Below are 54,152 nucleotides of genomic sequence, written 5' to 3' on the forward strand. Positions count from 1 at the left end.
GGTAGGAGTGGAGCTTCAGGAGTCTCTCTTTCTTCCATGCCAGAATGTTGACTTGTCTTGTGCTGTGAATTCATGAGTGCAAGAGACATCACGTCCAGCAGACAGCATTTGGGATTACCAAGTCTTGCAAAGATGTATCTGCTTGTGCAATAATGGCATGATGGTTATGGGTACAACCAAATACTTTCTGATTGGATTTAAGGTTCACACTACAAGAAGGAACCCATATTTGGTACTGTAAGCAAAGACAAAAACTCTGTAACTAGGGAAGTCATAGACCTAGTGGGAAATTTGTTGCTTTGTTAGAAGGCTGTGATGTGCCTGTCAGATTGCCTTCCATGCATTTGTTTATGACCATTGATTGCTGCTGCTGTTTGCCTTGGTCAGAGAAGCTACATCTTGAAGTAGATATGGTTACGGCAGAGACCCATAACCAGTCAAAGTTCTGAGACTAAGTGACTATTACAATGGAATAACAACCCAATGCTCCTCACTAAATGGCAAAAAATACAACTAATCACCACTCCTCCCCCGCCAAAAAGGCTCAAGGAATATTGAGGCAGAGGGAACTAAAAGAATGCAAAGCCAGAGGAAGAGGTGGAATGTTGTGGAACTCTCTTCTCAGCCCGACATAAACATTGCCACCTTGAAACCAGAACGATTGTAATTATCCTCATGAGATAGTCTATATTGCTATTCCCTCGTGGAGGTGGTGGGGCTCACAAGGCGGAGCTGAGGTGCATGAAGCATCTCTTCTCTCAGAGGAAAGCTCTTTGACTAGAGGAGGAGGAGAAGGAGGAGGGAGAGGTGGTGGTGGAGGTGTGTTAGTGGTGGTGGTATAGCTGTCCACAAGTTGTTTCATTCACGCTCCGCAAATAACCTCAATTAAATAGACTGTTTCACCCAGCTGTACTTGGGTGAGATTCTTTGGTCTGTCATTGGTGACGTAGCTGGGGCAAAGAGACATTTATTCACATTATCCTAGGAAATGTCACACAACAGAGATAGTTTCTGAATAGTAAAAACCTTACCAGATAGGTTAGGTGTGGTGTTGAATGTCTGTCTGTCATTCCAGATACTCAGGAAGCTGAAACAGAGGACTTCCAGATCTTAGAAGTTAGCTAGCTTATGTAACATAGCAAGACCCCCATTTCAAACAAACATATATATAAGAGAAAAAGAGCACCTAGCATGGGCAGCTTTTCCTTTTTTCCTTCCTTCCTTCCTTCCTTCCTTCCTTCCTTCCTTCCTTCCTTCCTTCCTTCCTTCTCCCTCCCTCCTTCCTTTCCCTCTTCCTCTTCTTCTTCTTCTTCTTCTTCTTCTTCTTCTTCTTCTTCTTCTTCTTCTTCTTCTTCTTCTTCTTCTTCTTCTTCTTCTTCTTCGAGACAGGATTTCTCCGTGTAGCTTTGGAGCCTTTCCTGGAACTAGCTCTGTAGCTCAGGCTGACTTCAAACTCACAGGGATCCATCTGCCTCTGCCTCCTGAGTGCTGGGATTAAAGGTGTGTGCCACCACTGCCAGTTTTTTTTTTTTTTTTTTCTTATAAAGGAGTCATAATGTAATCAACATTTACAGCACACAATAACTCACAAAGGATCTTTTACTGTAAAGTAGGCATTCCAAGGTCTGTGAGCGATAATGATGTACATTAAAGAGGAGAAAACATCCCCTGGAGGTCTGTGGCTTTCCCACATTGTCCTGGCACTGAGGACAGCTTTCTGCCCACAAAGCCACATTCTTCTTTCCATACTACTTTCCGCCAACTGGTGCATGTTCTCCAAGACACACCTGGAAGTGTCTTCTTTCCTGATTGCTCTGTCTTCTATCTGGGGGTTACCGTACCTGTGCACTGTGAGTGAACTATTAGCTGTTGGCCTCAGAGAAAGATCATCCACATGATGCTAATCAATACTGTGTAATGAATTGAATATATGAGCAATTTTCTCTCAATTCTCTCTCTGTAGGTGCCCTTCCTTGCAGTCTACGGCCTCGTAGTTGTCAACACTCTTGTCAATCTTTCTGACCTTTTCTCCACAGTCCTCACACCGTTGGTTGGCCGAGGACATGCTGATCCTATTTTCAGTGCCTGCCAGAGAAGGTTGCCATAGCACACTGGAATGGCTTTCTGGACAGCCCCACCGTCTACTGGATCCAGGAGAGGTGTTGAAAGGCTATGACAAATGACCAACCTGGCGGACTGTACAAGCAGAGCCTAGCTTATCTGAGAGGGACTTCCCACCCTCCCATGCTCTTAAAATGACATTTGCTGTTGTGCAGACTCACTTGGGTGGGTGGGGGTGAGAGATCTTTACCTCAGATTTATTGGCAGTTACCACCACCGTGCCAAAGAAAGACTCTAAAAGGGATCCAAGGAATTAACCAAATATCTTCCTTGTGAGGCACCATGGTACAGAAGCTTGGAGAACCTGACTGTCGAGTGCTCTTGGGCGCTCTGTCTCAGTCCAGCTTAAATAAAAGGAACTATTACTATTAGAAACAAGATGTAGACCTGTCACTATGTAGAGCAGGCTGACTTTAAGCTTATGGTGATCCTCCTGCCTCCACCTCCCAGGTATAATCATTGATCTTATTAAGGATGTGGGTTTTTTTTGTTGTTGTTGTTGTTGTTTTTGTCTGCCTATTCTTTCAGAGCCTCCATGCTGGCATCCTCCTGACCCTGGACCTGACAGTTCTTGGTTGCAGGACAATTCCCACTAGAGTCCCACTGATCAGAATCCCAGGCTTCTTTGGTCACTACAAGCCACAGAAATGTCTCACAACTAGTGAGCAAATCATTTGCTTCAGTCTGGTTGGCACAATGTAGGTCCCCAGGCTATCACTCCTGGGCCTGTATTGAGTATAATTTGGTCTGCTGCGTTGTGAAGAGGGTGCTGATCGGTTCAGACCTGCCCTGACCAAAATGGAGCTACTAGCTCTGTGTGTCGGTTGAGCACTTGAACGGCGGCGACTGGTCTGAATCATTTGCTTTGCAAAAATGCAGTACTAAATCTCAGAAATGTAACTCTCTGTGTGTTTTGGTTTTGGTGGTATTGGGGACTAAGCATACTAAACAAGTGCTCTAGTACTCTACCACTGAGATGCAGCCTCAGAATCTTTAGCAACCTCAGCATCCTTAGCAGCATCCTCAGCATCCCCAGCAGTGGCCCCATCAGTGGTCTTTCCCTCCTCCTCATTATTGTCATTGCTATTTTACTTTTCGTTTTGAAACAGGGTTGTCTGACTGGGCTTGCATGCCTCCTAACCCTGAAAGACCATGGACTTGTGATTTCCCCTGCTTGAAGAAAATCCTTTCCAGGTGCAAGGAGTAAAAGCCTGTATCACCATGTCTTTTAAAAATGACTTTTATGTTGACAAAATGTTGAATAATTAAGTTGCTGTTCCTTTACGTGTGTATGTGGGTTTTGTTGTTGTTTGTTTTTTGAGACAGGATTTCATGTAGTCTACACTGGCCCAAACTTGATTTGTGTCTGGGAATGAACTTAAACTGCTGATCTTCCTGCCTCTACCACTTAAATGCTGAGGTTACTATATTATGCTTTAAATTTGTTTTGTTTGGCTTTGTTTTTCGAGACAAGGTTTCTCTGTATAGCCCTGGCTGTCCTGGAACTCACTTTGTAGACCAGGCTAGTCTTAAACTCACAGAGATCTGCCTCCCTCTATCTTGGAGTGCTGGAATTAAGGGGGTGTGACACCACCCGAGAAGCTTTTCTTTGTTTGGTTTTTTGAGACAGGGTTTCTCTGTAGCTTTGGAGCCTGTCCTGGACTAGCTCTGTAGACCAGGCTGGCCTCAAACTCACAGAGATCTACCTGCCTCTGCCTCCCGAGTGCTGGGATTAAAGGTGTACGCCACCACCGCTCGGCTGTTTTTTTTTTTTTTTTTTTTTTTTAAATAGCATTTGTTTAATTTTATTTACATATGTATATCTGTGTTTGTAAATGTGCACCCTTGTCACACACACACACACACACACACACACACCCCTACAACTAAATAAGGGAAAATTTGTTTTACCTGTTTGGTTTTACTTTCCTGCTATGCTTATTGAAAAACTTAGTCAGACGGTGATGTGTGACTGCTTTCTGTTTCTTTTTGAGAACTCTGGCTCAGATAAAACAGCCTCTATTTCCAGAACTTGAGAGACACAGACTCCTGAACCAAATCATGGGTTATTATTATCATTAGAAAAAGAAATACGTTTTCGGCTTTAAAAATAATCAAGCCAGAGCCGGGCAGTGGTGGCGCACGCCTTTAATCCCAGCACTCGGGAGGCAGAGCCAGGCGGATCTCTGTGAGTTCGAGGCCAGCCTGGACTACCAAGTGAGTTCCAGGAGAGGCGCAAAGCTACACAGAGAAACCCTGTCTCGAAAAACCAAAAAAAAAAAAAAAAAAAAAATCAAGCCAGGCTTAGTGGTATATGTCTTTAATTCCAGCACTTGGGAGGAAGAGGCAGGCAGATCTTTGTGAGTCTGAGACTGGCCTGGTCTTCATAGATAGTTCCAGGACAGCCAAGGCTACATAAAGATACCCAGTTTCAAAAAAAAAAAAAGATAAAAGAAAATTGATGCATCATACTTATTAATAGCTACTTATCAGAGACAATGAGTGGGGGGTAAACTGTGTGGGGCTATGCATGTGTGCGCATTTACGTGGAGACGGCTGTGCTAAGTGCTGGGTGTGAAAGCAATCACCGACTGGGTGGAAGAGATAAAGCTTGCAGCCTGCCAGGGGTGCAGATAAAGGCTGCAGGATTGCAGATGCCGAGGAGATTCTGCCTCCCGAGGAACGAAAGGCCGGTGTGAGCTGAGCCTTGATGATGACAGATGAGGTTTCCACAAAAGAAGTTGGGCAAGCCGGTCATGGTGGTATCACCTGGCATCCCGGACACTTGGAAGGTGGAGGCCGGGGGACCAATTCAAGGTCATCGTCAGCTATATAGCAGGTTTGAATGTAGTGGCCTGGGCTACATAAGAGCATATTTTTTTTTAAAAAAAAAAAACAAAGCTAGCTGGGTGTAGTGGTGCACGCCTTTAATCCCAGCACTCGGGAGGCAGAGCCAGGCAGATCTGTGAGTTTGAGGCCAGCCTGGGCTACAGAGTGAGTTCTAGGACATCCAGGGCTACAAAGTAAGACCCTATCTCTGGGGGAAAAATTAATAATAAATGAAAAAAGGGATGGCTCAGGAGAATTCTAGTCAATAGAAACTGAAGGGTTTTTTTTTGTTTTGTTTTGTTTTGTCTTTTTGTTTGTTTGTTTTTTCAAGACAGGGCTTCTCTGTATAGCTTTGGAGCCTGTCCTGAAACTCACTCTGTAGACCAGGCTGGCCTTGAACTCACAGAGATCTGCCTGCCTCTGCCTCCCAAGTGCTGGAATTAAAGGCATGCGCCACCAATGCCCAGTGTTTTTTTTTTTCTTTGTCTATAAATAAATAAATACCTTATTTTTGTTTTGTTTTTAGATAGGCCCTATTGGAGCACAGACTGGCCTCAAGCTAGTTTCTAGCTGAAGCTGTCCTCAAATCCCTGGTCCTCTTCTCCCTCCCTGGTGGAATTGCAGGAGCATGCAGCCCCACTCAGTTTAAACTGAGTTTTAGGTGAGCGGAGGCTGCAGGAGAGAATGAAGCTATTGTTCCTCTAGTCTCTTTGTTGCCCTGTCTGGGCACCGGAAAAAGTCACCCAACCCTAGCTAACGTTCTTACGGCAGTGAGGTGAGCCCTAGTGGCAGTCCTATTCTGGTATGGCTCTTGGGAACATTTATTAGAGTCATGAGCTACAGTAAACACCTTTTAGTACCTAAGCTAAGGATCCTAATCGAGGGAGTTCAAACTTCCTTAGGGAGCATTCAGAGGTTGGGCCAGCACAGTGTAATTTTTGGTAGTACACTGGCTTCTTCTAGTCCCACCTGTGATGTCTGTACAGTTTAAAGTTTCCGTGCGTGAAACGAGAATAATGACAATAATACCTGCTTCATGGAGTTCTTATGAAGATTTAATGAGTTATGTATGTAAAATTCTTAAACACATCCTATCTGGACAGAGTGTGTGCTCTAAAGCATGTGTTGAGATGTTGGGCATGATGGTATACACCTTCCACCTTCCACAATCCCAGCACTCAGGAGGCAGAGGCAGGCTGATTTCTGTAAGTTCGAGCTTAGCCTGCCGACATAGTGAGTTTCAGGTCAGCCAGGGCTACATGGTGAGACCTTGCCTCAAAAAAAAAAAAAAAAAAAAAAAAAAAAATTGGGGCTGGAGAGATGGTTCAGGGGTTAAGAGCACTGACTGCTCTTCTAGAGGTCCTGAGTTCAATTCCCAACACCCACATGGTGGCTCACAACCATCTGTAATGAGATCTGTTGCCTTCTTCTGGCCTGCAGTCATACATGCAGACAGAATACTGTATACATAATAAATAAATAAATCTTAAAAAAATTGTTTTTGAAAAAAAAAAATGACCTGTTATTGTTAACCATACACATCGAGGCAGCTAGGAATTTACATGAAAACATATCTACCTTTCCCAAACACCATATGAATTAATAACCATGTGTATAAAGACAATTACATTGTCAGGCATGGTGACACAGATTTGTACTTGAGAGAAGGAGGCAGAAAAATTACAAATTCTAGGCCTAAAGAAAGACAGGGTGCCGGGTGGTAGTGGTGGCACAGGACTTTGATCCTAGCACTAACAGGGCAGAGGCAGGCTGATCTTTGGAGTTCAAGGCCAGCCTGCTTGGACTACAGAGTGAGTTCCATGACAGCTACACAGAGAAAACCTGTCCCCAAACAACAATTAAAAAAAAAAGAACCCAGGACCACCAGCCCAGGAGTGTCCCCACCCACAAGAGAATCTCTTGCATAGATCACTAGTTAAGAAAATGCCCTGCAGGCTTCCTCCCTACAACTGGATCTTCAGGAGGCATTTTCTCAGTTGAAGTTCCCTCTTCTCAGATGACTATAGCTTGTGTGGACATAAAACTAGCCAACACAAGCCTGTATCAAGGAAATAAGGTAAAGAGTGGTAGAGCAGAAAACCCGATGCTCTTCTCATTCAAACCACCACACACATAAAATAAATAAAAAATAAAATAAAATAAAATCTGGGTTTAGTTGTTAAACATGTCATCTCTAGAAAAAGGGGAAAGGTGATGAACTTGATGTATACCAGGGTATTGGAAATTGATGGTGTGCTGTGGGTTTAAGTATCTGTAGGGACCAGAACACATGAGCAACTTTTTTCCCCTGCAATATCACATTTTATTTATTTTTAATTTTATTTAATTAACATTTTTTTCATTTATTTTACATAATGACTACAGTTTCCCCTCCTTCCTCTCCTCCTACGTCATCATCGTGGTATCCTGTCCCCCCCAACCCCTCCAAACAACTTTTTATTTAGAAGGCATCCGAAGCTTGCTTGGGTGCTTGGCAATGAGCTGTTGTGGACAGGGACCCAGGTGGCCATGACTCTAGGAGAAGGGGGCACCGGCCATCAAGAGTTTGCCTGAAGCCAGGCAGTGCGCTTTTCAGCCAGCCTGGTCTACAGAGCAAGATCCAGGACAGGCAGCTACAGGAAAACCTGTGCAGGCAGTGTGGCTTAAATCCCAGCACTCAGAGTCAGGGGGATATCTGTGAGTTCGAGGCCAGCCTGGTCTACAAAGTGAGTTCCAGGAAAGCTACACAGAGAAACTCTGTCTTGAAAAACCAATAAAATAAGATAAAATAAATAAATTAAATTAATTAAAAGAACCTTTTTTCTGTAGCAGACTATGTGTTTTCAGTGACCTGGGACGCCTGGGCTCAAATTACCTGGGATCCAAGCAGTGCTGGGAAGAGAACAGGAACCCCTTGGATGTCAGTGGGACTTGTTGAGAAATTCAGAGTCAGCTTGTCCCAGCCCGGGCCTCTTTCCATGCTACACACTGGCAGACGCCCTGCCACTCGAAAAGCTGGCATCCAACGCATGCTACAGGCATTTCCACCTGCTCTTTAAATACATTTTTTTTTTGAGACAGGGTTTCAATATACAGCCAGGCTGGCCCAGGACTATGTAGTCCAAACTGACCTTGACCTGGCCAGCCTCCCTTCTCTGCCTTCTCACAGGTGCTAGGATTACAGGAATGCTCTCCCAAGCTTGGCCTCTATTGACTTTCTCAATGTTGGCCGCGGCTTCCCTATTCCTTGAGAGTTCTGCAGGAGAAATCCCAAAGACAACCAATTCTGTATTAAACAACTGTCGGTCTTTTTTTTTTTTTTTTTTTTAGGAACCTCCTTCTAACTTCAGGACCTCAGCCAACTGCTTTCCGAGGTCCCTGTTCCTGGCAGAGAGACAAAGTGTGTACTGAGATCCATGCTGGCCTTCAGCTATAGCGAGGAGTTCACGCCTGGAATGGGGTCAAAGGTTTCAGAGATGCGGTTCTTGATTTGTTCCATTTTGAGACAGAAGTCTCTCCCTTTTGTAGTCTAGGTTAGCCACACACTTGCAGTCTTCCTAATTCACCCTTGGTATTCACGTGCTGGTATTACAGGCATATGCTACCATACCAGGCTCTTAGCCTGAGCCCTACAGTTTGGTTGGTCTCAAATTCACTGTGTAGGTGAGGGTGACTTTGAAGGCCTGGCCCTTTAGTGCTGGGATTAAAGGCAATATTGTTTTCAGACATGGACTAGGTGGGCCCTGGCTGGAATTTGCTACGTAGACCAGTCTGGCCGGGAATTCAGAGATCCTCCTCCCCCTGCCTTGCTAATGCTGGGATTAAAGACGTAGGTCACCACACCTAGCCAGAATTGCTGTTCAGAGCTAATCTTGCCTTTTAGAATGAAATGGAAAAGCAAGGATCAAGAAAGTCGCTTTTGCCCTGTGCCGCTGCTGCCCCCAGCGGCCGGAGGCGGGAGCGCGGGCAGGTGGCTCCCGGACTCCCGGGCCGCAGTGACTTTCCACTAAGCTGCGCCGCTGAGCCCTTTTAAATGCCTTTCTTTGCACGTGGTTACTTGTGAGTCATCTCCTTTCCCTAGACAAAGAAATCTAGGCTTTGCTAATCCGGTTTCCGGAGTCCGCTAAAGCGTGAGTCAAACTCGTGCTTCCCGAGAGCTGTAACCGTTTGCTCCTCTCCCAGGGGAAGCGCCCACTGCCCGGGTGCAAATCTGCGTTTCTATGGAGTCCGGGACCAAAGGACCCACGCGGTGAGTGAGGAGGCAGTGAAACCCCAGCTGAAGAAGAGAGGAGCTTGTGTGCGCTTTAAAAATCCGTTCTTTAAAAAACAAAAAAACAAAAAAACAACCCACAACATTCCTTCTTTGGGCAGGCGAGATGGCTCCTGGCTCCACGGGTAAAGGCGCCTGCGTAAATCCTGACACCTGATATCAGCCCCCTGAGAGGGCGGGAACCGATTTCAACAAGTTGTCCTCTCACCTTCACCCGGGTTTAAAATAAATAAGTAAATAACTAAATAGTGTTGTTAGCAGGGCAGGGTGGAGCATGCTTGTAGTCCCAGCACTTGTGAGATGGACCCAGAAGGATCAGGAGTTCAAGGCCAGCCATGATTACAGAGTCAGCTGAGTTTTAGGCCATTACATGAGACTCTGCCTCAAAACAGAAAAACGTGGATATTTTAAAAAAACATAAATAAATAAATGAATGAATAAATGAATAAATAAATAAATAAATAATAAATAGGGCATTATACGGGGGTAAGGAAGTGGAGGAAGAGGCAGAACAGAGGGACATCTTCCAGGGAAAGTAAATGTGGGCCATTTGGCAAGCCCCCGTGGCTGCTGTGAATATCAACAAGAGCCACTTTGTCCCCACAGTGCCACTTTACAGCCCAGCCAAGCGGGTGTGGGCACTCAAAGCCCAGTGCCAGAGAGACCTGCTGTGGCTTTCTCAGTCTTCAGGCAGTTCTGGGTTGACCCTGAGGTTTTTTGTTGTTGTTGTTGTTTTTCATTTTTTCCTGATTTAAAAAAAAAAATTCTTAAACATTTTAACTAAATATAGTATCCAGGCCTGGTGGCACACGCCTGTAGTCCCAGCATTTGTGAAGTAGAAGCAGGAAGGTCAGGGACTGAAGGCCAGCCTTAGAGGTATGAGACCCTGTCTCAACAAGATGAAATAAAAATACCACAGAGGAAAAAACCCAATCCTTCCTTCACCGTTCATGAATGATGTTAACATTTTGCTCTGTGTTCATAGTTGTTAGTTTTTCCCCCCAGTAAATCTGTTTTATTAAAGCAAAAAATAGAATCACCATAATCAAGAAAAACAAACAAACAAACAAACAAAACACATGGGAATACAGAATGTCTGCTCATGAGGGCAGATTAAAAAAAAAAACAACTTCTAAATTGCATTGTGTGTGTGTGCACGCATGCGTGCATGCTGAAGCACATACCAGGTGAAGTGTTGAGGTCAGAGAACAGCTTATGAGGATCACTTCTCTCGTGGAGCCTGGGATGGGACTCAGGTGGCCAGGCATTACAGCAAGTATCTTTACCCATGGAATCACCTCCCAGCTCCTCACACAAGCATTATTAACAACTGCCTCAAACTAGAAAAACCTAAGTATGCCCATCAAGGGATAAGTGTATAAACAAAAATGGTATGACAGAAGGGGACAGGCTGTGACATTAAGATCCTGTGAGAAAAATGTCAGCCACAATGGCTCTTCTCCTAAAGGATCCCATTGCACCAGCTGTCTGTCCACCAGCTGTCTGTCCACCATAGCAAATCTGCAGACATGGAGGACAAGTGGTTGGAGGCGCTGGGGGGAGGGAAGCCAGTGCCTGCTGGGGGAGGCATGGGGGAGGTAAGGCTTCTGCCTGCCGCACTGAGATGTGCTGGAATTAGAAACCTGATAGCTGTGCAACCTGGGACCCTAATAAAAGCCACTGAAGTCTGCACTGTGTGTGGGGCTGAGCTTGGACCAGAGCCTTTCACATACTAGACAAACATTCCACCCTCAGCTACACCCCCAATTTTATTTTATTTAAAAGATTTATTTATTATATATACAGTGTTCTGTCTGTATGAGTACCTGCAGGCCAGAAGAGGGCACCGAATCTCATTACAGATAGTTGTGAGCCACCATGTGGGTGCTGGGAATTGAACTCTGGAAGAGCAGCCAGTGCTCTTAACCTCTGAGCCATCTCTCCAGTCTCACTTAAGATGTTTTTTAAACTGTATTTATTTTGGTACTAGGGATCAAACCCTTGAGTATGTTAGATCAAATCCCTGAGTATGGGAAACCAGTAACAGGAGGATTGCTGTAAGTTCAAGGCCATCCTGGTCTATATAGCAATTTTCAGGCCAACCACAGCTATCTAGGGAGACATAATCATAAATAAATATAATAAATTAAAAAAAAGTGTTGCTGGATGTAGTGGCTTATGCTGATAACCCACAGAACTATGAGGCAGAAGGTAAGGCTATGAGTCAATGGAAGTGTGAGTCTAGTCAGGGCTATCAAGTGCTAGGCCAGCTTAGGCTTCTTAATGACACCCTGTCTCAATTTCCTCCCCACCCCACCCCTAGACAGGGTTTCTCTGTGTAGCCCTGGCTGTCCTGGAACTCACTCTGTATACCAGGCTGGCCTCAAATTCAGAGATCCACCTGCCTCTGCCTCCCGAGTGCTGGGATTAAATGTGTGTGCCACCACCACCCAGCTAAAGGTTTTTTGAAAGGGATATTGTATTATGAAACTTTTTACTCAATATTTTTGAGGTCTCTGCATGTTCTTAAATTACATTATTTCTCAGTAAACAAGACATTCAACTTAATATTACCATGAGGGCTGTGGGCTGCCTTTATCTCTGTCACAATAAGCATGAACCTAAGCAAGAATCACGCAGGACACATAGTCTGGTTTGGGGTACAGAGACAAGTTCCTATTTAATTGAAATACAAGCCACATTATAATGCTAGTACCTGGGAGACAGAGGAAGGAGAGTTAAAATTCAAGTTAAGATTCACTAACAGGGCTGGAGAGATGGCTTAGAGGTTAAGACCACTGGCTGCTTTTCCTGGGGTCCTGAGTTCAATTTTCAGCAACCACATGATTATTCACAACCATCTGTAATGAGATCTGCTGCCCTCTTCTGGCCTGCAGGCATACATGCAGACAGAACACTGTATAATAAATAAATAAATCTTAAAAAAAAAAAAAAAAAAAAAAAAGAGAGAGAGAGAGAGAGATTCACTTACATAGTGAGTTCCAGGGCAGCCTGAGGTACATGAGACCCTGTTACCAAACCAACCCATACCAAAAATAAACAAACCTTAGCCCAAACCTAGGAGATTTGCCAATCTCTATCTATCTTCCCCTTTCCCCTTGTGAACGGGCATGGTCATCTCTTTCCTCTGCTCCTCCATTTTCTCTTTTCTGACAGTTGGTGTTTCTGAGACTGGGTCTCAGGTATCCCAGGCTCGCCCGGGACCCGCTGTGGAGCCAGAATGACTCCACACTTTCGGTTCTCTTGTCTCGCTTCTCCATTGTTAGGACTGTGCGTGACGCCGCCACCCACAGCTTTACTTTTATTTCTTTTTCTTGTCGAGCTCCAAAAACTCTTAAATGTTTTAGATATTGACCTCCCCTACTGATAAGAAGTTGCAAGCTCTCGACTAGTCTGTTATCCATTAACTCCGTGGTCTCTTTGGACGAAGGGATCTCTCCTCTTTGGCTTTCCCTTACCTCCCCGGCCCTTGTGATCAGTGTTGAAAGAAGTCAGGTGTGACCCACGGAGTGCGGAAAACAGGCGGCGGGGATTACAGGCTATGAAGCACCCTGAAAGGTAACAGTGGAAAGCGGTCCAAGGACCACTGCGGAGTCAACATTGGAATGCCATGTAAGGCGTCAGTGGCCTGAGAGACCAGTACGCTTTGGGTAGCTTTCATCAAATTCTCGAGAACAGCCGGCTTTCCTAAGGAATAGTTCCCTAAAGGACCCCCGGCCCACCTCCCCCGACCCCCCATACAGTGGCCTTGAACTCACCAAGTAGCTGAGAATGTTTTGGAACTCCTGACTCTGCCTGTGGGTGACAGACAGACATGCGCCACCACTCCCCGCTCTCCTGGATTGACTCTTAGGGAACTAAGAGGTACTGGTGTGTCTTTGCTCTTTCCCACTGAGCCTCTGGCTAGACAGTCACATGATGAGCTTTTGGGAAGTTTAGAATGTCATCATGTCTCCTTCACAGTTGCCACACAAAAGTTTTTTTTTTTTTTTTAAGCATTAAAAAGACCTGACTATGCTGTTTAGATTGCTAACGATCTCAACGAAACTAAAGTTCGTATTTCAGATTGCCGAGTGAAATTATAAAATGCTTTCGATTAGGAATGTTTGCAGCGAACTAAGGGCAAACGACCAATACGCATGCGTGATCCTGACAGGCGCCCACACTTGAGAATGCTAGGATGTTTTAGTTGTTCGGCCTAAAAATGCAACCCTGTGTTTGTATGTGGGTATTGATTAGCGTCTCCCCCTTTCTCTAGGGCCCAGAGGGTAGTCTCTCGGCCCTGGGCCGGCTGGATGTTTGGCTGATGGAGTCAGTTGCACAATCACGGCTTCTGCTGCCCGTGCCTCGGTGGAACTCGTTTCCTCCTCAGCCTCTAGATAAACTCAGAACAGACACCTGGAAAATCACCAGTGTTCTTCCTCAAAGCCGGAAAATTGCAGCCTTTCACATCTTTTCATCGTGCTCTCTGTTGACGAGAATCTGGAAATATCTCGTGTGTTTTCCTTTAGAGGAAAACATTAGAGCCGGCAGTACAGCCTGTGACCACTCTGAGACGCCAAGGCATCTGTAAGAGTTTAATTCTTTAGCGGAAGTGACGCATTCCACGAGGCTGTGACGTTTCTGCTGAGAGGATGCAGGCGCTGCCCAGTGCTCTTCCTGCACTGAGATGTATTCAACTTTATTTTCTGAAACAGGGTCTCATGTAGCCCAGGCTGGCCTTGAACTGGATGTGTAGCCAAGGATGATCTTGGAGTGGTTATCTTGCCTTCACCTCCCAACTGCCGGATTACAGGTATAGGCCACTATCCGTTCTCACACCTGGCTCAGACTTAAATTTGAAGTGCGTTTTTTTTTCTCTTCCAGGGAAGTTGTATTTCTAATGGTGGGATGTGGCTGTAAGACAAGTCAGGGAATCTGCTTTGCAACAGGTGCTAAATTCAATAGCCGACCAGAGTCTGGAGAAAGATGTAAGGGCTAAAACTGACTGCACACCTCGGTGTCTAAATTTCTTTCATGAGCCTGGTTTCTGAGGTCAGCTGGCAATTCATCTCCATCAGAGAGCCCAGACCATCCAATCCTCAGCGTTCTGTCGCTGTTTATTTTTTCTTCAGGCCTTTCCCCGGAGCAATTTATACATAAGCATATACTTTTTGGTTTTTCGAGACAGGGTTTCTCTGTGAAACAGCCCTGGCTGTCCTGGAACTCACTCTGTAGACCAGCCTGACCTCGAACTTAGAGATCCACCTGCCTCTGCCTCTCCAGTGCTAGGATTAAAGGTGTGGACCACCAAGCATGGCTGCTGGCAGGTTCTTAAGAAAGAAGATTGTACTTTTCAGAACTAGGACCAGCAGAAGGATGGAAATAGAGATTTTTTTTTTTCTTTTTTCAGTTTTCTGGATGAACCTTGGTTCTCACACATATTCAGCAAGTGCCCTATGTGCTACATCTCCAGTGAGAGGAGTGATTTCTGATGCTGCCTCACTTCCCATTTTACAGCTGAAGGATGGCTTCAGGAGGATGCAGAAAAGATGTAAAACAGCCACCGTGGACAGAACAGTCAGATGCAAAAGTTAACGCAGAGGGAGCTGGAGAGATGGCTCAGACTTAAGAGCACTGGCTGCTCTAGCAGAGGAACTGGGTTGAATTTCCAGCACCCATATGGCAGCTCACACCCACCTATAACTCCATTCTAGGGCAGCCAAGTACGAAAACGGTGCCCAGACGAAACACCCATGCCATACACGTAAGATAAAATAAATTAAAAACACAAAAAGTTAATGCAAAAGGATTTATTTTGATGATTTATAAAAGAAATGTCACATGGCAACTTAACCTATATTTACAAATTTAAAAATAAATTTATATAAATGTATTTACACCGTGTTCTATTAACCAAGTTCATTAAAATGTTACAGATAAGCGCTGAACGGATACAACAGTAGGTAAGGCAGGCTTTCAATCCTTAGGTGCTCTTACAGTATGCCCAACAACCAGCAGACACTGGTCAGGAGAAGCTGCCAGAAGCTGGCTTCAGGAAGCATGGCAAAGGGGATTCACCAGCTTCGGGTGCCCTGTAGCTCTGCTTTGCTATTGGATGGAACAGAGTCCTAGGTACGTGCTCTACCACTGAGCCAAACCCTGGCCCTGAAAGTCACTTTAAAGTGTAACCAGAAGCATAAATCAAGACAGACTGAAGAAAAAAATGTAAAGCATTTAAAAAAAATTCTAATGTAGCTAGAAAAACTAAATGTAAACATTTATGCTCTGATTCGTGTGCAAGTCGTTTTGATCAAGGATGATGTTATCTGCGACTGGCTGGGCATCCCACTTTGCTTTGTAAGTCACCTGCCGGTAATCAGGCCTGGGTGCTGGCAAGGGCAGGCTGGCAGTGTCAGGACAGTAGCTGTGGGTCCGACTGCTGGGGTCCACTTGGGGCTTTATCTACACGTTAACAGCCACGGGGAAAGAGTGTCGGCCAAACACTTGGCATTGACCCGGCACTTGGAAGCCGCCTCTGATAACTGCTGGGCATCTCAGCCCCGAAGCCAGGGAGGGAATGCTTGGCAGCTGCCTGGGCATGGATCCCTGGGTCCAGCTGCCAGGCCAAGGCTTACAGTGGCTGGTGACTTTATGGAGATGTTAACGAGATCTACGTGTTAGGGAGAGTTGGCAACCATTTTTTATGAGGGCAGTAGACAAAAACAGGCATCCAACAAGATCTGAGATGATTATCTAATTTAACTAAACAAGTGTACTAGTGAGGGAGGGTCCATTTCAGCTTCATTTCTTAAGCCAGTGTTTCTCAACCTTCCTAACGCTGTGACCCTTTAATACAGCTCCTCATGTTGTGGGACCCCCAACCATAAAATTGATATTTTGCTACTTCATAACTATAATTTTGCTACTGTTATGAGGCATAATGTAAATGTTTGTGTTTCCTGATGGCCTTAGGTGACTCCTGTGAAAGGGTCATTTGACTCCTAAAGGGGTCATGAGCCACAAGTTGGGAACCACTGTCTTTTGTTGTTGTTGTTGCCCTGGCTGTCCTGGATCTCACTCTGTAGACCAGGCTGGCCTTGAACTCAGAGATCTGCCTACCTGGGATTAAAGGCGTGCGCCACCACTGACCAGCCGAGAAACACTGTCTTAAATCCTCCCTTATATCATGCTGCCTAACTTGCAGCTGGGTATGTGAACCCCAATATAAGGTCTGGCAGATACATTATTAATAATTAAAAACAGCTCATTTTAAATAATCTCGCAACTAGTAACATTTCATGATCACCTTAAAAATGTAATACAAGTACTATTTTTCTCTCATAGAATGCTTACATGTTAAAATACCAAAGGCACTTTCAGTTTACATGATAAATAAAAGTACATTAGTTATTATTCGTTGTCCTCTTCAGTTTCTGTGTCCGTGGTGGTCACTGAGAGCCCAATTCTGCACCTCCCCTTTGGCAAAAAGTATGAAGAAAATGGCACCAAACACGTTAATAGCAGCAGCGATACAGAACACAGTCTGCCATTCTCTAATAGTGTTCTGGACAAGAAAGGAAAACACAATGGAAGAATTTGTATTAGAAAAAAAAAAAGATGATATTGCAAGGCTGTGAGAACAGAAATGTCATTCATAAAAGTCTGTACTTGGAACAAACCAAATACTCAGCAGCAGCAACAAGAGCAGGATGGTGGAGCTGCCCCCCCCCCACCCCAAGACAGGGTTTCTCTGTGTAGCTTTGCGCCTTTCCTGGATCTCGCTCTGTAGTCCAGGCTGGCCTCAAACTCACAGAGATCCGCCTGCCTCTGCCTCCCGAGTGCTGGGATTAAAGGCGTGCGCCACCACCGCCCGGCTGAGCATTTCTTTAGTACAGGATCAAATGACTGAGGATGAACCAGTTGTACCAATATAGACAGACATAAGCAAAATGACAGACGGACACAGCGCAGACTGACAACTGTTTTTCTTTCTTTCTTTTCTTTTTTTTTTTTTTTTGTGTGACTGTTTCTATAAAAAGCTCAGACAAGGCTAATGGCTGTTGCTCTGGGTGGTGAGGAAGGGGTACTAGCTTGCTGAGGGGCAGCGTTCTGCTCTGTGGGTAACAGCTGCCTGGATATATCGCTGTGTCACTATGTCTTCAGCTGCATCATTAGGATTTGTGGATCTGTAACTTGTCTTTACAGAACTAAGTTCTCTCCTGTCTCTTTTCTCTCCTTCCTTTCTTCCTCTCTCCTTTCTCTGAGACAGCTTTCGTTATGTAACCCTGGTTACGGCTGGTCTCAAACTAGTGGCAATCCTCCTGCCCTTGCACCCTGAGTGCTGGTTACAGACAGGCGAAACTGTGTCTGGCTTATCCATTTACTTACTTGCTTTTGGGATGATCATATGCGGCCTAGGCTGGCCCTGATCTTGCTATGGAGCTCAATTCCTTCCTAGCAGCATTGTTTCCTTAGCCAGCCTGACCCATACACTGGGTTCCAGGCTAACGACCTTCACTTAATTCTGTTTATTCTGCCTAACCCTCAAAGAGTGCTCTATGGAAACAGTATACTTTTTTCTTTTATTGCGCTGGAATTATGGGTATACTCCCTTATGCCCAGTTTTATGTTGGCGATGAAACCCAGGGCTTCATGTATTCCAGGAAAGCATTCTACTAACCGAGGCACATCTCCATCCTGCAAACAGTATGCTTTCCTATCTACTAATGAAGGGAGCAGGCAAAAGCACCTTGGCCTAAATACAGCCATTTTTGACTTCAGACTCCATTTTACCTGCAGGGTGAAACAAAGTTCAAGTTCCCAAGCCTTAGGGGAGCTGGGAACCTTCCAATAGCTGATCAACCTCCTCCTTAGACAATAGAAACAGTCTGCTATGCCCCTTAGTTCTCTAAGACATTATGGCTGTTCCTAACAACAGAAACAACAAATGGATCTGATTGGTGGGACTAAAAGGCTCACATTTCTGTCAGTTGACAGTGATGGACCACACAAGGAAAGTCCCTAATCTTTGACTCCTGATTGGTGAAAATTGTAACTGTCACATAGCAACAAATGCTTGTGGTTTTTGTGCTTATAAACCCTGCTTATGTCCCTGCTGGGGGCTGTCAGGAGAAATAAGGCTCCCGAGTCCTTGTCCTGCAGCCCTGATTGATCAGTGACCCGCTTATGTGGTGGTTTATTAAAGTCTTTGGAACCCGTAAGTCTCTCTCCTTCCTCGTGGTGCACAGGGACAGGGTGGAACACTAAGGTATGTGGCTTTAGTCACTGACCCGTATCCCTACCCAGTAAAGTAGAAACTTTCAACAAACTTTATTTTATATTGTATTTTTGTCACAAAGAATTTCATCAAAGGTCGGAGAGTTGGCTCAGTGGTTGAGAACACTTGCTGTTCTTGTAGGGAACCTGAGTTTGGTTTCCAGCACCCACATAATGGCTAACAACCACACTCACATGATGCCTAATGATCTCCTGTAACTACAGGGCCATAGAATCCGATGCCCTCCCTCTTCTGGCATCCTTGGGCACTGCATGGATATGGTACATAGCCATAACGTTCAGGCAAATCACCCATATATATATTTTAAAAAATTTCATAAGGAATAAACACTCAGAATTTTATCATTACAATACACCAAATTTGACAGAGATGTGAAAACTCCCAAATCTTTTTAGTTTAAAGTAAAATTTCTACTTACATCAGGGGTCAGGCTTTTGGCAATGATGGGCCCAATCATTCCTGGGATAGTGGCAAATGTGTTTGTGATGCCCAGGAGGATACCAGCATACCTGGGGAGAGAGTTTCACAGAGGCTTGGGTTATAGGTCGGCTCCTTTCAGACAGCTCCTCCATTCTGTCTTCATGAAACGACTCACTGAACCAGGATTTTATATTTAACAAAAGCCTTGCATGTAGTTACGTTAAGGTCCAGAGGATATCTATGCTCGAGCAAGAAAATCAGAGACAGGTGGGTCAGTTCAGCTTAGAGCAGATAGGTCAGTAGCAGGGCCTTTATGAGACTGCCTATACTGAGTTAGCAATAAAAATAAATGACCACAAGGGCCATAAAACACCACAGAGAGCTGGGCGGTGGTGGCTCACACCTTTAATCCCAGCACTTGGGAGGCAGAGGCAGGCGGATCTCTGTGAGTTCCAGGCCAGCCTGGTCCACAGAGTGAGTTCTAGGACAGCCAGGGCTACACAGAGAAACCCCATCTCAAAAATCAAATCAAAGCAAAAAAAATAAAACAAAACAAAGAGTTTAAGGCAAGCCTTGGCTACATACCAAGTTTGAGGTTAGCCTGTTTTAAAACAAAGAGCTGGTCAGTGGTGGCTCATGCTTTTAATGCCAGCACTTGGGAGGCAGAGGCAGGTGGATCTCTGTGAGTTTGAGGCCAGCCTGATCGAGATCCAGGACAGGATCCAAATCTACACAGAGAAACCCTGTCTCAAAAGACCACCCTCCCCCCCAAAAAAACCCCCAAAAAAACAAAGAAAGAAATTATAGGTTGGGCTGTAGCTCAGTAGTAGAGCCCTTGTCCAGTAAGCTGTGGTTCTGGATTCCAATCTCTAGCAGCTAGAAGTAGCTATTTCCTGGTTATGAAGGTGAATTATTATTTTTTTAATTTACATATTTTTATTTTGTGTGTGTGTTTGCTTGTGTGTGTGTGTGTGTGTGTGTGTGTGTGTGTGTGTGCCACAGTATGCTAAAAGGGGTCAGAGGCCAACTTTTGGGACATGGCTCTCTCTTTCCACCATGCGTATTTCAGGGACCAATTTCAGGTCACCACACTTCATGACAAGCTTATTGACACACAGAACTATTTCACCAGCTCCCTGAACTAAAAAAATTTGAAAATTATATAGACAAGAAAAAAATTAAGGAAGTGAAAGTCTTTAATTCTTCCATATAGAAATAATCACTTAATTAGCACCCTGGTAAATATCCTCATTACTGTTTGCGTATGCTTATATTTCCAAGTATGTAATTAGACATGAGATCATATTAAACATATAATTTCACAATTCACTTGTTTCACTAATTTGCTGACACTTAAATCTTCACACGCGTCCTAATAGACAAGTTAGGTCTACCCTGTGCATGTGACAAAGATTTTCAAAATCTTCAAAAAAGTTTGGGAAAGCATTCTCAAACAAGCGATTTAAGGGTAAATCTTAGCAAATCAGATATTCTTATCAATGTTTAGATTAAAATCTTCAAAGAATTTCTGTCTGAACTGGCGAGACAGCACACGCCTTTAATCCCAGCACTTGGGAGGCAGAGGCAGGAGGATCTCTGTGAATTCCAGGCGAGCCTGGTCTACAGAGTGAGTTCCAGGACAGCTCAGATTCCCATCTCAAAACAAAACAAAACCCCCCAAACTCAATCCCGTCCTGTTGTTCAATATGCCATATTTAAGAAGCACACCGACTAAACAAGGCTGCCATGGCCAAGGCCTTCACGGATTTCCATCCTATGAAAAACAAAGATTTATCATCTGTAGAGGCCTACTGTAAGTCAGCAGGAACATGAAGACGCCTGTTAACTCCACCATTCAGAGTATGTGTGGCCCTGGGCCAGCCAACAACAAACTATTTCTCTATTATCTTCAGGTTCTCACGTAGAGGTGTATTCTCTTTACTCTATCAGATTTACTAAGGGAAAAAAGTCCCTTTTAAGGGGCTGGGGATACAGCTCAGTTGGTAGCGAGCTTAGCTAGCACGTAGGAAGCACTGGGTTGGATCCCTAGCACCTCATAAACCTGAGTTTGGGCTAAGGAGACCAACCACCACCACGACCACCATGACCAAGACCACCATCACCACATAGTACACACATGAAAAAAGTATATAACCCATCAATATATAGCTTGTGACATTTTCCCAAAGTGAAACCATGCGTCTCGTACTTCGAGAAACAGACTACTGCTATAAGCATTTTTACTATTACTATTTTGAGCAGAGCAAATGTCATTTATTATTATTATTTAGAAATCTTTATCATTGTTATTTATCTGTATGTACTGACATGAGTGTATGTGTTCCACATGTGTACAGGTGCCTGAAGTGGGACAGAATGTTTTGGCTCTACTAGAACTGGTCATAGCTGGTGGTAAGACTCCTGACGTGGGTGATGAGAACTGGATCTAGGTCTAACGGAAGAGCAGTTAAGTGCCCTTAGCCATGGAGACAGCTCTTCAGCCCCAAATGTAGACTTATGAAAAAGTGATGAAGGCTTCTGGATGGGAGGGGTCCCAAGGATACCTTGTCATTAAACTCTTTTTGAAAAGTTTTATGTTTATATGTATGAGTGTTTTGCCTGCAGGTATATGTATACCACATGTCCTCAGAGGTCAGAAGGGGGAGTCAGATTCCCCTGGAACTGTAGTTATGGATGGTGCTGGGACTGAACTCAGGTCCTTTGCAAGAACACGTATTCTTAACCATTTGAACCATCTCTTTAGCCCTCTTATTATTAAATTTTGAGGCAGATCAGGCTGGCCTAGAATCTCTGTTTCTCCTACCTCCTGAGTGGTGGGATTCCAGGTGTATACTACCATACACACTCATAAAGAGTTGTTTACCGCAGAGTGGTGGTGGTGGTGGTGGTGGTGGTGGTGGTGGTGGTGGTGCACGCCTTTAATCCCAGCACTCGGGAGGCAGAGCCAGGCGGATCTGTGAGTTCCAGGACAGCCTGGTCTACAGAGCGAGATCCAGAACAGGCTCCAAAGCTAGAGAAACCCTGTCTCAAAAAACCAACCCCCCAAAAAAGAGTTGTTTACCAAGAACAGGTTGTAATACAGATTTAAGCTCCAAACTTTTTGAGACAGGATTTCTTTTTTTTCGTTGTTGTTGTTGTTTTGTTTTTCGAGACAGGGTTTCTCTGTGTAGCTTTGCACCTTTCCTGGAACTCACTTTGGAGATCAGGCTGGCCTCGAACTCACAAAGATCTGCCTGCCTCTGCCTACAAGTGCTGGGATTAAAGGCCTGGGCTACCACTGCCCAGCTGCTTTCTCATTTTAAGTGGAATGGCTCCTAAAAAAAATAGAAAGAAAGAAAACAAAGCAATAATAATTATGCTGTGCCTAATTCAGCTATCTACAAACATCCGTATTTTATGCTTTAAGCCCATACACAAACCATATAATAATTAAGCCAAGATCTTTTTGGCTCATTCTCCGCAGGGAGCACATCCTAAATTAACCAAGCTTGGCAGGACCTCTCCCCGCCCACCCCCTCTTTAAACCATTAGCGCCTTGGCAGGAGGAGGAGCCAGCTGCGATGTTGTCAGGCCTTTTCACTGACAGATCCTAAGTACGGAGGAGGAATGCCGCCAGGCAGTACTAAATGTCAGCACCAAGAAGCCCATTCGGCTATTTATATTATCCTTGGCCAGGAAGTGTCACACAAGACTGATGGGGAAACACGCTGACAGATCCAGTCAGTATTCTCTGGTACTGAAATTTGAGATGCCTGTTGACATAGCAACTGACAATCTATCCAGGTTCCGGGCAACAAAACTAACCACAGACAAATCATGGTTTCACCCATAGCACAATCCCAGCAGGCAGGATGCTGAGGGAAGGGATCGATACAAGTTTGAGGCTGGCCTGTTTCAAACTGAAACAAACAAACAAACAAAATCTTGGAAAATACCATGAGTACACTCCATGTTAATAGGAATATTGACTATCTGCTGGGAGACCTATGAGGAAGGGTTTATAAGTACTTCACACATCGTTATCTAATAGTAAGATTAGCTCTGTGAAGGCTCAGGAGAGATGGCTCACTGGTGAAGAGCATTCGCTATGGTGAAGTTGAGAATTTGAATCCCGGCCCCCAGGAGATAAGACAAGCAGGGCATCCCTGAGAATGCCTATAACTCCAGCTTCAGAGCAAGTGCAGAAGCCAAGATCGCTGGGACTTGCTGGCCTAGCCAAGATATGAGCTCGAGGCTCAGAAGGCCGGGGAAGAGGGTCCCAGCTGGTCTCTCTTCTGGCTTCTGGATGCACACAGGCTCATCTAGGAGCTGCGGCTCTGCTGCAGGGATTCTGTGTGTCCTTACCACCTTTATCTGAGAGGAGTGCCAAAGAACTCGAGACCATTTTCTTCTTCCTTCCCTCACGGACAAGGGGTAGAGTATGTGCAAAGCCCTAGGTTCGATGCTGTGTGTGTGTGTGTGTGTGTGTGTGTGTGTGTGTGTGTGTGTGTAATATTTCCCTGGCTTGCTTCTGTGAGCTTATTAACATACTTGGGTTAGGTTTCTTTTATCTTAAGAACAAATCCCAATTTTTTTCTTTATCAATATATCCCAGAACTAGATGGAAATAAAGTTGAATTGTTTAAGCCTCTTTTGTTGTGATGGACCAAGACACACCAATTTCTTTCTTTCGCCTCTTCTGTAGCTCCTCTGTCTCTGCTGTGGTGCTGGGAACCCTGGGACTCATTCTTAGTGAGGGAAGTGTTCTACCACGGGGCTACATCCGGTTTAGAAAGAGCATAGATATACTCTTTCTTTTCTTTTCTTTCTTTTTTTTTTCTTTTTGCTTTTTGAGACAGGGTCTCTCTGTGTAGCCCTGGCTATCCCGAGCTCTGTAGACCAGGCTGGCCTGGAACTTAGAGATCTGCTTGCCTCTGCCTCCCTGGATTAAAGGCCTGTGCCACCAAGCCTGGCTGATATTTGTTTCTTTTGCTTGGCTAACCTCTTTGCGCTGGTTCTTCAGGCTTCAGTGTTATTTAAAGGCCAGCCATACTTTTTTGCTTTTATGAAACAGGACCTCACCACGTAGGCCATGCTGACTTCAACCTGCCGTCAGTCTTTTGAATGCTAGGATTATGGACATGCTCCTCTAATCACTGGAACAAAAAAGGTTGCTTTATTCGTGTGGCTCTTCCTGCCTCCCACCATTGATCAGGTTGTGTCTGTTAGAGCTTGCACAAATAGATACCTAGCATTCGTTGAAAAAATAAATTACACTATACTCCACCTACTTAAGTTTAATTGGTTCATTCCTAACTTTGACCGATCTGGTAAGCAGGCACTGAATTTTTTCTTAGTGTCGGTACTAAAGTTGGGGTACTAAATGGGAGTACACAAACTCCACAACCGTTTGCTGAGGGGGTACGAGGACAGAGCTGGGCCAGAGCCTCCGACTCCAGCGTGCAAGGGGCTCACCCAAGGATCTCAAAGTGTGCATCCTTGTTAGTAGGTCTGTGGTGGAGCTCAGGGGTCTACATCCCCATCAGCTCTCAGCTGATGCCCCTGGTCTGTAGAGCATATTGACAGGATTACTAAAAATCCAACTTGTAACTAACTATGTGCACCTGTAAGTTACATAATCGGAAACATGCTTCAATTGCAGTGTTTTCCAGATTCCTTTTTCTTAGCGTAAGGAACAGCATTAATCACTGTTTTTCCTGTCTTTATTGTTTGTAGTGCTGGAGGCTGGACCCAGGCTTTACACATACTAAGTAAGTTCTCTACCACTGAGCCATGGGCCTGGACCCTCAATTTTAAAATTATTCTCTATCTTCTTGAGTCTGCTTTGGGTAATGGGGCTTGGTTCCTACTTTAAATGCTGAAGGTTCCTCAGCCTTGAAATGGGTCAACACCACCCACCTATCTCATTAGACGGCTTTCAGGATAAACAGGAGAATGTTTTGTACAAGTTGTCAAGCACTAGACAACTGTGTTTACACACAGGGAGTGCAATAATTGACAGCTGGAAAAATCAACAGCTCTCTACGCTTTGCCAAGTAGTTATTGTTATTTGAGACAGGGTCTCATATGGCCTAGGCTATCCTTGAACTAACTAGGTATGTAGCCAGGGATGCCCTAGTCACTATGAAGTTCTTTGTTAATAAAATGGACATCTCTCTGTCCCCTTCCCAAAGGGACAGCTTCTAGTGCCTTGGCTCTTCCAACTTGAAGTGTTCTTTATTTTTACAGTTATCTTTCAAATTGTCACTAAATTCAACTAAGTTTCCTTGCAATTAGTTGTTTTGTTTGTTTGTTTGTTTTTTCAAGACTGGGCTTCTCTGTGTAACAGCTTTGGCTGTCCTGGAACTCACTTTGCAGACCAGGCTGGTCTGGCCTTGAACTCACAGAGATCCACCTGCTTCATCCTTCTTAGTGCTGGGATTAAAGGTATGCATCACCAACACCGGCCTGCAATTAGTTTTTTGTTTCTGTTTTTGTTTTTCAAGACAGGGCTTCTCTGTGTAGCTTTGTGCCTTTCCTGGAACTCACTCTGTAGCCCAGGCTGGCCTTGAACTCACCGAGATCCGCCTGCCTCTGTCTCCCTAGTGCTAGGATTAAAGGTGTTCACCACTACCGTCTGGCTGCAATTAGTATTCTTTCTTTCAGTATTAAACTCCTTTATTTTATATCTCACCAATATGTACTTTTTTTTTTTTTTTTTTTTTTTTTTTTTTTTTTTTTTTTTTTGGTTTTTCGAGACAGGGTTTCTCTGTGTAGCTTTGCGCCTTTCCTGGAGCTCACTTGGTAGCCCAGGCTGGCCTCGAACTCACAGAGATCCGCCTGCCTCTGCCTCCCGAGTGCTGGGATTAAAGGCGTGCGCCACCAACGCCCGGCACCAATATGTACTTTTAACAAACATTTCCTAGTTTGAAAAGTTCACTGAACTCTTCCCTTTATATTTTACTGTTAAAGTTGGTAATATATTGTAAATTCTTCCACCACTAGGTATTTACTTTTGTGACTAAAAAAGAGGGGCAAGTGTTGCAATTAGAAGTGTGAGCCACCACATCTGGCTAGTGTTCTGTGATCTGTGTCTGCCAGCAGAGGTCCTATGTGGAGCTCTAAGAGTGTCCAGTCTGAAGGACCTTGTTGAGAAGATTCAATGATACTCCTTTTCAGCAGTGGCGATTGATCTCAATTCCTCACACACACATAGGCAAACGTTTTACCAGGTGAGCGCCAAGACTAAGCCCCAACTTTGACTTCCTTGGACTTTAAAAAAATTTTTTTTTTTTATATGAGAGCAGATTAAAATAACTTTAAAGGTCCCCTCAGGTTCTTTCTGTAAAAAATTTGAAATAGAGTCTCAATATGTAGCTCAGAACGGCTTTGAACTTCCTGTGACACTCCTGCACCAACCTCTTCCCTACGGCTGGGATTACAGAAGTATGCCACCAGGCCTGGTGAGGTTTGCCCAGGGTCTGGGAGATATATGGACAAGGGCTTTTCTTGGTGTTCACTGAATGGAACAGAGCAGGGAGGAGTCTCGGGATCAGAGGCTCTGATGTCTAGCTAGGTGTGACTGGGGTGGTTCAAAGAGTGAAAAACTACCGCGCTACTCTAAACATAAATAAATATTCATTGCTTTTAATAAATGAAGTACCCCAAATCTTCTGGGGGTAAAGTACTCAATCTAGTCCTTTCTTTTATCTTCTCAGCTAGGATTTAGAACTGTGGCTCAAAGAATGTTTTCAGAGAGGTAGATGTAGAAACAATTTTGGGCTTAAAGTAAGAATTTTAGGTTTAGATTATGGGTTTAGCGTTTGTTACTTGTGTGGCACAAAATAAGCCACTTAATTTCTCTGAACCTGAGTTTCTATAAAGTAAGTCAAGAGTCTCCACCTACCTCACTGGACAGCTTCTAGGACAAACAAGATAATGTTTGTGTATGTGATTAGTAAGCAACCAAGTATTAGACACTTGTGTTTACATGAACATAATGCTCTAAATGTCACTGGGGCAAGTCAATGGCTCTACTCCTTGTAATTCTTTTGTTTTGTTTTTTGAGACAGATTCTCCTGCGGGTCAGGCTGGCCTTGAACTGCAGCCAAGGCTGAACCTGAAGTCTTGTTCCTCTTGCCTCCACTTGCTCATCCATCACACACACACACACACACACACACACACACACACACACACACTGCATTTGGAAGTCAGAGGGCAATTCTGTAGAGTTAGCTGTTTTCTTTTATCTTTACATGGGTTCCAGAATTTGGACTCAAGGTCATCAATCTTGTTGGCAAACATTGATGCCTCTAAGCTTTTAAACCATCCAGCTGGCCCTATTGTATTTATTGTTTTATCGAGACATGGTCTCTTGTGTCCTAGACTGGCCCTGAACTTCCGATTTTCTTGTTCATCTTCTAAGTTCTGGGACTGCAGGTGTGAGCCATGGTGCTCAGTCTATGCGTGCTGGAGACTGAATCTATAGCTTCCCGACCATAGGCAAGCATTCTACCAACTGAAATAAATTCTCAGTTTTGTCTTTGACAAAGAAGGCTTTGTCAGTCATCTGTCAATCAAAGCCTCCTATGTGCCAAGCCCCACGGTAATTCCCCAGGATGGGCCTTCACGGAGCTCTTATTCTGGCTGCATGGATTCATGTTACACCGTCACTGCAGCGTGCAGGAGAACACCGTGGTGGAGGTGGAGGGAGGTCAGGGCTTAAACATTGACCAGTTGTGTAAACTGAAATCTAGCAAAAGAGCTTTAAAGTCATTCCTCTAGAAGTCAAATTCACGGAAAGTAGAAGTAAGAATGGTGGCTGCCAGGATGTGGGAAGAGGGGAAATGTGGCATGAGTGGTCATTGAATGAATCCCGACTGGAGAAGATGTTAAGAGTCGAGAGACTGCAGGCGGTGATGGTTACGCAACAGTGTGCTACTTCAGCCCGAGGAACTGTACTTATGAATGGCCAAAATGGCAGAGTGTATGTTATCTCTGTCTTACTGACTGTCAGGAAGAAAATGAAAGACAACCCATCAAACCTTTGTATTTGTACTCACGAAGGAGCTATATCCAGATGGTTGATGCTAAACCCAGAAGAGGCAAAGCCTCCTAGCGTCGTGGATATGGTCAGGAATGCAACAGCCAAAGAATAGTCACAGCCGATAAATCCAGCAGCGACCAGGAAAACCGCAGGGCCGACCATTCCTGGAGTTGCGGGGTTGAGGGAGAAAAAGAAGCGCCATTATTGTATTTGCTCTCTTTAAAACTGGAGAAACCTGAGTTGGATGGTGCTGCCACCTACTGTAGAAACACTGAACTGCCTGGAAGGCCCAAGGGCCGCCGGTACCTTTCATCACTAGAAAGCCTGCCCTTCCGGAATCATGGGCTGCAATCATGGAACAAGAAACGGAAGTCCTCCCCTCGCAGTGCAGTGCTAGTCACTCTGCATATGATAAGGACTCAGTCTGCAGCTACAGAGCTGGCCCCTCAAGGACGGAAAGACTGAAAAATAGGGCTGAGAGGAGGAGCAACGGCCGATACAGAATGTAATTAAAATTCACATAATCCAAGCAGATAAATAACACAGTAAACTCTCCAGGGGGCTGGAGGGAGGGCTCAGTGGCTAAGAGTGCTTCCTGCCCTTCCAGAGGACCTGAGTCTGGTTCCTAGCACTCATGCTGGGTAGCTTACAACCATCTGTAACTCCAGCTCCGGGGCGATCCGGTGACTTATGTAGTGGCATATACTCATGTGTGCGTGTACACAGACAGACAGACAGACAGACACACACACACACACACAGACACACCTCAGAAAAATAAGCTTTGTTGGATGAAGTTAGAAATGTGATCCCTTGGTTCTAAGAATTATAACAAAGAGCATATGCCTTACACAGATCAGGTCCACAGAAGAAAAAAAACAAAAACAAAAACAAACAAAAAACAAAAAACAAAAAAAAAAACAACACCTCAGACTCAGCCTGAAGGGAATTATTTCATTTAAAGATGTGCAATTTAAGTCAGAGCAGTATTTGAACAGAATAACATCTCCTATAGCGGGTGCTCAGCAGGTGCTTGTGGAATTTACGTAGAATGGGTCCTTTCACAGTATGCCTTTAAAAAAAAGATTTATTTTATGTGTATGGGTGTTTCACTTGCATGTAGGTCTGTGCGCCATGTGTGTGTATAGTGCCCAAGGGGCTAGAAGAGGACATTGGATTCCCTGGAACTGGAGCTCTAAATAGTTGTGAGCTGCCTTGTGGGTGCTGGGAACCGAATCAGTGTCCTCTGGAAGGTCAGCCAGTTCTCTTAATGGCTGAGCCATCTCTCCAGTCCCCAAATTTGTATTTATTTATTTAGACAAAAATTTTACTAAGTAGTTCTGGACTGCAACTTACTACGTAGACCAGGCTGGCCTCAAATTCACTGAGATCTATCTGCCTACCTCTGCCTCCCGAGGGCTGGGATTAAGGGTGTATACCACCATTCCCAGACCAAATTTACTTAAAACATGTTACTTTTATGTATGTTGTGTGTATTCTCTGGTCCCTGCAGAGGCCAGAAGAGGGTAGCAGATGCCCTGCAGGTGGAGTTACAGGCAGTTGAGGCTGTGGGAACCAAAGTCAGGTTTCATATGTGAACAAGGTAAAGGATTATTCTTTTCTTTGGCTGCCTTGGCTACTGTGATATGAAGAGACATGCATTCTTGCTCTATACTCTTGCCTTATTGCCTCTGGAACTTCTGGAGTGATTAAGATCGTCTTTTGTTTGCTGATAACATGACTAGTAACATTGGGACCAGTGGCCCTAGACAGTATGTTTTCCACAGTATTTTGAGACAGGGTCTCAGGTTGCCCAACCGGGCCTCAAACCAGTTCTGTCTTAGAGGGAGACTTCGAACCCCTGCTTCTGCTGGCTCTACTTCCCAAGTGCTGGGATCAGAGAGGTGTACCACAAGATCTGGCTCTCAACGTCTTTTTCCTTTGGAGATGGAATCTCGTTAAGTTACCTAGTCTGGCTTCAAACGCTTGGCCTCAAATAATCCTCTGACCTCAGCCTCCCCAGTAGCTGGGACTAAAGTAGGTATAATGCTGACTGGCTATCAAAAAGACCAACCAGTCTTTGAGGAGGAGATAAAGGTGGGTCTGAAGGTTGAGTTGATCATAATGGCCACTGCTTTCTTTACTCAATCATGCTGGCATAATGAAGCCTCCACAGAAAAGGCTCAAAAGGACACGGTTTGGGCTGTGTGTGTGTGTGTGTGTGTGTGTGTGTGTGTGTGTGTGTGTTTGGTGGTGCAGGTATGTAATCCCAGCTCTTGACAGTTGGAGCAGGTAGAGTGAGAATTTTGAAGCCAGACCCGGTTAGTACAGCATGAAGAATCTGTCTTAGACACAAGCAACTAACCAGGTAATCAGGCCTGTAACCCCAGGACTCAGGATGGCGAAGCAGGAGGACTTTGAGTTCCAGGCCGCCTGAGCTGTAGAGTGAGTTCCAGACTTGCCTGGCCATGTGGTCAGCTTCTGTGTCAACAAACAAGCAAACCAATAACCAACTAACAACAGAGCCAAAAGAGAAGGATGAGGTTTGGATGAGCTTCCGAGCAGCAGAACTCCAGTGGAGGCTCCAGTGTGAAGGGAGGGCGAGGCAGCTCCACAGCCCTGAGGAGTGTTTTGTCTGGCTATTCATTTGTGCCCCTTTACAATGAGTGAGTAGACAGAAATAAAGTCTGTTCCCTGAGTTCTGTGAGTCAGTCTAGCAAATTAACTGAACCCAAGGACAGGCCATAGGAACCCTGCATTAAAAGTATAGGTCACAGTCCAGTTCTTGTGACTAACCTCTAAAATGGAAGAGGGGGTCTTGTGAGACTCAGCCCTTACAACCAGCTTGTGTGCTGAAAAACAGGTTGGTGGAGGGAAATCTCATATTTTATGGATCAAAGGGAGTTTTGGTGTCTTATGGATATAACTAGGAAAAAAAACAAAACCTGATTCATCTCACTTACCCACAAAGGTAAAAATTCTCCGAACACTTATAGTTGAAAAGTTCCACTTGACCCTTAAGTAATCAGCAGCTTGGCCACAGAGAATCATGCATATCCAACAGCCAAAATAAGGCAATGCAGATAAAATCCCATTCTGAAAGTGGGGAGGGGATACAGGATTAGTTATGGTAGAACACGCACATGAGTCACAGCCAACCCTGACTACTTGAAAACACCACACATATGGTGGAGCAACATGTTGATAATGTTCATATATCACAGAAAGTACGTTTGGCATTTGCAGGGATCTCAAAACTCAGTTATCCATCCCTGTGATAGCTGGTCTCACGGGGAAACAGTACTGTCAGCTCCAGGTCATCGTGGATGCTACTTTCTTTCTTCCTTTTTTTTTTTTCTTGAGCTGAGGATCGAACCCAGGGCCTTGTGCTTGCTAGGCAAGCGCTCTACCACTGAGCTAAATCCCCAACCCAGGATGCTACTTTAAATTTGGAAAGTCTTCCAATCAGCCTGCACTGCTTCAGAGAGAACAAGCTGTTTTTATTTCTTGCCTCCACCTCTCTAGTCTGTGCACCCACCCCCAGCTCCAGAACAGTTTTAGTCTCCAAAATTTTATTTAAAATCATTTTTATTACAAAATCAAATGCATAGTTTAATACGCTGGAGATTCAAAAGTCAGTTATGACAAGTAGAGCATCGCCAGCTACCCAGAAGCCCTGTCCAGACTAGTCTCAACTCCACCTCTTCCTATAAACAAGCACCACTGAGTCACAGTTACAAACATTCACCTACGGTTATCATCCCAAATATGTGGGTGTCCCTAGACACTTTCATTTGGTACTGACTAAATTAGAATGGCATCTTCACTTACTTAAGTAATGTTCATCACGGGCTACCTACAGCCTGCTCTTTAAGGAGGCATCCTCTCCACTGAGGCCCTCACCTCTCAAATGCCTTAGCTTGTGGACATAAAAACCAGAAGCACAGAAGGAAATGACCGAATTTAATTTGGGTTGAAAGGAATTGTGTGTGCAGTTCAGAAAACACGTTCTCTACACAGGAAGCAGGTGACTATTTCCTCTTACCTCTTGAACGTTGAACCTTAGGATTTCTTTCATATAAGTGGGCAGTAATGTCAGTAACGTATAAAAGGTCCAGTTGTAGGAAAAATGTGCAATGACAATCGCCCAAAGTGGTAGTGACTTCAAGATGGACACCCATGGCACCACCTTCTGGGAAGAGAGCTGAGGGAGACAGGCTCAATTAGGAGAAGCTGCGGCTGTGTTGACCTATGCCCTATTAGCTCAACCACATGCCATATTAGCTACCATCAGCCCAGAGCACAGAACACCAACCTTGGTCGTACATTCTAGATCATAAAATCAACTTCTTTGAAATGCTAAGTAGCAAAGCAATTAACAAATTTCAGTTGTTTCATTAAAAATATAAACTAGAGGACCTATGGCTGAGATTAGAGGAAAAGATAAATATAGTAGAGTAATAACTGTCACGAAGCTACAGGTGTCAATGCTGCTATAAATATGAATGCTTCTGTAAAATAGAGAACAGTGTCATTACCACAGTTAGAGGTTGATTGACATAAGGGAAAAGAAAAGAGACTGGAAGGTCTTATTAGAATCTGTATGTTACTATCCAGCCTTTGCTATACTGAAAAGATTTACAAGAACCGTGCAAGCTGGGTGTGGTGCTGCACACCCGTAGCCTCAGCTAGTCAGGAGGTTTCAGCAGGAGGGTGACTTGAGCTTGGAGTCTGAGGCTAGCCTGGGCAATATCGCCATCTCAGGGATGAAAACAGGTGAGGGCTTTCTATGCAGCCACATGCAGACGTGGCCTTCAGGGCAGGGATACTGGGGGTGATGCACTAGGTCAAAGGTTGGAGAAAAGGTTTAGCAGTTAAGAGTGCATATGTCTCCTGCAGAGTTCAGTCTCCAGCACCTACACTGGGTGGCTTACACTCTTCTGTAACTTCTGGGGACCTGACACCTCTGGCCTCCAAGGGAAAATGCACTCTCATGCATATTGATACACAGACAAATACACATAATTTAAAAATAGAAAAATAAATCTTAATTTAAAAAGATACGAGAATTTCTATTTACACTCATTTTTATTTTGAAACAGATGTTAAATTAGCAATATATTTGTGTGTTTGTTTTTTGGGAAAAGGGTTTGTGTAACAGTCCTGGAACTCACTTTGTAGACCAGGCTGGCCTTGAACTCACGGAGATCTGCCTGCTTCTGCCTCCCAAGTGCTGGGATTAAAGGCATGTGCCACCACCATTCAACTTTAAACTATTAATATTTGATAAATGGGTTAGCCCAGAGTTTGCTAGACAGTCACATAAGGCAGAATCCCCAATTCAAGGGCATTAATAATGGCACCCTCTTTGTCTGTCCTCAGGTTGTATTTGTCTGCTCAGATGGACTCATGGCTATTTATGCTCTTAGTTCCTAGAATGACCTTGAGAAGAAATTAGACAGTATTTTAGACATTTATTTCATTTGCTTATCCTAATTTGCTTAAGACATGTGTAACTGAAAGTTCTATTTCAAAGATTACCTTAATTTTTAACATGTACCAAAGTCCATACCTGATTTTTTAACGATGACACAATGTATTCTTTTTCATAATGGGAGATTGTCTTGTGAGTTTCTGGTGTATCACTAACTAGCCACATCCATAAAATAAACCAAACTATTCCAATTATACCTTAAAATAGAAAGATGACAGTTAAGTAAAATTGAATATATTAACAGCATTTTGTATACACCTTGAGAAGATTATATATCTATAAAAAAAATCATTGGGGACAGGTGTGGTGGCACATGCCTTGAGTCCCAGCACTTGGAGGCAGAGGCAGGTGGATCTCTGAGTTTGAGGCCAGCCTGGTCTACAGAGCTAGTTCTAGGACAGTCAGGACAGTCAGGGCTATGACATAGGGAAACACTGTCTCCAAATACAAAAAAAAAAAAAAAAAAAAAAAAATCACGATTCTTTCTTATGACTCTCAACTCAGTGATTTTTTTTTTTTTTTTTTCCAAGACAGGGTTTTTCTCAAGCCTTTCCTGGAACTCACTCTGTAGCCCAGGCTGGCCTCAAACTCACAAAGATCCACCTGCCTCTACCTCCCGAGTGCTGGGATTAAAGGCATGCGCCACCACTGCTCGGCTCTCAATGATTCTTAAAATCACACACTTAGATCCAGTCCAAAGGTACAGTGATTTGATACATGCTGAAGAATTACATCAGGAGAAGACTGTCTTTTGTTTTCCATAATAAACTATCATGTTTCTAGAACAGCAGAAAACTGCACGCACAGTGAAAACATACAGTGCTCTCGAATCTGAGCTGAGGTGTTTCAGGCTGCCTTCATCAGTATCATGGGGTGCCGCAGCACGCATGTCCAAAGCACACGTTCCCTCGGAGCCTTGGCTGTGGTGAAGTCACGTGACACAACGTGGGCTCGTGCTGCCGGAAGCACCTCAGATTCCTTACATGTCTGACTTTGAACTAACGTTTGGTCACTGTGGGTTCAGGAGCCCTTTACTAAATTCTTATGAACCCCCATGTTCAGTTATGAAATCTTTAAGTTAGAAAGTTGGGAGAGAGACTCACATTTAAATGTAGTCCACTACTATTACATTCTAAATTTACATTATAACTTGGTCAAAAATTTATGCTTACCAAAAAGATAGAAGACGTAGGTCCAATCCATATAGAAGCAAATTATTCCAGAGAGAGGAAGTGAGATTACTGTCCCAAGCTGTGCTCCTGGATCGACACAGAAGACTTTATGAGCCTTGGCGAGAGGTGAGCAAACAGAAGGGGTGGGGAACAGGGTACGGACAGGAAGAACTGCTGCACTAGAAGCGGCTACATGGGAACAGACAATCCCACAGGGCCATGCTCTAGAAAACGTGAAGCACATGCACTCGTACGGCTGCCTAAGTTACAGCTGCGCAGATGTTGATGAACGGGAGGTACCAATCAGTAGGCGAACTGCGCACAGTGGCGCACAGCGCCAGAGGCTGATGGAGGCTAGTGGGTATGGGCACACTTGTTGAAGTAAGAGTGAGGTTTTTCTTAATTTTATATACTATAAACAATTGTTTTATAAACAATACATTTTAACCAGAAAATGGAAGGCATTTCAGTTAAGTGCAGTGGGAGAGAAATGATAGTCTGTGTCTTTTTTCTCTTCTTTAACAGGGCCAGGATTGTACCTGGAGCCCAGGCTGGTCTTGAACTCACTATGTAGCTGAGGCTTGCCTCAAATTTACAGGAATGTTCTTGCCTCAGCTTCCCAGGTGCTGGGATTACAGATGTGAACCACTTTTACCTTTAAAGACTGGGTCTCATGTAGCCTAGGGCAGCCCTAATCTCCAGATGTAGCTAAGGATGCCCTTGAACTCCTAATTTTCCTGCCTCCACTTCTGAAGTATGGGAATAATAGACATATGTTACCATAATCTGGCTTAGACATTATTTTTGATCCCATATTCTAGTCATAGGTAGGAGACAGATATAAACCTAATGGCTTCCATATTAGGAAGTGTAAGAACCACAGAGCAATGCAGAGTTCAAATATGACAGTGATTTCTGACCTCTCAAAGTGAGGGAAAGATGTACGGAACAGCAATCAGACTTTGAAAACATGGCTAAGACTCAGTCCCAGAGCAACTAAGAAAGACAGTAAGAAATAAGAAAGTAGTGACAGCTGGGTGCAATGGCGCACGCCTTTAATCCCAACACTTGGAAGGCAGAGGCAGGTGGATCTCTGAGTTCGAGGCCAGCCTGGTCTACAGAGAGAGTTCCAGGACAGCCAGGGCTACTCAGAGAAACCCTGTCTCGAAAAACCAAAACCAAGCACCAAACAAAAACAGGAAGCAGTAACAGGATGAACAGGAAAGTGGACAATGGCTCTGGGAGCTTCACGTGGGTAAAGGAAAGGCGCAGAGATAAAGCCTGAAAAACTGTACGGTCACCGAGTACTAGTCTGCCCTCTTTACGTCTCCTTGAATGTACTTCTTCCACACAGAGACCCTGGTGGTGTGAGCGCTCACTGTCCAGTCCGAGGCAGTGTGCTAACCAGTCACAGTCGACAGGCTTCCAATATCTCAGTGGTTGCTCATGTGTGATAAAGTAGACGCTGTTCCCTGAAATTAGCTCCATGAGGTTTATCTCCTCACCTTTACCGACCCACAGGAACTGCCGTCTTGTCAGGGGATGCCCCGGTAATGATGGCGCACACACTCAGACATACACAACACACACATAAAATTAAAAGCACATACTGTTTCTCCTACAGAACCTGAATTCAACTCCGAGTGACCACACCAGGCAGCTCACAGCTGCCTATAACTCCAGCTCCAGGGGATCTGATGCCTTTGTGAACATCTGTACTCATGTGCACGTGCACACAGAAACACATGCACGCTTTTAGTCCCAGGACTTGGGAAGCAGAAGCAGGCAGATCTCTATGAGATCAAGGGTAGCTTCGTCTACATAGTGAATTCCAGGCCAGCTCAAGATATATAGTGAAACCCTGTCTTCAAACAAACAAACAAACAAACAAACAAACCCAAAACCAACCAACCAAACAACAACAACAAAATCACAACAAAAGAACAAAACCAATTTTTCCATCGACTGAACTATTTTATAAATTCCAACACTTGAAAAGACAATATAATTTGAGATAAATGGTAGTACGTAGAGGAAATGGTATTAGTCAACCATGGCCGATTATTCTCTTCCTGAGCCAAAGAGAAAAACTGAGAGTCAAGGTGTACCCTTAGAAGGTTATTTCCCCCAGGAAGAGGCATCTACACTGAGTGCTTCTGGCATGCATGTACCTTTCTCAAGGCTGGTACGTCTGTATCAAATTACAGCAAACGCTTTATCAGGATCGTTATCTTACCTGCGTAGGAAATGGTAAGCAGCTTGCTTCTTTCAAGAGGGGGAGCCCAGGAAGACCACATGGCATGCATGGCTGGAAACGTAACGCCCTGGGGGTGGATATTTCTGATGAAATACAAGGCAGCTTCAAAATCAGACAGAACAGATACAAGTCGCTGACCTAGCTTGATGGATGAGGCGTGTGGTATGTACAGAAAGAAGGGCGAAAGATGAGAGAATCTAAGTACAAACGCCATTGAAATTCTGTTGGAAGCTCCCGGGGCCATCTGTGACCGCAGCAGAGACAACAGACTACAATGTTAAACATCCAGAGACAGGAAACCACACCAGGAGAATAGTTCAGCAAAGAGACATAGTCACCGGATCAGAAGCAACAGACTACAAATAAATACATTTTACTTACGTAAGAAGAAAAAACCAACCTGGGAGCTGAGAGAGGCTAATAGGATTTATTTTGTAACCAGGAAGAAACTGTTTAATAGACATCTGTGAGGACTGCTATTTGGATATGGATGATAAGAATATGCAAACTACTAACAGAACTTTAAGCCAGTGGTGGTGCACGCCTTTGATCCCAGCACTCAGGAGGCAGAAGAGCCAGGAGGATCTCAGTGAGTTTCAGGCCAGCCTGGTCTACAGAGCGAGGAGTTCCAGGATAGCCAGTGTTACACAGAGAAAACCTGTCTAGGGAAAAAAAACAAAACAAAACAAACAAAAACACCTTTAAAATTAGACCCTGGGGCCAGGTGTGGTGGTGTATGCCTTTAATCCCAGCTCAGGAGGCAGAGGCAGGTGGATCTCTGTGAGTTCCACATCAGCGTGAACTACACAGTGCGTTCCAGACACACAGAGCTACATAGGTAGACCCTGTTTCAAAAACCCAAAAATAAAATAAAGTAAAACTAGAGCCCGGAAATCTCCAAAGCCTTCTAGCCAATTTCACCACACATAAGCTGTGTATGATTCCTGTGATTGAGGATGGGCAGGTACTTAAGTCTCAACTATTAAAGTGATGAAGCTGAGGACTAGGGATTAGGATTTACCAAGTGCCTTACTGTGACCGTGGAACTTCTGTCCAAGGATATCGTTTTCACTCCAGCATCCTCTCCAGCGCACTACTGGACAAGGCTACCTCCCAGCCTCTATGAGCTCTGCAGCCTGTGGGCTGGAGAGATGGCTCAGAGGTTAAGAGCACTGACTGCTCTTCCAGAGGTCCTGAGTTCATTCCAGCAACACATGGCTGTTCACAACCACTGTATTGATCTGTGCCTCTTCTGCTTCAGGACAATGCAGAGAACACTGTATACATAATAAATAAATAAGTAAATAAATAAATCTTTAAGGAAAAAAAAAAAGGCTGCCTTGTAAGTTAAGGCTCTTAATCACTGAGCAGCTCTCCAGCCTGGAGAGCATTCATTATTCAAGATGGAGAGATATAAAAGAAGCATGGAGAAGAAAAGAAAGATAGAATTAACAGATTTCTGAGTGGGCTGTGGGGTCAGCTCAGTGCAGAGAATATTTGCAGCATGTCGAGGCCTGGTTTGATTCTCTAGTACTGAAACAAAGTCAGTTAAGAAAAAAAAAAACCTAAAATGGTGAAGGCATAAAACAAATAGTAATATTTTTCACAGCATAAAAGTTTAGAAGAATCCTTGAAGTAAATTTGTATAGTTAGATAAGATAATAAATTATTTGTCTCTAAGTTAGAAGACCAGAAAAAAAATGAACTAATAATAGAGAGGAATTCCCATAAATAACAAATTTAATAAAATAAGGCTTTTTTTTGAGACAGGGTTTCTCTGTGTTTTGGTGCCTGTCCTGGATCTCACTCTGTAGACCAGGCTGGCCTCGAACTCACAGAGATCCACCTGGCTCTGCTTCCTCAGTGCTGGATTAAAGGCATGAGCCACCACTGCCCGGCAAAATAAGGCAATTTAACAACATATTTTGTAAAATGTGCCAAAACACGGGCTGGAGAGATGACTCAGGAGTTAAGAGCACTGGCTGTCCTTCCAGAGGACCTGGATTCAGTTCCACCATTCATATGGTGGCTCACAACCGCTTGTAACTCCAGTTCGAGGAATTCAATCTCTTCTGGTCTCCAAAGGCAGTGCACTCATGTGCACACAGACACACAGAGACATACACATACTAAAAAACAGTACGTCTTTTAAAAAAGTGCCAAAATGTATGTGTGTATGGTTAAGTGTGGGCCATCTTAGCCACTGTGATAGGAAATAAACCCATTTCCCTATCTTCTGAAGCATGAGCTACTACGGTCTCCCTTAGAAAATGTTCTCTCAGGTGGAGACGGCTCACTGCCTAAGGGCACTGGTAACACCCACTCGGAGGCTAGCAGCCACTGCAGTCCAGTTCCAGGAGATCTGACGCCCTCTTCTGGCTCCTGCAGGCACCTGCACTCATATCATGTACACACATACACACATGCAGACAAAACACTTATGCATATAAAATAAAAATAAACAAATCTTTAAAAGCACTCAGGACAGGGAGGAGATAAAGAACAAGAAGAAAAACAAGAACCCAAGTCCTCACCTCTCCTAATCCTTCCAGGGCTCTCAGCACGATGAGGGCCACCACTCCCAAGTCTGCAGCCATGGGTGTGAACAGAGTTAAGACAGAAGTGCCCAGGATACCAAGGCCCAGCAGCAGCTTGCCTCCAATCCTGCTGGCCATGTACCCCCCAGGAATCTGTGTGATGATGTAGCCGTAAAAAAAGGAGCCAAGAATCCATCCTTGAGTTTCTGCATCCCACTGGTACTTTTTACCCTGTGAAAAAAGCAGAGAGAAAAACAATCTTTCGGACTTTGAAATTTTGAACTATTGTTTTGGACTGCAGACCATGCAAGCTGTGCTGTTTGTTTGTTTGTTTGTTTGTTGTCAACCTGACAAGCTAGGGTCATCTGGGAAGAAGGAACCTCAGTGGAGAAAATGCTGCCATCACACTGTAGAAAAGTCTGTGGCATTTTAATGATTGATGTGGGAGGGCCTAGGCTACTGTGGGCAGATGGTCCCGGGCTATAAAGAGCAAGCTGAACAGGGTGTGGGGGAACTCCTCTGCGGTCCCTGCTTTGGTTCCTGCCTCCAGCTTCCTACCTTGAGTTCCTGCACCGACTCCCCCTCATGATGGACTGTGAGCTGTGAGATGAAATAAATGCTTCCCTCCCCAAGCTGCTTTCTGTCGTGGTGTTCATCACAGCAACAGAAACCTAACTAAGACAAGCAAGCTTTCTAAGGCAGGTGGGCCATGACAACATGCCGTTTCCAGAAGTGAGTGGGCAAGAACGGAAAGCCATGGACTTCTGGAAGCTTGCTGCTCTGTGACAGTAAACTAGAAGAGGGGATGCAGAGGCTTTTGTCACAACTGCCTGAGAAGATTCAAGAAAGAGCCCCGGGCTTGGGGTGGGCTGTGGTGACACATGCCTTTAATAATGTCAGCACTCAGGAGACACAGGCAGAGGTAGCTCTGTATTATGTCCGGTCTACACAGTACTATACAACGAGTTCCAGGACAGCCAAGGCTGTGTAGAAAGACCCTGTCTCAAAACAAACAAACAAACAAACAAACAAACAAACAAACCTATCCAACAATGTCCTGGAGAAACTACTTACTAAGATATAAAACAATCCAGCTTTCTGTGGTACCAATGAAGTTTCTTCAAATTCTCCTCAGGAAACTGATAAAGGACTTTCCAAACAGATCAATGTATGTGGTAGCTATACATCTTATAACTGTAAGTCAACTAACTGTTCAACTAACTCCCAAGAAAACAGAAAGAGATCTTAACCTAGGGTGAATACACACAAACAAATATTTTGGTTTCTTTCTGATAAAGGCATATTTTTTTTCCATTATTTTTACTACTAAGTATTTCAGTATTAATCATTTTTTTTTTTTTTTTTTTTTTTTTTTTGGTTTTTCGAGACAGGGTTTCTCTGTGTAGCTTTGCGCCTTTCCTGGAGCTCACTTGGTAGCCCAGGCTGGCCTTGAACTCACAGAGATCCGCCTGGCTCTGTCTCCCGAGTGCTGGGATTAAAGGCGTGCGCCACCACCGCCCGACCAATTTTTTTTTTTAAACAGCACTTACCGTATGATTGTGGTGAACTTTTATGGGGGCAGAATGTTCTGGACACTCCTTGGAAGTTCTGTTATCGGTCAGAGTTGTATTTGAATCTACCATGTCCACCAACGCAACACTCAGGTTCACACGTAATGAATAAAGAACGAAAAAACCAAAGAAAGCCAGAACCGCTAAGTTGTAACGAGCAGAGCAGCATGCTGGAGCTGAAATGAAGGTTGGGAGAAAAACTTTAAATCATATGCTTTCTAAATAGTGAAAGGAAAAAACATTTAAATTTTATTTATTTATTTATTTGTTTGTTTGTTTGTTTGTTTTTTTCAAGACAAGGTTTCTCTGTGTAGCTCTGGCTGTCCTGGGCCTCTCTCTGGAGACCAGGCTGGCCTGGAATTCAGAGATCTGCCTCCCTCTGCCTGCTGAGTGCTGGGATTAAAGGAATGCACTACCATACTCCAAAGATTGATTTATTTTTATATCTTATGTATGTGTATTTTGCCTGTATATGTTGGTGTACTTATGTGTGCCCAGTGCCCACAGAGGCCGGATGAGGGTATCAGATCCCCTGGAACTGGAGTTATGAACCGGTTGTTAGCAGCCATGTGGAGGATGGGAACAGAACCCAGGTCCTCTGCAAGAGCAATTAAATGCTTTTTTTTTGCTTTTTCGAGACAGGGTTTCTCTGTATAGTTTTGCGCCTTTCCTAGAACTCGCTTTGTAGACCAGGCTGGCCTTGAACTCACAAAGATCCCCTGCCTCTGCCTCCCGAGTGCTGGGATTAAAGGCGTGCGCCACCACCGCCCGGCTGCTTTTTTTTTTTTAAATAGTACTTTCAACATTTTTTTTTTTTTTTTTTAGATTTACTTATTTATTATGTTCACATTACAGATGGTTGTGAGCCACCATGTGGTTGCTGGGAATTGAACTCAGGACCTCTGGAAGAGCAGTCAGTGCTCTTAACCTCTGAGCCATCTCTCCTGCCCCAATTAAATGCTTTTAAACTACAGAGTCAGTGCTCCAGTCCCTCCCAAAGGCAATTCGTAAAGAAATATCCAAACTACTAATCAGTACTTTTTTGAATAGTCTCAGATTAAGCATGCCTACACAGATTTGTCCAAAGACAATTTATTCCCTCTTACCCATAGTTTTAGTAAAAATTCAGCTGATGAAGATGTGGCATGAGGAAAACAGGTAAGGGTTTAAAAGCCTCACTGTGCCTTTCCCTCTGTAACTGTAAGCAAGCCCTCAACTGACTGCTGTCTTTTCTAAGCGTTGCCTTGGCCATGGTGTCTCTTCAGAGCAATGGAAGAGTGACTAAGTCATGCTCCCAACTGTTGACTCGTCTCTCTAGCCACCAGAAAACCGTTCGTTTGGTATTCCTGAGTCCTTTTTCAAGGCTATAGCTATTGTCCTATGGTGCTACTAGAATAGGTAGATACAAACCTATGAGAATTGTATTTCTAAGACTCTAGTCAAATCTATCATTTAAATTTGAACAGTTTGCTGTTCGTTCCAATCAAAAGGATATCTCAGGGTGTGCACTACAGAAGAACACATTCCATCAGCACTTAAAAAAAAAGATTTATTTATTATGTATACAGTGTATATTCATGCCAGAAGAGGGCACTGGATCTCATTATAGATGGTTGTGAGCCACCATGGGGTTGCTGGGAATTGAACTCAAGACCTCTAGAACAGCCAGTGCTCTTAGCCTCTGAGCCATCTCTCCAGCCCCCATCATCACTTTATCAGGCTATATTACATGGAAGCAGAAGTCTAATCTCAAATTTGGGCAATTAAAATGTATCATTTTAGCTGGGGGTGGGGTGGGTGGGTGGGGCGAGGAGGGTGGGGTACACCTTTAATCCCAGCACTCTGGGAGGCAGAGGCAGGTGGATCTCTGTGAGTTCAAGGCTAGCCTGGTCTACAGAGTGAGTTTCAGGACAGCCAGAGAACCCTGTCTTGAAAAAACCAAACCAAACAAAAAAAAGTGTTACTTTAAATAATTGGGGAAGTAGGCAGGTTTGAGTAAATTTTTTTTTTTTTTTTTTTTTTTTTTTTAAATTTTTATTTATTTATTATGTATACAGTGTTCTGTCTGCACATATCCCTTCAGGCCAGAAGAGGGCGCCACATCTCATTACAGATGGTTGTGAGCCATCATGTGGTTGCTGGGAATTGAACTCAGGACCTCTGGAAGAGCAGTCAGTGCTCTTGACCTCTGAGCCATCTCTCCAGCCCCCGAGTAAATTTTTTTTTTTAAAGATTTATTTATTTATTATGTATACAGCATGTATGACTGCAGGCCAGAAGAGGGCACCAGATCTCATTACAGATGGTTGTGAGCCACCATGTGGTTGCTGGAAATTGAACTCAGGACCTCTGGAAGACTAGTCGGTGCTCTTAACCTCTGAGCCATCTCTCCAGCCCAGGTTTGAGTAAATTTAAAGGAGAAATTAATAGTCCTCAACTAAATGCTAGACGCGGGAGTAAAAGGGAGGGATGAGGGATTATCAATCCTCTTGCTCTCAACCATTTTATGTTACTCTTGCTTATAATACCATTATTCCATTCCATCCCATTTTTATACACCTATCTTTTTTATTGTATGCTATTAGTTTTTCCTTAGGTAATGCTTGATTTAGACTATAATATACTTTATTACTTGTAGCACGCTTTCTTGGACCTGCCAAGCCCCCAAATCATGACACAGTGACTTATTACTAATTATGAATGCTTGGCCTTAGCTTAGGCTTGTTTCTAGCTAGTTTTTTTTTTTTAACTTAAATTAACCCATTTCTATTAATCTAAGTGCTGCCCCTAGGCTCATTTACCTCATCTACATACTGTCCATCTTGCTTTCCTGTTTCCTCTGTGCCTGACTGTCCATCCCCTTGCAGTCTGACCCCCTTTTCTCTCTGCCCACCAGCCTCACCTATCCCTCTTCTGCCTAGCTATTGGCCATTCAGCTTTTTATTAGACCAATCAGATGCCTTAGGCAGGCAAGGTAAAAAGCAACACATCTTTACATAGTTAAACAATTATTCTAGTCTACAACAATCACTCTTTTCCATCTCAATTTTTTTATTAGTTCTCCCCTCCTCCTTTTTTTTTTTTTTTTTTTTTTGGTTTGATGCCTGTCCTGGATCTCGCATTGTAGGCCAGGCTGGCCTTGAACTCACAGAGATCTGCCTGGCTCTGCCTCCCGAGTGCTGGGATTAAAGGTGTGCACCACCACTGCCCGGCTATTTCCCTTCTTTTATTGTATGTCATTTGTTTCTCCTCAGGTCATGATTGGTGTGGCTTATAAGCCATTTAATCATATGAATAAGATGTCGGTTTAGAGGTTGAGAAGCAAAAGAGGTGGAGAAAGAGCTGGCAACACGGCTCAGTGGGTAAGGCGCTTGCTTGTCTGGTCACTGAAACATGAGGAGAACCGATATACAAGTTGTCTTCTGATTCCCCATCCCCAGTGACAACAAAATAAATGTTTTTAAAAGGTGACCAAGGGGCTAGAGATGGCTCAGTGATTAAGAGAACTGACTGCTCCTCTAGAAGGATTGGGTTTGATCTGAATTTGCAGCACCCACATGGTGGCTCATAATGGTCTGAAGCTCCAGTTCTGGAGAATCCGATGCCCTCTTCTGCTCTTCATGGTCACCGTATGCATATAGTGAACAGACATACATGCAGGCAAAACACTCATACACATAAATATAAATAAAAAATGTAAAAGGTAAGCAAGACATTTCAAATTATTAGTGGTGATGTTAAAAAGTTACAGATCAGGCAACTTACACTTCTAAGGTACTGTCAATCAGAAAATAAAACACATGACTATGAAGTTTAAAAGTTATACTAAGCTGGACAGTGATGGCGCACACCTTTAATCCCAGCACTCAGAAGGCAGAGATAGGAGGTGAGTTCCAGTTTGAGGCCAGCTTAGTCTAGAGTGAGTTCCAGGACATCCCAGGCAGTTACATAGAGAAACCCTGTCTTAACAAAACAAAACAAACAAATAAAAACAGTTATACTAAAAATAAATTGATGCCAGGTTTATGAAAATGCCTGTGACTGTAAATCTATTTAGTTGGAAATATTTTTAGAAAGTAACACGTGCCTAGGAATTTGGCTACTCTTTGAAACTGATTCAAGGTAAAACAAGCTTGCGTGGCAGAAAGAGCCGGTCCACTGAATACCCACCACACTGAGTTCAAAGCAAGATCATGCTTGCATAACGAATAGAGCACTCCTCAAAACAAACACCAGCCCCTAAACCACGCTTTATAAACACAGGAATGTGAGTGGGTGTGACCAAGAACAAAGGGAAAGACCCAGGGTTGACTCTCAGCTCTGGCCATGTGTGTTTACAGAGTTACTTAGATGAATGAGTGAAGTCACAACCTTCTCATTCTCAAGGTTTTCAGTTCTATCTGTGGCGGGGAGGTCTCTGCTCCCATTTGGAAAGTACATGTGACATAGGCTGAGAAACAAAGCTCAAGATAAAGGTGTCAAGATAAAGGAGGAAGAGTCTCAGATAAACATAAAAGCCTGGGGGAGTCAGGTGTGGCCTGGTCCTACTGGTCACCAGGCTATTAACTACATCCAATCCCAGATTTCTGGGGAGAAAACAGGTTATACACCTCTCCCTCAAGACACAAGCCTGAGTGCTTAATAACCCTGGTTTCCCTAGTGCTTATCTATGAGCACAAAGACCTCGAACCCTCTACATTGCCCTACTTCTAAGTTTTTAAAGAAAAAACCAGGGGCTGTAATAGAGGTCATGGCTAAATGCATTGCCTCTAAGACTAGTCTAATTAATATAGGCAAGCATAAGAGAATTTTAAGAATAACTAACAGGCCGGGCGTTGGTGGCGCACGCCTTTAATCCCAGCACTCGGGAGGCAGAGCCAGGCGGATCTCTGTGAGTTCGAGGCCAGCCTGGGCTACCAAGTGAGCTCCAGGAAAGGCGCAAAGCTACACAGAGAAACCCTGTCTCGAAAAAAAAAAAAAAAAAAAAAAAAAAAAAAAAAGAATAACTAACAGAGGCTGGGTGGTGTTGGCCCACGCCTTTAATCCCAGCACCTGGGAGGTAGAGGCAGGCGGATCTCTGTGAGTTCAAGGCCAGCCTGGTGAGATCCAGGACAGGCAGCTACACACAGAGAAACTCTGTCTTGAAAAACAAACAAACAAACAAACAAAATAGCTAACAGAGGACCAAGGAAAGGGGAAAGGCACCTTAACCATGATGTCCATTCAAAGGTCACTTGAGAGATTTTTTGCCAATCTCTATGCAAATCATTGCTTTGACCCTCCATAGTATGAGAAAAATCTGACATATTAAAGCAACACACACTAGGAAATTGTTAACAACCAAGATTGTGTTTGAGCAACAAATAATTTATAGTAGCTCTGTTTTTGTAAAATTGTGGTTCTCAAATCACCCATCTCTTGATTAATTTCTGTTAATATTTTCCTGTAATATTAATAGTTTTACTAATCATACAGGTCATCTTTGAGACCTCTTTTGTATATGAGTAATCATTCCTGAGATTGGCAATAAAAAAGTCTGTAAACAATCCTTAGCATGACCAAACAATATCATACTGTCTCCTACTACAGGTGTCTTTTTTATCCCCCCAACAAAAAGGCATTTGGATTCTGCATTAACAAGCTGAGAATTAACATGCAATTCAGTCGGTAACATAACAGCATCATTTTTGGGTCAATAGTATTATAATCTTGTTGCTTCCTCAAAGTCTGGGCCTGATGAGTCTTGCTGTCTCCCCAAGTTATTGGCTGGCTTACTCCTCTTGACGGGTCTGTCACCTATCTTTAGATGATGCATTTGTCTGGTGGTCTCCGGGATGCTGTCCTGTTTGGATGCATCAGAGGGGGAGCCATCCTGGACTTCATTCATTTTCTGGAAAGACATAAGCATAACCCCGACCTGATGCTAGAAGAACATTGGACCCTTACCATTGATTCGTTTCTAGACCTTTTCTTTTAACATATACTTTAGGCTGTGTCCCCTTTAAGACAAAATACTTTGGGGCAGTAGAAAAAGCATTGTCCTTTAAAGTGAAAAAATTCAAAGTTAGCATAGTTAACTAAATGTAGCACAGTACTTGGGGATCTGGGTGGGTATACCTCCTTTTATTTTGAAAATTTGCCAACTATGTATCTGATGGTGCCACTCCACAATAGCTTAAACCGTGGTTTATAAGGGCCATTAGTGACATGATTAATGGTCCATAAACTGCAAACTTCTTTAAGGTGTTTGTTAGGACAAGCAGGACCATTACCACTTTTTAGTTGTAATGGGTCCCAGGAAGAAAATGTCTAGAGTTACTTGACAGAGTCAAGCCCCACATGTGGCCTAATGGCCCTCCCCTGGAGCTCCCAGTGCCTCGGGCTTCATCTGGGGCTGTGTTCTGTGGCTTCCTATTCGGGGAGAAGGACCATGCACGCCTGTAGCATACTGTGCATGCCTCTAGTGCATTTCAGCACAGATCTCCACACCTGAGAGCAGAGAAGGCCCCGGACCCAGACAGCTGGAGTTTCAGAGGTCAAGCTGACACAAACTCACTAATTATGCACCAGAAACTTGGAATACCGTGTAAAATGATGCCTTCCGTAGAGGGCAGGCTCTCGTGAGGCTCTTCTAACTTCCTCCCTTGCCAGAGTCTGACCATTTATCAGACCAAGAGCAAGCACAAAACTTTTAGTTAAACAACAGTCTTTAACTTTAAAAGATTTAAACCAGAACTTAAGATTTACATTTTTTTTTTTTTAGTCCCCCCGGCCCCTGAGAATTAAGTTTTGCTCCCTCAGAAAAGTCAGGTTGAGCGATAGTCCGCTGCCTCTGCCGGCTCCCCTCAAATCCTGAGCTGCTGGCGGCTGGTCCTCACAAGTTACTCCTGTTTTCCTTCTTAAATCTACTCCAAGCCTGTCTACATTGCTATTTTTAATTTTTTGTAATGTTGTACAAAAATACAAATAAAAAACAAATGAAATTTTAGTAATCATAAATACACAGGAGTCTGGGTGGTCTGGGTTCTCAGGGACTAAAAGGCCTGATGTGAGACAGAAAGGCTCTAGGCAGGTGTGGGGGTGCATGTCTTTAGTCCCAGCATGTGTGAGGCAGGGACAGGTGAGTCTCTGTGAGTTCCAGGACAGTCACGGCTAGGTAGAGACCCTGTCTTAAAAAACCAACCAACAAACCAACACTCAGCAAAAACCACGCCACAATATGTCAAGCATTTTGAGCCAGGTGTGGTGGTGCAGGCTTTTTACTCCCAGCACTGGGAGGCAGAGGCAGGTGGGGGAATCTCTTGAGTTCAATGCCAGCCTAGTCTACAGAGTTCCAGGACAGCCAGGGCTACACGGAGAAAACCTATGAATGTGTGTGCGTCTCCACTTTTGATGTAAAGAATGAGATAAAATCCCTTATTTTGCTCAGGCGGTGAGAGCACCACAGATGGATTCATAAAGTGCCCAGCAACAGCAAGGAACGCACTTAGAGTCTCAGTAACAGACACCGCACCAACCCTTCTCCGAGGCGGGCGCTTCCTGCTGGTGTTCCCGGGAGACAGAGGTCCCAGCAGTGCAGTATGACCGTCATGTCTCAATAGGATTGGACTTATTTCCTTATTTCACTTTTAAAGCAAGGAGACTCAGCGGAAGGAGCACACTGAACCCTTTTTCCGTTTCTGCTCCGAGCTACCCATGTCCCATCGGATCCTCCTTTCTCTTTACTGGACTCCATCCTTGAGGACCTCATTCCAAATGTGTCCAATCTTCCATTACACTCTCTCTACATTCACAATCCTTCTGCAGCATTCCTTTTCCCTCAAGCTAGGCCGTTCCCATTCTCAGTGCATTTCTGTCCTTCATGTACCAGTTAACATATGGGGCCAGTTAAAATAGTCAATGGCTGACAAACATCTAGTAAAAGCTGATTAACTACAGCAAGTTCACTGTTGAGCTGTACAACCGGGGTGAGTACAGTCTTTTTTGTGGAGCTTGTGGAATCTAAAACATATGCTCCTTGTCCTTTTGAAGGGCCATCTGGAGCCAGGTGGTGATGGTGCACACCTTTAATCCCAGCACTCAGGAGGCAGAGGCGGGCGGATCCTTGAGTTGGATGCTAACCTGGGCTACAGTGAATTCCAGAACAGCCAGAGCTTCATAGTGAGCCCCTGCCTTCAAGAAAAACAACAAAACCAAATCTCTTTGGGGCAGTCTACACCTAGCTCATACTGCACCAGCGGAGTACCCCCCTCTCAGCCATTCCTGGAACTCAGGTGTTGCACTAAGCTGCTCTAAGCTCTGTCAGATGTGTCCTGGCAGAAAATTTTCTTTTCTCTGTTTCTCTCTCTCTTATATAATCCTCCTGAGAGGATCCAAGCAATACATGATTACTGTATTCTAGCTTGCAAAACCATAGACAAGAGATTTCATCTTCCTTTAGTTCCCATGCACTTCCAGGATTCACATCAATAGGTATTTGGTCAGGAAACCAAGGATTAAATTTTAGTTACTTGTACAAAGTTGCAGAGCTCTTGCTCTTAATATTTTTCCTTTGGGTCTTTACATTTATTTATTTAATGATCTATTTATTTTTATTTTTGGTGCACTTATTGTTTTGCTTGCCTGCATGTCTGTTTGAAGGTGTTGGATCCCCTGGAACTGGAGCTACAGTCAGTTGTGAGCTGCCACATGGGTGCTGGGAATTGAACCCGAGTCCTCTGGAAGAGCAGCCAGTGCTCTAACTGCTGAGCCATCTCTCCAGCCCCCTCCTCTGGGTCTTAACAAATGTCTCAATAATTGTATAAAGTTCTTTGTTTCAGAGGACCGACTGGAACCCATGATTATTCCTACTCTCTCACTTAAGGTCGTGAATTCTTCTGTTTCTATTTAAAGAAAAATGTTCTTACCTTCTCCGACTGTCAAGCCCCTCACGCTGGGTGCTGGTGGTGGGGATCTGTGCAAACACCAGAGCCAGCAGAGTGTTGATACGAGTGGGACAAGAAGGAAATCGGGCTCACCACAACTCAGTAGCAGGCATTGGTTTAAATCCCAGGCAGTTTATTTTAGGCATATTTAAGTACAGTACAATTTTGGGAAATAGTTTCCTGGTGACAATAAACTCAACCCCATGAGTGCAGTAAAGCTTAAGGTACCACTACACCCAAACTCTTTGCAAAGTACATGTGACCTAGTCCATAAAGATGGGCTCTATAGATTGAGAAAAAATACTCAAGAGAAAGGTGTTGGGAGGAAGAGTCATAAAAGCCTGGGGGAGTCAGATGTGGCCTGGCCCTACAGACAGCACAGGTCACCAGGCTGTTAACTACATCCAATCCCAGCCATCTGGGCAGAAAACAGGTTGTCTCTTCTGTTGAAGAGACAGCCTGTGTTTAACATCCCTGGTTACCCTAGTGCCCTCTCTAACTACCCATGTCAGCTGAGCTGTGGGGGTCACATCATAGGAAATCAAAGGGCACTCTCACTCAGTCCCCACCTCCACCCCCGAGGGAGCCTTTCCAACAAAATAGAGTGCCGCATACCCATAGAAGGGAGAAAGGAGGCCCACTCCTCTTGGGAGACAGGCCAGGGAAGGTCTTTTTGGAAGAGGGATATTTGACTGTGGCTTCCTCAATGAGCCAAAGTTGTCAGGCAGCTGTGGGGGCGGGGTGGGCGCGAGTACAGCCATGCAAGCAAAAGCAACAGGATGTGCAGGGCAAGGAAACCAGAAAGGCACGGGAGAACCTAAAGCCTTAGCCTGGACCCAGTCTCCTAACGAATAGTGCTGAGTGGGAGCGGGCGGGCGGGCGCTGGGTTTCCAGACCAAACAGCTCACGTTCCTGAATGCTTCCTGGACTGAGCTTGCGTTACAGACGGTCGGAAGATGAGCTGCGATCTACTCAGGGCACCGTGCAGCACACAGTCATTTCACTAACCCAACTGTTATCACTGCCTCCTCTGGATCCTAGAGACCCAGCTCCTATGTTATGAGCTGCGGCTATTTTTCATTTGTGGGAAATTAAGTTATGGGGGGACATGAGGCTTCCAGTGGAACAGACGGGACCGACTGCTGAGAAGGTAGTGGACACCCATGCAAGCCTGGTGGAACTTCAAGTGTTTGCTGTGGAGGCAGGTGGCACCAAGATGGACGGGACGGCAAAGCACAGGGGATCTAGGGTAAAGGATGGCAAGACGGTAAAGTGCCAGACTTTGATTCTAACCCGAGAAGGAAGCAAAAGGGGCCGGAGTGTAACTCAGTGGGCAGAGTGCTTGCTTAGCACGTATGCAGGAGGTGGAGGCAGGAGGATCAGGAGTTCAAAGTCACCCTCAGCTACACAGTAGTTAGAGGCCAGCCTGGGCTACATGAGACTGTCTCAAAGAAAACCAACCAACCAACCAAACAAACAAACAAACAAAAAGTGACTAGGCTCAACCCACTGCTGCCTTAAACTTTACAAAATAAAGCATTCTTCTAAAAATATATATATATTTAATTTTATTTTTATGTGCATTGGTGTGAGGGTGTCAGGTCCCCTGGAACTGAAGTTACAGACAGTTGTGAGCTGCCATGTGGGTGCTGGGAATTGAACCTGGATCCTCTGGAAGAGCAGCCAGTGCTCCTAAACACTGAGCCATCTCTTCAGCCCCTAAATAAAGCATCCTTTCTTAGTTTTTTTTTTAAAAATGTATATGAATATTTTGTCTGTATGTATGTCTGTGTACCACATGCATGCCTGGTGCCTATGGAGGCCTCAGTAGGGTACTGGATCCCCTGGAGCTGGAATTATAGATGGTTGTAAGCTTCCGTGTGGGTGCTGGGAACTGAACCCGGGTCCTCTGGAAGAACAGCCAGTGCTCTAACTGCTGAGCCATTTTTCCAGTCCCCAAACACACTATTCAAAAATAAAACAAAACCAAAACAGATCACCAAGAAAACAACAAAAGTGTCTGAACAAAGTCAGAAAGTAGTCATAGCAGGGTAGTTACACATACAAGTAGGAAGGGTGCCTATCTGCTTATGGTTAAAGCAGTTACGAAAGATCCTTTGGTAATGGTTTGTTGGATTTTTTTTTTTCTTTTGGTTTTTTGAGACAGGGTTTCTCTGTGTAGTTTTGGTGCCTGTCCTGGATCGCTCTCTGTAGACCAGGCTGGCCTCGAATTCACAGAGATCCGCCTGGCTCTGCCTCCCGAGTGCTGGAATTAAAGGCCTGCGCCACAGCCACCTGGCTATCCTTTGGTAATGTTAACAAAAGACATACCCACGGAAGACAGTCGTTCGTGGTCAACAAAGGCAAATTTCCAGTTCAAGTCTTTCTCACACCTGTATCCTTGGATGTGTGCAAGCCCATTTGTCTTTTAGTTTTCAGTAGCTTTCAGAAGCTACATTACAAAAGTGTAGCAAAATTCAGTGAAGACACATACCTGGGTTTTGGGGCGTGGTGGGTATGGAGACCAGAACCTTGCCAGGCAAAAACTCTTACCACTGAGCCTTATCCCCATTCAGGGAAGATGCTTTTTGAAGTACCACTGCCACATTGAAAGTACCTTTGGCACATTATCTTAGTGCACTACAGATAGCCATCTCGAGAATGATCTGTTTCTTAACTTACACTGTAGTCTGATAGACGAGGAAAAATGGAAATGTCTGCAATATTTTTAGTCTCTGACAGCACAAAGTCAAGATATTCGCGGGATTATGCAACTGTCCTCCGCACACTCAACAGCTGTTAACTATTCTTTTTCTCTCTGTGTGTGTCTCCTCCCTGCCCAAGGAGCTACCTGATCACATGCTTGCAGACGGGCATAAGCGGAAACCTGGCAGTCACTGGGGAAGAGCGAGCGCCACTTTGGCCCTTTGCTCATTGACTGGTAGGATACCCAGGACCCCGAACTGCTTTAGTCCCCGGCCAGCGCGGGCAGCTCCGGCGGGTTCCTGGGGGGCTGTACCCGTACTCCCCGGCCCCCAGCCCGCAGCCACTCCCTCCAGGCGCCCACGGCAGGGAACCACCCGCCGCCCGGAACGCTCCCACTAGCAGACCCCTCGGTGGTCCAGCCGCTCACCCGCTTCGGCCTGCCGGGCGCTCGGCAGGAGCGGGGTGCTGTCCGAGTTCTCCTCCTCGTCGTTCATCGCCGGACCCCGAAGCAGGGGCCTCATGACGCCTGGAGAGCAGATGTGCTGATGTTGTTCCTCAGCCAACAGAGCTCGCGGGAGGACCGCCCCCGGGGCCGCTCTGGCCGGGCGAGGCAGAATTTGGCCCCCGCCCCTTGCGTCACCCAGACTCCGCCCAGCCCCGGCCGCTGGTTCCTAAGGTGCCATCTTAGCTCCGGGCAACTCCGGCGTGGGCGTGGTACAGCAGGGGTGGGCGGAGCCGGGCTGGGCTGGGCGCTTGCACCGTGCGCCGCGGGCGGTGGGGGAATCTCTAGACTTCTCTGTTCCCCTAGCAAAAGCTGGGGTACACCGCTCCTTGAGGGACTGGGGGGGGGGGCAGGTAACCTGGAGGCGGCGACGGGGCTTTCATCACGCAGTGATAGGGAGCTGGGGAAGTGGACAGGGAGTATTTGACCTCCGGATGTCGGTAGTAGAGTTCCCGACTATTAGCCGTCTTTGTTCTAGGACAGCAGGTGGATCTTGAGGTGGAAAAGCAGTAAAGAAAAACACGTTCTGTCCGACGAAACTGCCTATTTCACAGGTGAACCCTAACGTGGGCAGCTGCTTTTTTCCCCCCATAATTTATTTATTTTTATTTTATGTGCATTGGCGTTTTGCCTGCAACTAGGTCTGAGTGAAGGTGTCCGATTTTGGAGTTATAGACAGTTGTTAGCAGCCATGTGGTTGCTGGGAATTGAACCTGAGTCCTCTGGAAGGGCAATCGGTGCTCTTAACCACTGAGCCATCTCTCCAGCCCCCTCTCTCTGCTTTTGCAGTCTTGCGGATTGAACCCAGGGCTCCAAACATACTAGAGTGGTACCATTGATCTACATCCCCAGCCGGCAGGCCACATGATGTTCAAGCATTGAGGTTTTTTTCTGTAAATCTAATTTGGACAGTTTTTTCCTACTGCTGACTCTCAGAAAGAGGAACTGGGCAACCGCCCCAGTCAGCCTTGTGGCCCTTGGGCCTCTGAGTAACTCAGG

The 54,152-nt window shown here is 44.7% G+C and overlaps 1 protein-coding gene and 1 non-coding gene across 3 annotated transcripts; both read right to left on the minus strand.

Moving 5' to 3' along the window:
• Nucleotides 1–16,148: 16,148 nt before the first annotated feature.
• On the minus strand, nt 16,149–53,260 carry Slc17a5 (solute carrier family 17 member 5). Of its 2 annotated transcripts, XM_028861457.2 has the most exons (12): nt 53,079–53,167; nt 46,797–46,911; nt 41,001–41,197; nt 39,448–39,681; nt 36,893–36,980; nt 34,657–34,743; nt 33,563–33,681; nt 32,036–32,194; nt 30,954–31,086; nt 28,007–28,154; nt 18,940–19,030; nt 16,149–16,787 (listed from the first exon to the last, which is right to left on the minus strand). In XM_028861457.2, the coding sequence occupies exons 2-12, from the start codon at nt 46,906–46,908 to the stop codon at nt 16,650–16,652; spliced, it is 1,506 nt and encodes a 501-aa protein (XP_028717290.1). In that variant the 5' UTR covers nt 46,909–46,911; nt 53,079–53,167; the 3' UTR covers nt 16,149–16,649. The 2 variants fall into 2 exon arrangements, with proteins under 2 accessions (XP_028717290.1, XP_028717291.1); XM_028861458.2 differs by lacking the exon at nt 46,797–46,911 and having other exon boundaries at nt 53,079–53,260.
• Trnaa-agc lies at nt 31,346–31,426 on the minus strand. The gene has a single exon. It is a non-coding gene; the product is annotated as a tRNA-Ala (tRNA).
• Nucleotides 53,261–54,152: the final 892 nt, after the last annotated feature.

Source organism: Peromyscus leucopus, chromosome 7 (genome assembly GCF_004664715.2).
Source record: "Peromyscus leucopus breed LL Stock chromosome 7, UCI_PerLeu_2.1, whole genome shotgun sequence".
Classification (NCBI taxonomy): domain Eukaryota; kingdom Metazoa; phylum Chordata; class Mammalia; order Rodentia; family Cricetidae; genus Peromyscus; species Peromyscus leucopus.

What these genes read in the sequence shown, in the direction of transcription:
- Slc17a5 (XM_028861457.2), bottom strand. Translation starts at nt 46,908, where the DNA reads ATGAATGAAGTCCAGGATGGCTCCCCCTCTGATGCATCCAAACAGGAC. An exon ending in TAAGGTTCAACGTTCAAGAG is followed by an intron (nt 31,087 to 32,035) that starts GTAAGAGGAAAT and finishes CCCCACTTTCAG; the next exon opens with AATGGGATTTTATCTGCATT. An exon ending in GAGAATTTTTACCTTTGTGG is followed by an intron (nt 28,155 to 30,953) that starts GTAAGTGAGATG and finishes CCGCAACTCCAG; the next exon opens with GAATGGTCGGCCCTGCGGTT.